This window comes from Dipteris shenzhenensis, chromosome 13 (assembly GCF_047967505.1).
Source record: "Dipteris shenzhenensis isolate YYH24624 ecotype China chromosome 13, Dip_SZ_1.0, whole genome shotgun sequence".
Taxonomy (NCBI): domain Eukaryota; kingdom Viridiplantae; phylum Streptophyta; class Polypodiopsida; order Gleicheniales; family Dipteridaceae; genus Dipteris; species Dipteris shenzhenensis.
In genome coordinates, this window is record NC_141608.1 from 14,462,644 (window position 1) to 14,534,732 (window position 72,089).

Genomic DNA, 72,089 nt, shown 5'->3' on the forward strand with positions numbered 1-72,089 from the left:
AGAAGGCATTTGAGTAGCTCGGTTATCCGGTAGGTCCTGGTTTGGACACTAGATGGGGGCCATGTGTGGCCTGATGGCTAGACAACTTCAGATAGAGTTGGCACACCACCAACTAGGCTACATGCAAGTGCAGGAAGGCATCCCATGACTGACCGCACTGAGGGTAGATGGAGCATTTCCTGGGGCAGCCCACTCTCGGGTCGCGGGGCCCATTTGGAGCCTCAGATGATCCTGGATGGCTCTAGGCTGAATGGAGACCGTAGGTTAGTTGCTCTATTTTGCGTGCCAGTTCTATCGTGTGGTGATCTGCAGATTCCTCGGTAAGCCCTCAGCATGAGGCACACTTCTTAGTAAGCCCTCAGCATGAGGCACATGCATTAGTAAGCCCCTCAGCATGAGGCATATTTGATGGTAAGTCCTCAGTAGGAGGCAGTCCCATCTACATCATCACAGATTGATTCTTGTGATGCACAACCATCACTCTCATGCATGGATCTGACTCCATTTACTCTCACATGAGATGCAGATACTTAGCAGGAGTTCAGTTATGATCATGTAGTTCTTCAGTAGTAGGTTAGTCCTCTGTATGAGACACTCACATCTTGTGATGGATGTAGAGATATATGTCCCAGCACATTCAGCTCTTCAGGTGATTCCATTCCAACATCCATCCCCGATGCTTTCACCTCTGATATGGGGCACATCATCTCCTTGGACACAGTTTCCACGAGCAGTACAGATCAGCAAATTAGTCTTCAGGACATTCCAACATCAGCTCAGTGATGCTGCATTGCTCCCTTGGATCCAGTGATCACCACCTCTTTCGATCAGTAGATCATTCCTTAACACGAGGATACCTATGCATCATTGTGGTCCTACCTCTATGCAGTTGACATCATCAAGTTTTAGCCATAGCACAACCTGGGGAGACTCAGTGTTTCATCATGCAGTTATGGCTATTGTATATAGTCCATACTTGATGCACATCAGTGGTTGGATCCAAGATTATAGATCATCCCCTACATCAGCATTTGGAACCTCATTCACCTCAAGTACATCTTATGCACTTTCAATTCTAGGCCTTAACATTGTTAGCTCCACCTCGATCCTATGATAGCTACTACATCCCATGTCGATGGATGTTTAGCTATGCACACATCAGACGACCTCCATCTCATGACAGTTGAGCATACAAGTTTAACAGGTTTCCATAGCTTGTCATTTGTACGGGCCTCTTATTCAGCAGAGCAGCATATCATACCTGCAGCTTTGGCCCCAAAATTTCAGCCTCTGGATCACTCTGTCTACATCGACTATGTAGTCTTCTTCCACCCTGCATCATTCGACAGAGATTATTCTACTGCAGCATACCTCCGCCATTGCTGCCAGTTCTTTTGGGTTGGTGACACTCTTGTTTGTCACAACCTACTAGATTTGTTATCCATAGCTACACCGACTAGCCTCACATCTGGATGCCTCTTCTATAGAGAAGCTGCACAATCCTCGATGACTCATGACATGAAATGTGCCGGTGCAGACGGATTGTTAATCGGAGGTCACGACGTGAAAATACGAGTGAATTTATATAGTATAGGAAAGAATTAAAGTCGCCACCCTAGGATGTGGACTACATCATGTGGAGATGTGGATCAAGGATATCCACAAGAAGAGATGTGGATCAAAGGATCCCATGTCAAGTATTGACTATTCAAAGGGCACTCTCTATGTAAGAAGCCTATCATGTATTGTTAAGTACACACACACACATTGCAATAGATTGAGTATTGCCTACCGTATGTCTCTCTCATGAGGTTTCTTCTATGGTTTGATCCCCCTTGATCTTTTGCTAATACCACATTGCACTAGGAGAGCACGATCCACACTTTCTCAATGGTATCAGAGCTTAGGTCTAGTCTCCTAGATTAGTTGTAGGCTTGCCTTAGGAGCACCTATTTTCTCCTAGGTTAGTTTTAGTTTTTAGATTGAGAGAATTCCATCCATGAAAATTTGAGATATTTTAGGTCTTGTAAGAGGTAGATCAATTGAGAGAATTCCATCCATGAGAATTTGAGATATTTTCGGTCTTGTAAAAGCTAGATCAATTTCTTTGAGTGTGTGAGAGAGAAATAGTTTCTACAACTCTATCTACAGCCAGCCGAAGCAACGCTTCTTCTACCTAGACTCTCCATAGCCGCTCGTTGAGCCACCAACCGAATCGGCCCTCTCCTCACAAGCTCCAAGCTTCTACGCCTTCAACACCTTCAGCAAGCTTCTACGCCTTCATCAAAAGTTGCTCCACCAACTGAAGGATCATCGTGCGGCTCCTGCAGACGGGCGTCTTGATTAGTCTCAGCTCCTACGCATTCCATTGTCTATCAGCAGCAGCCGCTGCACCTAAGGGCAATTGCAACCTTTAGTCAGTTTGGTTGTCTAGCCGCCGACAGCCTCATAGCAAGCAACCAACGCCATCCTTCCAAGGCTTTCTACTTCACAAAGCTAGCAAGCCCACCGCGACTCGTCGACTCCTTCACGGGCTGACACGAGCGGCAGCAGCAGCATCAACAAATGGCTACAGCTCGCCTCCATCTTGATACCCGACCTACGGGCAAATGCCCATGCAATTTACAACATCTCCTACAAGCGCAAAAGCTTCAACGTAGAAGCGACCAAAAGCCCGACTTCGACACGCTCCTTCCCTACCACACGACTGCCTACGCTCTGTTGCACAGTGCAAACCATCATGGACAACTGGCTCCAAACGATGCAATCAGCACCGGCTCGAAGTTCCACTGTTGACCAGCAGCAGCTAGCCCAAATTAGCTGCAACTTCTATCGACAGCCCATACTCTAGTAGCTTCAGTGCCAAATGACGGTCCCCTACAACAACTACTCCATGCGACTGCCTCATAAGGTGCCTCAACAACAACAAACCGAACAAGCAAGCCTACCCGGCTTCAGCTTCTCTGCCATACGCTCCAACGATGAGCTATCCCGACAGAAGCACCAACAACCGACGCCGCTTCTTCATCTCCTCGCCACCGCCATAGCTTCTGCATCATATTCTTCTCCAAGGTCTAAGACCTTTAAAAAAAGGACATGTGGCAGGATATGGTTAGCCAAGGTGTGGTCATTGGTTGGTTAACATTGGTCAGTGTGAGATTAACCATGGTTCAATTAACCATGTGTTAGGAGAGATGGTTAATATTCTACCACATGGCATCCTTATCCCTAAGTGCCATGTCATTGGCCACGTGGCATTGACACTTCATTAGTGCCTCTTGGCCCCGTTGCCTCTTCAAAGGCACAGTTGCCTCTTCATAGGCACAGTTTGTACTCTGCATGTGACACAGTGTCTAGTCATCATGCCATGTCACCATGTGCCTTCTAAGCACAATGCCACATAGGCACATTGTATGTGACCTCACAGTGCCACCTCACCACAAGCCACACCATCAATTGCCCCTCTTCTTCACAGAAACTTCGACAAGCCGTAACTTCCAATCCAAGAAGAATTTGCACACCCTCCAAAAAGGAAAAGTGATCACCTTTTTGAGCTCTACACGTTGTGTGGATAAAAAATGTAAATATCTTTTCCACTTGTTGCATGCTGATGGATAGGTGCATAGCTATATGTACATAGCTAGTTGGTGATGGCTTTGAGCTATGGATACTCTCATAAAAATCTCTACACTAATGTAGAGATTTTCTTGAGATGTAGATACTCTTGCAAGGACTCTTAGGAGATGATGAGTTGCAATGTGGGTGCACCAGTCACATTAGAGCATGGTATCCATTGTGCGACAACGTTTTATTATAGGATGACATGTGCTCTTTGTGATTGTCCCGAGTCATGTGTATATAGTGACTTGCAATTGTGTAGACAGTCGATGATTTGGGCATTAGTTTTGAGATCTGTGTATGTATTTGCATGCTTGCTCATGTGTGAATGAATAAATGTGCAAGTGCTTCGGGTGGAGTTTTTTGGTGTGCATTTGAGAGGGGTAAAAAAGCAAGATCTTTGGAAGTTTGTGGAACATGATGTGGCCATGCAAACACACGTAGCCCATCTACATGAATCTGGAAGGAAGGTGTGATGGGGGACTTCTAAAGAAAGAAGAGCTACGTGATGGACAAGGAGCTCGCAGAAGCAGAGAGAGTTAGGGGAGAGTTGATCGAGTGGCCAAGCCATGGATGAGCTCGCAGAAGGAGGCGTGGTGATCTGAAAGGCTCGAACGGGAGAGCTGGGTGATAGAAGGGAGGCCAGGAACTACGTGAGTTGAGGAGCTGGGCAACAGAAACCATGAGCTCCATGAGCCCTGTGAGCAAGAGTAAAGTGGTAATGCTTGTGATCATTCCATGATGGGCAGGTGATACTACTCAAGGGCCTGAGGACTATGGATGATAAGAGGATTATAGTGGGTTGACAAAAGGCGACGGGAGAGCTCCAGAATCCGATTGGTTATAGCTACTGTGTGGCTGGAGGCATGAAAAGAGAACAACCAAGAGGGACTGGGTGCATGAGCTTGAGGATATTGGAGGAAGCTGAAGACCAGAGATGGGGGGAAAGGTCAATGGAGAATCACGCAGCGAGCTTCGCAGGGAGGCTTTCTTCGTAGTGCACGGGATTGATGAATTCTTGGTTGGAAGGAGGTTACGAGCTATTGCTTAGTGGAAGCATGAGGCATAGCTGTAGTATCATTTCTACTGTCTGGAGGACTGAGGTGATATAAGCTATGAGTATGGAGTAATCTACGAGCAAGAGAAAGATACAGATGCTGGACTTAGTTGTGTAAGTGCAGAGATGGCTAGCCAATCTTTCTCACTCTTTAGTCACTGACTGCAGTTTTGGGGAGATTTACGGAATGCTAGAGCTCAGTGTTTGAGAAGGAGATGCTGTGTAGTAGTTATGATCACATAAGTTACGAGCTATTGCTCTTGATGAAGACTTACGAGTCTTGGCTGTGGGATTTTGATTGTGGGTTGATGCATTGAAAAGTCCCAAAGATAATCATCACATGTGAGCCGTTGGAGGAGTTGTTTGAAGAGCTGTGAAGCTGTGGATGCAGAGGAGACCGGCTGTGGAGCTTGCTATGGATGCCCGAAGAGCAAATTGCGAGCAAGAGTTGCTGAATTTGCTGAGAGGAGGCTGCGGGAAGCAAGAGAGAGCGAGGAACTGCATTTCCATTGCGAGGAACAGGTGATTTTCAAAGGTTCCAGTGCTAGGAGCCAGAAAAAGAGGGCGGCCTATAGAAAAAGCCTGTAGGAGACAGCTGAAATCTTCCCTAACAAAAAATGAGCTGCTTCCAAGTGTTTTTGGGCTGTGTTTTGCCAGGTTCTTAAAGAATTTTCAGTTCAGATTTTGTGTGGGTTAGGGGAGAAGCCACAGGAGGAGATTTGGATAGGAAAGTTGCTGTTTTTTGTGATTTCGAGCTCTGTTTTGACAAATACAGTTTGCTATAATTATTCTGAGGTGTTCCCGAGGTGTTGCAGGCCAGGAGCTATAGGAAAAGAGGCGTTTTCTGAATTTCTAAGTTGGCTGCATCAAAACAGTAGCAGAAGGGGTGAAACATGAGGAGTTTTGTGGAGTCTGGAGTCAAATATATGCAAGTTTTGTGGACTGTTTTGAAGCGGAACTATGTGGGCTTGTTGTAGCAGAGAATCTGTGATCTTTTGATGCCAGAGAGTGTATGAAATCAGTCTGAAATTGAGCTAATTTGTAAGTTGAATATAGTCTCATGTGTGGGATCACTTTGGACGAGTTTTCCTGTGGAGTTTTGTGTAAAGAGTCAAAGCTGAAACTGAGTTTTTGTATACATGCTGGAAATAAAGTCTGTTGATATCTCTGGGTGTTTGGTTATGGGTGTGTTTGTTTTGCATGTGAGAGTGTGACATGCTATAAAGGCGCATATAGCTATACCGCTTCCATGTCATCAATGTCTGTCAAATTAGAATCATTGTTTAGCAATTAGGCACTACCATTGAAGCAAAACAAAGCTCATGGTAAGACCTTTGCAACAAATGGAAAAGCGACGCATGAATGCAAAAAGAATGCCAAAAGCACAAGTGTATGAGATGACCATAGCACAGAACATGGCATCCACACATAAGGCATTAAAGCACATGGAAGAACAAAGCATCATGCATCAAACTATATCAAGCAAAGAAGATAACGACATCAACAACATGTATTGAGAAGCAACAACCTTACCATCTTTAGCCCACATGTTTGTAAATCAAGCTTAACCACCTAAGAGTAGCTATGAAAGCACCCAGGGGAGGTATTGACATGTCAAAGCCACACTTGACCACCTTATGTAGCAATGTATGCACTAAGGAGAGGTGATGGATTGTAGACTCACATCTGACCACCTTGCAGTATAGCCAAAGGATCATGGCACCAAGGGGAGGTGTTGAGATATGGTGCCATGAGCACATAGATTAAAAGCTAAGGTATGGCATAGGAAAGAATTAAAGTAGCCACCCTAGGATGTGGACTACATGATGTGGAGATGTGGATCAAGTATATTGACAAGGAGAAATGTGGATCAGAGGGTCCCATAAGTGTTGACTATTCAAAGGGCACTCTCTATATAAGAGGTCTATCATGTATTGTTGAGTACACACACACATTGCAACGGATTGAGTATTGCCTACCGTATGTCTCTCTCATGAAGTTTCTTCTATGGTTTGATCCCCCTTGATCTTTTGCTGATACCACGTTGCACTAGGAGAGCACGCTCCACACTTTCTCAGGGAGAAGGAAGGAAAGTGCCCGTGAGGAAAAAGGTCTGTCAAGAACACCATGATCATGTCACCGCTCAGGAAGAGCCTCTAGCTAAACCTTTAGATAGGAGAAGACTTGGAGGTGATAGAGTAGAGGAAGGTTGAAGGGGAGCCTGTCAAAATTGCTTGCACAAGCAAGCCCGAGTTCTCAAACATGGATGAGAATAGAAAGTATAAAGAGCTGCTGATCCAATTTGAGGCTCGACCTTCAACAATGAATGACCTTTAATGAATGGGCTCAAGTTGTTATACGTGGCACCCATAGCCCATGAGCTATGGCGACGATCTCTCTCTTCGCCAAATGGTAGTGCAGAGGGGCTGCAAGCTTAGCTCGCCCTTGTGCAGATGGTCACACACGCCACTTCCTTGCTCTGGACGATGAGGAGTTGAGGAAGGCAGACAAGGGGGGGACTTGCTGGGTGCAGCTCTAGGGAGGTAGTCATATCCCCCCTAGTAAAGTAAACCCAAATTAGGCCACACTATTCTAGCTATATTAGTGTGGGTTAAGAGTTGTAAATATCCTCTCGTTCAAGCATGTATGGCTTATATGTTTTTATTTCAATGAAAACTCGCCTTGCATCCATTTTACCTTCTATATTCCTCTCTCTCTCTCTCTCTCTCTCTCTCTCTCTCTCTCTCTCTCTCTCTCTCTCTATACACAACTAACCTTGATCATATATTGGTATCCCAAATCGAATTTAGGCTATTTCATTAGGGGAGAATTGGGGTCTCAAAAGGGCCTCATAAGGAATGGATTAAGAAATGGATTAGTCCTAGTGAAAGGGCCAAGGTAGGTCCCAAAAAGTCCTAACCCCCCCTCACCTAGGTGGGTTAAGCCTCCTCTTACACAATTACTCCTAGGTGGGAACCAAAAAATTCAAAATTCAAAATTCGAATTTTGAATTCCCTCCCTCCCTCCCTCCCCCTCCTCCCTCCCCCTCCCTCACTCCCCCTCCTCACTCCCTCCGCCCCCTCCATCCTCCTCCCCCTCCCTCCCTCCCTCCTCCCCGTCCCTCCCTCCCTCCTCCCCCTCCCCTCTCCTCCCCTCCCCCTCCCCCTCCTCACTCCCTCCTCCATGCTTGCTCCTCCTCCCCTCCCCCTCCCTCCCTCCACCACGCCTGCTCCTCCTCCCCTCCCCCTCCCTCCTCCTCCACTGCTACTCCTCCTCCCCCCTCCCTCCTGCTCCTCCCTCCTCCCTCCCTCCTCCTCCATGCCTACTCTTCCTCACCCTCCACACCTGTTTATTTGCCCCCATTTCCTCCTCTTCAACTACTGTTCCTCCCTCCTCCATCCCTCCTCCTCCTCGCCCTCCCTCTTCCTATGTGCTACTCCTTCAAGCCTGCATCTCCACACCTTCTCCTTATTTACACTCCTTTAGTCATGGCACCATTCCAGGACATCTCCAACAAGTACCAGGTTCACTTAGAGTTGGAGGCTGAATATGCAAGCACACGTAGTCTAGGATTGAGGGGAGCTTCCAAAATCCACAGTCTTCGTCTGCAAGGAAAGAGGCATCTCAAGCTTTGGGTAGAAGGATCCTTGTATCCTTTAGATCTTACCATCCAAAAGAGCCCTCCTTTCCATACAATGCATGAGCTAGTTCGGTTTGTTGGAAATGGACATGCGGGGTTGCTTGGTTATTGCAATCGGTTAAAAAATGCTCAATCAATGGCTATGCAAGCAAGCGAGATGCACAGAGCCCAAGTAGAGATGCTAGCACATTTAGGAAATAGCACCATTGTTGCAATGCATAACTCTATGCAGGATCTTCAAAGGAAGAACCAAGGATCTTCATGATAAAGCCAAAGCATTGGACTTGGAGCGAAATGCATTGGACTTGGAGCGACATAAATTAGAAGAGTCACTCTCTAAGCTAGTCGAGTCCAAAAAAGGCTTGGAAAGATCTATATACAATCAACTTTGACGAGTCATAGAGAAGGAACGAGAGAAGGAAGAAGAATGAGTGCAAAAGATGAAAGAAACACCTTTGGGATTGAAGGAGAGGAAAAGAAGGTACTTACATAACATGAATGCATTGGCACCCACTAGTGGTGCTAGAAAGAGGAGAGTCCGGGCTACAAGGTTGGTTATCAAATGTTCCAATGAGATTACACTCTTTTGTGCTACACTGTTTGTGACTAAGTTTTTATTGTGTTCTTCTTTAGGAACTTCATGGAAGATGTAATGAGAAGAGCAGACGGGGATGATATTGACTGTTCATATGCTCTAGCTAGTTTATTGAAGTCAAGCAATGTCATTGGGATACCAAGGGACCCAAGACACAAGCGCCTATGTGTGCAAGTGGCTAAAGAGGTGATGAAGGACTTCAAGGATATTGTGGATGCAAAGGAGATGCGTGTAGCTTGTGATACTGCCGGTGTAAGTCATGAAGCTTACACATCTGTTTTCAAAATTTTCAAGTCTGCTATTTTGGGAAAGTATAAGATGTCTACAGTGCCCCTACCGACACCTTGGTCTGTGAGACATGCACGGTGAGAAACAAACCAATGTGTAAGAGAAATGCTTGGAGGGTACCATTGCGTAAGTGGCACAATGACTTGGAAGAGTAAAAAGAAATATGGCTTGCAAACCTTTGAGATGAATGCTTTCAACAATGTCTACTTAGATGTTAAGAAACTGCAACAAGAAATGGTCAAATTCTATGGCATGAGAGAAGATGGTAAGAGGAAATCCATTATAGCATTGCACTTTAGTTAGTTCATTTCCTATATCATGTTTATCCTAACAATTTTTCTCTTTTGTTGTACATATTGCAATAGAAAGCTCATATTTGTCATCAAAATGGATGAAGCTCAATTGGTGAAAGAACATAAGTTAGAGAGAGTCAGCATCTGCATTATGAATAAAGCCTTAGCCTTTGTTCAAGGGGATGAAGAAGTAGAGCAAGATTTCTCAGTGCAATCAAAGAAATATATATGGTGGCTTGCAACATTTGAGACTCCGAAAGAGTGCCATGAGACATTGAAGTGGGTTCTAGATAGAACAGGAATCCATCGATGATCCGAAGACAAGAGGAAGGGCAAACATTGATAGTCAATGGCCATAGAACCTTTCAAGTTGAATGGCATCTTGCTAGTGATTTGAAAACTCTCAAGTGCTTGCATGGTTGTGATACAGGGGCAAATGCAATGAATACATGCCTTTATTGCATGTGTTCGCAACGTAAGCAAAAGGTTGGCTTACAATGGGAGAATGGCATTCTATCTTACACAGCCAAATACAAGCTCCCAATCACAACAAGAAGGATCCAAAGTGGGATCCCATCTTGCCCATCCCACTTGAGAGAGTACACATATGTACTTTACATGCAAAACTGCGCGTACTCGATAAGTTGTATTTGCATCTTGTTTATGCTTGGAATTTAATTCCACAAGAAGTATCCGCACGGTGCATTGCAGAAGCTGAGAAGTTGTTGTCAGAGATGGGATTCCATGGAGGACATGTCAAACTTAAGGAGGATAAGAAAATGTATGGGGCAACATAGAATCTTCCTGAAAAAGTGTCCATGGGTGGAGGGAAGGCAAGGAGATTCCTATCGAACCATAATCTCGACAAAGATAAGCATACATTGTCTCAAAGTAGTTTGGGTTGGGAATACTGGAAAGTATTGTGTGAATGCACGACCAATAAGGCTTCTCATCCTCAAGTAGCAACTTTGAGAGCTAAAGTATGGACAAAGGTAGATGCATTGATAAAATTGCTTCACCACGTTCAAATCGATGAGATGTATTATGAAAGGTTCAGGATGGCTGTGAAAGAGTTTATGCAATTAATGGTGAAAGCATGGGGGGAGTCGCACATTACGCATTACATGGTAATCTTGGCACCATCGTAATATTTAGCACTTGCTTTATAAACAGTTTTTGTTGCTGAAATGATTCTCATCATGTTTGCAGCATATTCTCTATGCACAGGGACCATGGTTTGTACAAAATTGGGGTCCTTTGTCCATTTGGAATACACAAGGCATGGAGAAGTCGTACTATAGAGCTAAGGCACCCTACTTCAAGAACTCAAGGCATGGTGGTGGTGTCACTCACAGATGCATTGCATGAGATGTTTGACTAGTTTTTTAGATGTTTACTATGAAGGACTTTGAAGTCTAAAAAGGCAAAGGCATCAGAACTTGCAAAAGCAGTTCAAATTGAATCAAAGAATAGAAGGCATAGTGCTTGGAAAGCATCCATAGGGAGTCAAGGAGTCACACGTTCGTTGCAAACTAGAGTGAGAGAAGGGAGCAGATGGGTCCAACCACCAACAGAAGCTATGGTGTAATTGTATACAAATATGAAATAAGTATATTACTTATTTTGACCACAATTTGTGTACTCTCTTTAATATCTTACTTATTTTGACCACAATTTTTGTACTCACACGACATTGGGGAAAGTCGGGACATGGTGAAGGAAGGGGGAGAGAAGGGAGGGGCGTGGGGCAGGGCAAGGGGAGGGGTAGAGTGGTAGCAAGGGTGGGGGGAGGGGGGGATGGGGGGTATGGGGGAGGGCGACGAGTGTGTTTGGGGCAAGTAGGGGGAGGGCAATGGGGGGGGAGGGCGACGAGGGTGGGGGGGTTGGAGGGGTTAGGGTGGGGGCAGGGGGCATGATGAAACCCTAAATGTAATTAAAAGGGATGTTAAAACATGATGGGCCCATATAAAATGTTTAAAAAAATCCTAACTCTCATTATTCAATGGCAAGATTGAAGAACATTGCTAGACCCACTGGATGCCACCTCCACCCTTCCTCCTCTAGCTCCACCACCTCCATGGCATTTGCGCACACGAGCCTATCTAGTCCAGTGGTGCCTCCCCCAACTCTCATGAGCCCTCCCCCAACTCCATGAGGTCTCTCAGGACTCTCGTGTGCCCTCCCCCAACTCTCGTGAGCCCTCCCCCAAGTCTCATAAACCCACTCCCTAGTCTCGTGAGCCCACTCCCCAGCCCCAAGAGCATGAGCCTTTCCCTCAGCCTTCCCCTCAACCTTCCCCCTAGCCTTCCCCTCAGCCTTAGTCTTAGCTTGCCCCTCAACCTTCCCCTCAGCCTTCCCCTCGGCCTTTCCCTCCCCATGAGAGCCCTCCTGCGATCGAACAAAATGTGTTCGATAACCTCTCGGACATAGAGAGGCTTCCTGAGAGCCAATAGATTGCCAGGAAGAGCACCATCTTCCCTCTCCGAGTGATACAGCCCATCATAGAGATGATCCTTGTGCCCATGAAGAGGGTAAAGCAAACGCTGCGAGGAAGCCCCATCCCAAAGAAGGACAAAGCTCAAGATGTCCGTGAGAGGAGGATTCGGAGGAGGATCAATGCAGACAAGAGTAGCAGAAGAAATTCAAGGTAGACAGGAGGTCGTGGGATCATGTTCGGGTACCTTGTAAAGCCTCCACCAAGAGTCAGGAAGTTGTACACAGCAGAGCCAAGCATGGATGATTTTTTCCTATTAGTTTCGTTAAGACGTGAAACTTTTATATTGGTGTTGAAAGTTTGTATGCCCTAATAAAAATAAAGACTTGAAACATTCGCCAAGATTTGAAACTTTTATGAGAAAAAATTTCAAGTTTCGCTAGGATCTACAATGTTTTCTTCAAAATTCAAAAGAAAATATAAAAATTTATAATATATTCTTTCAATATTATGAAACTAAAAAAATTAGCTCAATAAACTTTTGCCAAGATTTTATATTAATATATAAGTATAGCTTCGATAAAAACATCCTTGGAGCCAGGAGCATGGACCCTAAGGGAGATCAGGGAAATGCAGAAAACCACCGACAACCTGATCCCATGTGCTCCCTTCCAACGTGTGGTATGGGAGATAGCACAGGGATACAAGGACAACGTGCGATTTAGCACAGGAGCTATGGGGGCACTCTAGGAGGTTGCAAAGCAAGTGACCACCGCTCTGTTCGAGGACGCCAACTTGTGTGCCATCCATGCAAAGCGCGTTACGGTCATGAACAAGGACATGGCTTTGGCGAAGCATTGGCGAAGCGGCTATAGAGTGACCCAAGTTTGAAGCCCTAGATTCTCTTGTAGCCCACTCTTAGGACTTAGATCACCCCTTGCCCTTGAAGGCACTATCTTGTATCTAAGGCCCAAGGGGCGATCTTTTTAAATAAAATATATCGACATTCTCTACACCATCGCATTGTTGTATATTTTCCATTTCTATGACTGTAGTAACTAATGATCATTTTAATGTAAGTTTTGATTTCTGTCAAATCCTGAAGGAATTTCGTCGTCGCGCAGAAGGAAAAAGTGTCCGGCATGTCGCCAGGACCCCAGAAAGCCCAAAACCCATCACGATGCAAATTTGGTCATTTTGGACTTGCCAAAATGCCCAAATTCACATCGTGGTAGGTTCTCGACTTTCTGGACTTGCCAGAATGCCCAAATTCGCACCATGGCAGTGGGTTTTGGGTTTTCTAGACTTGCCAGAATGCCCAAATTCACGCCGTGGTGGGTTTTGGGCTTTTTGGGGTCCTAGCGATGTGCCAGACACTTTTCCCTTCAATGCGATAGTGAAATTCCTTCAGGATTTGATAGAAATGAACTTTTGATACCCAGAATTGGTGAAAATGATACTAAATTGGCTAGAAATGTATTAAATTAACACAATTAAAATGATGGAGAAAATATTCATGAATGACTTAAACAAAATACAATGGAATTCATGATGAGCAATGATAACTTAAGACAAATAATAAAGACATGTTGTCATGTATCCATTTAAATATATGTTTATATATACAAAAGGCCTCACAGGCTATGTTTCTTCTTGGCTAGTTTGAGTACATCGAGAATAGGGGTCTTTGAATCCCCTAGTGGATTCATAGATATAAATCTAGCTGCAACAGCACTAACATCCTCCTCTCCTATTGCCAAAGACATAGCCGTTGCCGTCAATGCCCTGCCATGAATGTTCGATCCAAAGGCATTGATAGCAGTCAGGCGGTGTACCAAAATGACTTTGTCGGCATTCCGAGTAATGTTGGAGTATCCGATAGTGCGCGATAATGCCTTGCACTGCAGCAGCTCCAAAGGACCTCGAGGAGAAAATTTGCTATGAAAGACCACGATATGCTCTACGACTTTGCCAAGGTAATGGGCCAAAGAATGATCTCGCCCAAATGCGCTGCAAACATTACCCCATCGAGATGAGAATTCATCAAGCTCAAATGCATCCTGCAACAATTCAACAAACATTAGAAGATCGACAAAACAAATTATACTGAAAGAACATCAAAATAAAAAATATTGTTCGAACTTACCCCACTACAGCGTCGTCGGCTTCTATCCCTTCCTCATTTGCAATGTTGATGGAACCAGGTGCTGTGTGATGTTCCATTTGGGAGGTGGATGCTTTCGCCTGACGGTGGAAGCTTCTGCATGAGAGGGTTGTGCATCGTATACGGACATGTATGCATCCCTCATTGAAACCAGCATCATCAAGAGAAAGTCTTCCATTGTCTGGTCTTCTGTATCTAAGACCCTGAGATCTTTGACACTTGTGTCAACATCGGACCCCGATAGGACTCCGACTGCCTCATCCTCTTGTAGTCCAAAAAGAATCTCTGTCATGGAGGAATACGTACTCTGCTCCATCGATGATGAGGGGGGACAAGGACCATAATTCTGAGTCTGGGTCAGTGGTCTCCGATGCAGATTCTTGCTCTTCTGGGGGCTCTTGAAGTAGGCTCGATGCTTGAGCTGCTTCCATCTCCTCTATTGGATCGTCAAGACTCTCTTCCATGTAGATGTCCGAGTCTAGTCTAGGGACGATCAGATCAGCAGTTCTACTAGAGGGGGGCTAGACAATGAGGCTTCTTCCTCTAGATTTCCTTCTTGGAGAAGGAAGATGAATGTCATCTCCCATGAAAGGAATTTGGTGCTTGTATTTCTTGTGATCCCCACGTCTAGGATGTCTTGAACTTTGACTGCCTATCCTAAACCCTTCGTCTGTAAGGTTGTCACAAAAGCGGGCCAAGCGCTTTACAAACTTGGGTTCCTCTACAAACAGATACTTTATGTAATCTATGGGAACCCATCTCTTTGAAGAGTGGTCAAGTGTATAGGCAAAATTTGAGAAATTATCTTGCATGTAAAGGATGAGATCTGAGAAGTCATCCTTGGCTCGCATATATGTGCCTAGGACATCTAAAGTCCTATCAAACACTAAAAATAGCTCTTCCTCATGATCTGCAAATGTAGTTCGTGAGATGAAGTCATGGAACGCAGTTTTAGTTGAATCCATGGCAAATAGCAGTTGATGGAGGGAGTAACTTCTAAGGACGTGAGTTTCTATGGCTCTCTAAATGTGAAAGTGAGAATGTGATGTAAAAAGGGCTCTTATCCCTTAATATATATCAAAACCCTAAAAATTAAAATTAATCATAAAATCCCCAATTTTTTTGAAAAACATTTACCATGAACTGAAAGGAGAAAACATTAAAAGAAATAACATTTTAATTTAATTGTCCATCATCTTTTGAAGCAATAATTAGGATTTGACAGACAAAAAATTAAATACTGCACTAGTTAAACACATTGTTAGCAATCTTCAAAGTTGCAGGAGGAATGAAATTGGCACTATGCATGCACTTCTCCACACGGCGGGTGATCTTACCACCATTTAAGGTAAAGTAGAAGGACTCTGACATGCCGTCCTCCATGACCAATAGGTGTTCTCACACATCCCTTAGAGTCCATTGCAATGTGACATTCACATTCTTGACATCTCCCTCTTCAACATCAATACACAAGCTTACCCCCGTATTGTCTTCATCACTCATTAGAGTCTAGGGGAAGCCACCAGCCATTTATTTTCTTCTAGCGCCTGTACTGAAAAGCTAAATACAACATTTGGCGTGACAAATGGTATCTAATAACCACATTGTCTTTACATGCGTGACATTGAGACACGTCACTCTTTTGGCCACATGGCATGGTTCCCCAATTCATCCCAAGTAAATCTTCAAGAGCATTTTCATCTACACGCTTGCAGGACCACATAGTTTTTGTTCTATGCATATATATATTCTAAAATAAAGAAGCAAAAATGTGCAGAGGCATAAACCAAGATAACCTTGCCCATTTGGATCCAAATGTAAACTTCATGGCCATGCCCACATCCTTTGCAATCTTGTCCTTGTACGATTGCAATGTCCTCGAGTCCACATTGTTGCAATCCATGTCTTGAAGGTGTGGTGGTGCAATGGTTTGCAGATGGACATAGCTTGATGATGTCGTTGGAGTGATGTATGTTGCATTATACCAATACACATTCTTCATTCGCAAGGAGGCCAACTTCTCCCCGGCATGCATTTGCTTACCTAAATCCTCATGAATCGCAGTGAAGTTGCCTATGAATGATTCAACTGGTTCCCACTCCTCGCAGTCCCAAGGGAAAACATCTGCCACCATGAATAAGAGCTGTTAGAAACCAAACACTGAATTTCCAAATGGACTCATTACACTTACAGGTAAAAAAGGTACATAGATAGAAAGGCTCACAGTGTGATGGTATCCTAGATTGATTGAATGATGGAGGAAGCCGCATATCTTTTCCCATGTAAACATGTTATATTTTGGGAGCCATCCTTTCTTCCCAAACTTGAACTTCAAGATGCACCCCTTCCACTCATGCAAGATGTCACCTCTCTTGCTCTTGGGAAGCTTATGTGGACCTTTAGCCAATCCTTTCATCACTATCCAGTCATATAAACTATAGGTGCAAGGGATCCACTCATCCAATGCATTTCTGGTGTTGTGGAAGACACAAGAGGTCATAGCATTGCGTGGTCTTGTAGCCTTGCTCCTCACCATGCTTGCAGAGGTTGCAATAGCAAGAATGGGACTCCTACACAAGGAAATGCAGCTCCAATAGAGGCACAAAAGAGGGAGAAGGAGAGGGACAAAGCAGCTCCAACAGAGGCACAAAATAGGGAGAAGGAGAGGGACAGAGCAGCTCCAACAAAGGCACAAGAGAGGGAGAAGGAGAGGGACAGAGCAGCTCCAACAGAGGCACAGGAGAGGGAGAAGGAGAGGGACAGAGCATCTCCAACAGAGGCACAGGAGAGAGAGAGAGAGAGAGAGAGAGAGAGGAGCTGGAGCAAGCAGGCCAGAGCAGGAGGGAGCACAGAAAGAGGGGGAAGAGGGAAAATGCAAGGGATTTGGTTCAAATGGAGTGATTTGGTAGGCTGGACGAAAATAATGGGGGGTAGAGGCCCTAGAAAGAGAAAGGGGAGAAGAAATTTTTGCCAAAAGGGCCCTACCATCCCATTGAAGGTAGTTTTGGGCTCATGTGGGGGAGGTGCACCTGGTAGGAGGGTCAAACATGGGTTAAGAGGGGGGGATCGTTTGGGTGGTCCCTAGTGTAAGGGGAGCAACCAATAGGGGCTCTCTGTAGGCCTGACCACCCTCCACCTCAACATACCATTGACCCACACCTTCTAGCACTCTGATTGGTACACCTCAAATCGCTCTCTAATCGCTTGAAATTAGAAAACACTAATTGGAGGCCATTTTGAGACCTCAATTCTCTCCTAATGCTTTCAACTACCTCAGCTTCCTTCCTTCCTTGTTTTTGTTATCCCCTACATTTGTAGTTTGTCTAGTTACATCCAATCCATTGGGCCTCTCTTTCCACTACCTTCTTTGCTTTGTTGCCCCCTTGGTTCCTCTTTCTTCCCTGGCCCTTTCTCTACTATTGCTATGATTTCTTTGCTTCATTGTCCACTTGGTCTCTCTCTCTTCTATCACCCTTCCTCTTGTGCCTACCCTTTCTCTATTTACCTGCTACTACCTCTCCTTTGTCTCATTTTTTAAACTTGCTCTTCTTCACCCAAATTGACATCATCACTTATCTTCATTTCCATAATGACATTGTTACTAGACAGCCCATAACAATGAGGGCATAGTGCTTAAAAGTGATGAACAATTGGAGGGTATCTCATCATGAGTATTTGCTTGCCCAATCATGGCAAGAGCTTGTGCTAGGGACATGGGCATGCCCACCAATCCAAATTTTAATTAGGTAAGATTTGAACTCAAAAACTGCCCTTTGGAGTAGAGATATAATTTTGGGACTACTCTTTCATTAAACTATGTACCAATGAAAAGGCCATCCTATTTCTCATTGGTGGAAGAAAGGGCCTTGACAAAAGAGAACTTCACACCTCAAAACGCTTGGATTATCTAATGAGATGAAGGGTTAATTTTTTCTATATGGAATTCTCTAGTTTCATCATGAAGGAGAGGCAATGATTTATTTTTTACACGAATTAAGTTGTTGCTGGCCAATGTCCCGACTATTAGATGTAGTACCCAATCATTCTTTCTAGCTACTACCCTGGAAATTTGAGCTATTGGCAATGTAATGGCTTATGTTGCCCGCTTTAAACATATCTACTTCTGGCATAAGAGCAACATACAATTCACTGAAAGAGCCAATGTGTGGATGCATATGCTATTTACATGTATGTACTATGAATCATATAGCCACGACTTAAATAATCCTCACGTATGCTTGATGTTGAGAGATCAAGCTCAACATCATGTGATCATATGTGCATAGCACTAACCAAATAGAGTGCTATAAAGGAAAGGGTTAGATGCCCTTACCTTAACCCTAAATGGGTTTGTATATATTCTACATTTTCAACTAAATCTAGTGTACAGTTAGTCATTTGTGGTGTGCTCTCTAGCTGTTCCCTCTCTCCTCATCTCCACTCTTCTCCTCTCCCCTCTTCATATTTTGTCATGGTATCAAAGCTCCCTTGCCTTCTGTTGAGGCATTACGATTCTTGAGAGTGTGAGAGAGATTGTGAGATTGAGAGTTCTCTTGAGTATTTTATGTGAGATTCCACTTCCGGTGAGAGATCTTCATCCATCCTTATTCTCTGTGAGATTCCACTTCCGGTGAGAGATCTTCATCCATCCTTTGATAGAAAATTTCTGTCCACTTTGAGAGAAAATTCCATCCATTGAGAGAATTTCCATCCGTATTTTGTGAGAGGAGTTCATTTCTTTCTAGTGACTGTGATATATTCAACACCTTGTGAGAGAGTTTTCTGAGATTTTTTGTGAGGGAGAGATCTATTTTCGGAGAGGGAATTTAGAACCTTGAGAGTACAAGAGACTCTATTCTTCTTACTCTTTTTCAAGAGAGAAACTATCTCCAGTCCTTGGAGGGTCCTTGTGAGAGATAGATAAGGAGAGAATAGACAGCTTCCTATTCTAGCGAGAGAGAGAGAGACCCTTTAAAGATATACCTTGCCTAAAGCTCAAGCACCCATATTGACTATTCAGTAATCAACAAACTCAGAACGACTAAAAGAAAGATCTACTTACAATCGACGACCACAGAGGCGCCACGAACAACAAGCTCCAAGCAGCTCCTCTAGCACTGCAGACTTCAATCGCTTCCATATGCTGTAGATTCCAGCCTCGAGCAAACTTGCAATAGCTTCCAAACGCTTGGCTAATTTGATGGCTCACTGCATAAAAAGTACCTCCAAGGCCCTATGCCACAAGCAACACTCCAAGCTCTAGTAGCCAAACGGCTCAACCAACCTCAATGCTTGTGACTCTACACCTTCCCAGCAAGCCAATAGGCCACGCTCCATGGGCGACCAAGCGGCTGCCGGCTCTTCCAACCCTCCATGGCTCCAAAGACCCTCGCGGGTGCTTTAATGTCCTCAGCCCTAGCCACCTCAATGAAGAACAACTCCGATTGCAAATGGACGACTCTTTTGCACGGCTAGCTATTTGTTAGCTCTTTCCTACTGCTTTCGTAGGAAGAGCTAAAGTATTCTCAGTATGCAGGGTTTCGAGGCTTTTTGTCACCTACAGATATATTGGGGTTGTCGTTTGTAGTATACGTGTAGCTTAGGACCTCGAGTCATGTTTCGGTGAGAGACGTAGGCTTAAGTGTGGTAAGCAAACAAAGTGCATGCATGTGTAAAAGGAATGTGTATCATCATGATTGAGGTAATGAAGGCTTTTTCCTTCATTGGGGGTTGTAGGGTTTAGGAGGAGTTTAAGGGTTAGAAGGAGGTTCTAGGGTTAGAAGGAGGTTCTAGGGTTTAGAAGGAGGTTCCATGGTTTAGAGAGAGGTTCCAGAGTTTAGAAGAGGTTCCACGGTTAGAAGGAGGTTCCAAGGTTTAGAAGGAGTCTAGGGTTAGAAGGAGGATCCAAGGTTCAGGGTAGAGTGCATGGTGGACAACTCGTCTCCCTCATAGATCATGGAGTTTAAGGGTTGAGGGGGAGCATAGGAGTGGGAGACGAAGAAGGTGTAAGAGCATGGGGGAAAGAAGAGAGAGGAGGGAGGAGGAGGAGAGAGGAGGAGGAGGAGGAGGAGGAGGAGGGACGAGGAGGAGGAGGAGGGACGAGGAGGAGGAAGGAGGAGGAGGGAGGAGGATGGGTTGCAAGGTTGGAGGAGAGGGGAGGAGGAGTTGCAAGTTTAGGACATGCTTTTGGACGTGGAGTGCAAGGAAGCATGGACACTTGAGACAAATGCTTGGAATACCAAAGTAGACTCAACACAATGCCCCAAAGAGTGTGGGCTTCATTCCATTATGGGGTATTTATACAAGTTGGAGAGCTTCTCTCTCTGCACGTAGGAATTGTAACACATTCTCTTTCTACATGTAGAAGTTGTATGTAGAAATTGTAACATATTCTCTTTCTACATGTAGAACTCGCATGTAGAAGTTGTAACACATTCTCTTTCTACATGTAGAAGTTGTATGTAGAAGTTGTAACACATTCTCTTTCTACATGTAGAACTCGCATATAGAAGTTGTAACACATTCTCTTTCTGCATGTAGAAGTTGTAACACATTCTCTTTCTACATGTAGAATTTGTAACACATTCTCTTTCTACATGTAGAATTCGCATGTAGAAGTTGTAACACATTCTCTTTCTACATGTAGAAGTTGTAACATTCTCTTTCTACATGTAGAACTCGCATATAGAAGTTGTAACACATTCTCTTTCTACATGTAAAAGTTGTATGTAGAAGTTGTAACACATTCTCTTTCTACATAAGTCCATGTTGGCACAGAGTCAACATACTCCCGGATCCATTTTATTACCCATCCTCGAGTTATGGCTTATTTTGATTTCAGAGTTGGGATGCCATGTACGTAATCTAGTTGTTCTTGCTGTAATGCTTTTGCACCATACAATTTGTGGTTTGTAGTCAAGAAGCTTATCTCCTCTTAAGGAGGGGTAGATGGATGTGAATTTCAGAGGGGATCTCGTTGCTAAGGTTGTGGACTCTACCATCGAATCTTCTTGGGAAGAGGTTTAGCAGGGGTCTCGTTGTTGAGGCTGGCATTTCTTCCTATCTTGCATACATGTTGGATGCGATTGCACCCATATCATTGAGCTTGTAGATAATTTGTATGCAAGTCTGATATTTTTGCATATAGGAGATGGCTGTGATGTTTGGCGGGGGTCTCGTTACGGAGGCTACAGACTCTTTTGCCAATTCATCTTGAGTTTTGGCATAGCTTGTTGTCCTACTTGTGAATTCATTGCATGCTTTGAGAGTATGGAATGAAAGTGTGTGATACTATTATTGATGCATTCTATTATGTGCCTATGCAAAATCGTGTGAGTGCATGTGATGTGTCTAACTATATGCTTATTTGTGGGATTTAATAGGGAAACTAAGACTCAATCATTCCTAATACGAAATTGATTAGGTCTTCCGAAATATGCAAAAATGTGCATATGCTAGTGAGTGTGTGTGTAACAATCTAGTGCAAATTATATGTGCAAAAACGTGCATATGCTAGTGAGTGCTCCTAATACCATCTAATCCTATTTAAGGAAGACTTGGTTTCCCAAATCTTCGTTTTTGTTGGGGATGGCTTGCGTGTTGATGTAGTAGCGCTTCAGCCGGCTCCCATTTATTGTTGTGTTGAATTGGACTCCATCTAATGTTTCTAGCAGCACAGCTCCGATGGGATTCATCTTTTGTACTCGGTTGGGTCCTTGACCTAGATACTTTAGTTTTCCCTTGTCTATGGATTACCATGAAGCCAAACAAGAGTTCTTGGATTACCTCATTGACAAAATGTGTGCCTCTATCCGACACAATTTCAATGGGGCATCCGAATCGGGTGATCACATTTTCGTATAAGAATCTTGCTATGCTTATGGCATCTGCCTTTCTGACTGCTTTAGCTTCTCAACCCATTTTGTAAAGTAATTAGTGGCCACAATGATGTAGTGTGCCTGTGTTCCTTTTGCTGCTGAATGTATGGGACCCACATAGTTAATCCCCCATTTTTTGTGCAACAACTGTTGTTAGGGGATTGCAATCTTTGTGTTGTGGTTTAGTAGTCCATTGGCATACATCACAGCCTTTTACATATTCATAGGCATCTGTCCACAGTGTTGGCCACCAGTAGCCTGCGAGGAGAACTTTTCTTGCTGTGGCTTCCCCTTGGAAGTGTCCTCCTGCAATGCCTTCATGGACTTCACTCAGGATTGGAATGATCTCATGAGGCATTACACATCATCTTAATATCTGGTCCTTGCCCATCTTATACAGTTTTCCTACAATGAGTTGATAGGGTGCAACCTTTAGAATCAATTTTCTGTCATCTACTGCTTTCATATCAGGGGGTGGTCTTCTTGCCATCAAGTACCCAATGATATCTCCACACAACTCTGGAACAACATCTATTTAAAAGAGTGTGGCATCTGGTAAGTCGTCTTCGACTCCAGTGGCTTCTTCTCCCGACTTGTTGACTTGAGACATGTGATTGGCAATGTAGTGTTGGGCACCCTTGCGGACCACTATTTTGAAGTTGAATTCTTGAAGCAAGAGGAGCCATCTGGTTATTCTTCCTATGGTACACGGATGATTCACAAGATAAATCAATGCTTGATGGTCGGTGTAGAAGACAAAATCATTTGCTAGTAGATAGTGCCAAAATTTCTTTACACTATACACCATTGCTAGGGCTTCTCTTTCTATGGTTTTATAGTTGATCTTTGCATCATTGAGTTGTCGACTGGCGAAGTAGAAGGGGTAGTCTTTCTTATGTTCACGAGGTTGACAAAGCACACTCCCAATTGCATACTTGGATCCATCAGTATGTACATGAAAATCAATATCCCAATTGGGAGAGATAAGGATGGGTAATGTGATTAGGCACCACTTTAAAAGCTCAAAAGCTTGGTCACACTCTTCGGTCCATAAGAATTCCACTAATAATTTGTAAAGTGGTCTAGCTATCATGGCATACCACAATATAAATCTTCTAAAATAGCCGGCATGTCCCATAAAGACCTGTACACCTTTGGAATTTGTAGGAGGCAATTCCATGATGATTTTGATTTTGTCCATGTCAGTTGCAATCCCATGTTGAGAGACTTGATGTGTCCCAAAACAACTCCGTGGGTGACCATGAACTGGCATCTTGTTGGATTTAGGGAGATGCCATACTCCCTGCATTTGATTAGTACTGCTTCAAGACATTTGAAATGGTCTTGTTTGTTTGTATGGATGCATAAATCATCCAAGAACACCTGTAAAAACTTGTTTAGAACTGACTTGAAAGCTGTGAACATGATGTGCTGGAATGTGGCTGGGGCATTACAAAGGCCAAATGGCATGACTCTATATGCAAAAATACCCCATTCTGTAGCAAATGCTGTTTTTGATTGGTCTTGAGGAGCAATTTGCACTTGGTTATAGCCACTGAAGCCATCCAAGAAGCTATATATTTCGGATCCTACCACATTTTCCAACACTGTTTCTGTTAAGGGTAGGGGATAGTGATCCCTAATTGTGGCAGCATTCACATTTTTTAAGTTTATGCATATTCTAAGCTTCTTGTTACGTTTAGGTACAATAACAATGGGTGAAACCCAATCAGTTGCTCTATCTCGTAGATGAATCTGGCATCTAGGAGTTTTTCCAACTCGTCATAAACCATGGTGCCATATTTCGGATTTGTGCGATAAGGTCCACATACCTTAGGGTGAGCACCTTCCCTTATAGGTATCGTGTGTATTGCCACTTCTGGTGAAATTCCTTTCATCTCTTTGTATGACCATGCTAGGCAGTCACGATATTCCATTAGGAGTGCTTTGAGTTTGGTTTCATCTTCTTGACAAAGCTATTTTCCAATGAAAACTAGTTTTTCTTCCTCCCCTTTAAGGGCGAGGCTTATTGTGCCTATTTTTTCTGGTCCCTCATAGATTGGAGTTTCTCCAATGCTATCGATTTCTTGAACTTCAGATTCTCTGAGTGGTCTTAGCATTATTATTGGCGCACTGCCACTTGTATAATTCTTGAAGTATTCCGGCACTTCTCGAAGCACTTCTCGAAGATCGGCCTCTGATGGGGTTAAACTAGCCTAACATGTGTCATGTGTTCTGGGTGGCATAGTTGCATTTATTAATTTGTGAGGCTCTTCTTGACTTTCTTTTTATGAAGTCTCTTGATCGAGATTCATCTGCACATGTGGCTTATATTTTTGAAACTTCTTACATTGGGAACTGTGGGGTAACTTTTCCACTGGTAAGGTGTTTCCAAGTAAGGGTTCATTTGCTGCACATACTCCTTCTAGTCCCTCAGGGGACCATTCAAGAGGCGGTGATTCTAATTTTGAGGGAGCTGACTTTGCAAGCTACAATTCGACGATCCTTGATTGGACTCGTTCAAATTCATTAAAGTGCTCGGCCTTGGCTTTTCTGTGATCTCTTCTAGCTTTCTTGCGGGATCTTTTGCTGTTATTCAACTTTGGAGGTTCAACTTTTGGGAGCTCGACTGCCATTAGGGCATGCAGAATGGCTAAGTCATTATCAAAGATTTGGCCTTCAATTTCAGCATTTGCAGCCTCTGTTTCATGGTCCTAAGGAAAATTTGAGTCATCATTGGTATGGGTACCTTCTTCAGGTTCATTATCCCACTCGAGGTCAGCCATAAAGAATGGCATCTCTAGATCGATTGGTTCGTCATGTTGGAGTGTAGGATCTACCTGTAGTGCCTTAGCATTGATCTGTGAGAAGATGGGGTCTAATGAATGGTAGTTGTCATGGTTGCCAGTGTTTGTATCCAATTATTGACATTGCTTTATGAGTCACCCGCTATGGCATGCTGTTGCAAGGGAGCTAATTTGCTTGAAGTAGTCAGTCGATGGAAAGAATCAATAGCAACCACTGAAGACATATTAGAGGTTCTCAGATAGGAGATCAATGAAGAAGATGTTGGGATGAAGCTAAGTGAGCTGAAGCAAAACAAGGGAGAGTCCATCCAAGACAGGTAGGAGATCAATGCAGAAGATGTTGGGATGAAGCTACATGAGCTGAAGCAAAACAAGGGAGAGTCCATCCAAGACTTAGTTCTTAGAATGCGAGCTCTCATCAATCAATTGAGCACAATCCCATATGACAAGTCTATGCAAGCCTGGTTTATTACGGGTGCACCCAAGTAGACTTGCACAAGCCAAAGATAGTCAATACAACTAAAATCTATGAAGATTTGCTAGAGCTATTGCTTTGGAAAAGAGTAAAGGCTCAAAGAACAAGATCAAGAAGAAAGATGCTAACAGTGATACCGACGAGATGCCATCAAAGAAAGACAAAGTCAAAACTAAGATAAAGAAGGCCTTAAAAGAATTGGGCATTTGAGGTAATCCGGGTAACAATGAGAAATGGTGAAATAAGTGTTATACTAGACCTGAACAAGTCGAAGAGGAATGCAAGACTAAGTATTGCAACACTTGTACCAAGTTTGGGAATGATGAATTAGATTTTTGGTTCAATGGGAAAAATCACCAAGTGTCAGCAAACCAAGTGGCAACAGATGCTTGAGCACCAAGAGGTAAACCACCACGTCCCGAGTAGAAGGATGGTAAGGAGAAAACTGACCCATAAGTGCTTTTTTTGTGGAGAGAATCGACTGTCCAATATGGGCTGAACATTTGAAGTTTCTTAAGGCTAACATGGAAAGAAACGAAGTGGATCCAAAGTGTCGAGCAATTGTAGCCAAGTTACCAAATGTAGTTGATGCTCAAGTTTTCAGTCGATGGAAAGAATTAATAGCAACCATTGAAGACATATTAGAGGCTTCATGCAAAGAAATCAATTAGGAAGCTCAAAAGGAGTTGGCTACCAAAATTGCAAGGGAGTTGAAAGGAGCTTTATGCCCGAGTGGATACATCTGTCTATCACTGGGCAAGGGGGATCCTCACAGTCTAAGGTAAATGAAACAAAACCAAATGATTCACAAGAATCAAGTACAGAGCTAGCCCAAGCATGGGAAATATTCGAGAACATGCACGTCAACTTGACATACGTCGTGTCAATACTGTCAAGATTTCTTGACCCAACAAATCAAGGAATCAACCAAGCTACCAAAAGAGGTGTAGTCCTTAGCCACTATACCTATGATGATACTCTGGTAGTTGATGATGAAGTCCGAGTGATTGATAAATTACACGGCGCAACGGAGCAGAAACTGAATAAAGAATAGAGAGTACACAGCAAACTAGAGAGGAACAAACTTTTCCTTCAATATTGATGTAGTACAGATGATGGCTCCATCCACCCGTGTGCTCCCATAGTGGAGCTTAGATGGCAATCTAGACAGATACTAGGTGAAGAGCTACTAGCTGGAAGATCTGATCTGATATGAATTGATATGATGCAATGGACTGGGAAGGTCGCCTCTTTATAGCTATGAGGGCGGTAGTCGGATCAACATAGTCAGTGGAGTCGACCACTTGACCTAGTCGGTGGAGCCGACCAGTCAACCTAGTCAGTGGAACCGACTAGTTGTCCATGGAATATTCAAGGAATATTCCATGGGGGTCCCACACAAGAATAAGGGGCTCCCACACAATCACCTTTCTACCATCAACGGTCTCATTGATAGACCTCATCTGACATGCAAGTCAGGATCCATCCAGTGTCTCGGGCTCACACATGGCTTCTCCTCATATGGGGGCCTTACAACTTGAGCACTTGGACCACTGATGGTTACCAGGAGGGTGGGGCATTGAGCATATCTAACACCCCCCCTCAATGTCCACCCATAGGTGAACTACCTTCTCGGTTAGATGCGGAGTCTCTGAAGATGACCCTGAAGCTGATCCTTCTCAAGTGCCTTCGTGAAGATATCTGCTCCATTTTGCTCTATTGGACAATAGACCAATTCCACTATCCTGTGTCCTCAATCAAATCACGCACATAGTGATACTGAATCTCTATATGTTTTGTGTGTGCATGAAACATTGGATTTTTAGCAATGGCCATGCATCTTTGATTGTCGCACCTCAGCATAGTTGCCTCATCCTCTTGCACTCCCATGTGCCATAAGGTCCTCCTCAGCCACACTACTTCACATGCAACAAAACATCTTGCCTTGTACTCAGCCTTGATAGAAGACAATGCCACTATTGGTTGTTTCTTATTGATCCAAGAGAAGATACCTAAACCTAAAGAGAAACAATATCCAGAAACTGATTTCTTGGAATCAACATCTCTAGCCCAAAGTCACAACCTGTCAATGTAACTACACGCCAACAGACAGAGGCCACCAAGGACCCTAACATTCCAATTCAACCAAAGAGATTTCTTAAAAATAAAGCACAAGTGCCTCCACCTCCGCCAAACAATGAGCAGCCAAGCTCATCCACATCAACTCCCGAGCCTCAAATAAAAGAAGCTTCATATCTAAATGCAGAGGTGGAGAAGGCTCGCTTTCAGGCAGTTCAACAATGGGTCCAAAATGAACAAGCTCAATTTGAGGCTGAGAAACAAGCTCAAGACCCAATCCATGACTTGGCCCCACAAAGTATTGATACTGTACTCGAGCCTTTGATCCAACAACAGACTCCACAACATAATGTACCACCACATCAACTTGAAGGAGCTGCACTCTCTAGCATCCTAAGTTGCCCTGTGTCAATTCCCATCGGAATCCTCTTACGGAATTGTCCCAATCTCTGGGAGAGTTTCAAAGGATGGATTAAACTCGCATATCCCCCTCCACCTATAAACAACATTGAAGACATCCGTGTGTGGATGGGTGAGAGATGACATACGCAACATTACTGTTTCTCTGATCCACAAGGCATATAATGAAGTCCAAGCCATAGTGGATGGTGGAGCAGGTGTAAATATCCTATCAAAGGATCTCTACGAAGAATGGGGTCTCCCACCGATGCAAAAGGCTAATTTTAACATATGCCTTGTTGATGATTCACGGGCTAAACCCTTGGGAATAGTGGATGGCGTGTCCACAAAGATCGTAGGAGTCCACTTTTCCCTTCAATTCACAATCTTGGATCTCCCCAAAAAATCATATCAAATCTTACTGGGACGTCCTTAGTTACGGGAAGCATCAGTCCTCCATGACTAAGGAACTGATAGACTGACAATCCAGAATCGTGACACCGCAGTCAGGGTCAATGTGGGGACAGGAGCTATTAAACCAATTGTGCCTAGAGCGTTGGATGACACATCTTTAACAACAATCCAAACCACATCTGAAATGGTGTATTATATCCCGTGGGGCAGCAGCATCTCCATCACTTGAGAAAACACTGTCTTCTCAAAAGGTCAACTAGTATTTTGCTGAGTACTCCCTCGTCTCTAGACCAAATCACTCCAAATTTCTACAGAGGGTAGCTCTATTGTAGAGGTTGGCTCAGAGGAATTGCAAGGTAAGTGACTGAGGTGATGAGCATTGCAAAAATGGCACAGAATAGATAGAGAGGCGGTGCGCAAACATGGCAACGAATTTCTTCAATCCCACCAGTCAGATAGGTCGCCCATGAGTGAGGAAGGTGTGGCTGAAGGGGTTTCTCAAATCATTATGTGGATGGAGAGAAAAAAGCTTCCCAAGCTCAAGGTAGAAGAGGGAGAGATAGGAGGCATTTGAGAAGAAGATAGAATCTAGTTGGAATCTACTAGGAATCTCATTCTAGGCACTCAGATTCTAACCAAGCTCTGATACCACGTGTGAATTCATGAGAAAGCAATGAGGCACACAATGTAAATCTTTATTCCAAGAATGGTTACATATATAGGCAACTGCCTCCATGTAGGCAGATCCCAGATCCAAAATCATATCCATGATTATCTCAATCAGTCACCTCCTATGATCACTGACTCATCACACCAACCTGACACACCTAACTGATGAGTCACTAGAACATTCTAGCACACCTACACTCACACACTCCTTGCATAGGACTCCAAGCCCATAGGCATACGCACACACACACATCAATTTGCCCCTTCACTTGTATAACATTTCGTATAAGGTGAACAATCCCCGACACTAACAGATCCTATAGTTCATCAAAGAAAAATGCATATGGGTTATCCCAAGGTTCACTGCCCATTGCAGCCATAAATCTTTCCGTATCGACTCCCTTGACAATAAAATAATTTAAATTACCATTTGACAAACCAATGTCATAGGAGAACGTGAAAGACTCATCAAGGACTTGAAGCTACATCTTGTTTTTCATGGCATTTGACTTTATATGTGCATACATCAGCTCCACGAAAATAGGCATCTTAGCTCGAAGCTCCTTTGTTAGTGCTGCATCTTTATCCCATGACTTTATCCATTGCGAGGCCCAGTTCTTGTCAACCATTTTTCCTAGTGCACTGCCTTTTGCTTGTCCAGCTGATACTTTTGATCCACCAACTCTTCATCTGAATGAAGCAAAAACTTTAATGCTCCATATGCATCTTTAGCCTTTACTTCCAGGTTAACTATTTCTTCAAGGCTTCCTTGCTTGCTCATCTTACCAAAAAAGCATTCTCCACTTAGTAACTTTTAGCAAACCACCTTTACTATTTTTGTTGAGAGTTGTGGTGCCATGAGCACATGTAGAGCAAAGGTATGAGCAAAGGGAAAGCTGCCACATGGCATGGAGGAGATATCCCACATGTGAGCAAGCAAAATGGATGTAAGTACCCTCACCTATAAAAGGGAGGTTCATTTGAAGGAAATAAATCAAGCACTTTGCACTATCTCAAGATTCTCTTTATGAGTCCAAGTTAATCTATCTTGGAACCTAATTGACTTGAGATACATGTCATGAGCACTCTCTTCATTATGCTTGCACTTAGGTTGCATCCTCCGTAGATTAGTGTTGTATTAGGATGTTGTCTTAGTGACTAGGAGAGTAGGATCCTCACTTTGTCATGGTATCAGAGCTTAGGTCTAGTTCTCCTAGATTAGTTTTTATATTGAGGTTGAGTGTTCTCTTTTAGTGTTCATTCTTTCATTCTCCCGTTGAAAGAATTCCGTCCATGAGAGTTGAAGATTTCCGTTCTATTCTTTTGTGAGAGTTCATTGTGAGCTTGAGTGTTTCTTGCTGAGAGAGGAATTTCCATCCATTCATTTGCCAAGAGAGAGAGATCCTTGACCTTGCTTGAGAGAAAGACTTATTAGTATTATTCATTCAGACTTTTGAGAAAGAAAGCATTGAGCTTCTCCCTTCATCAAACGAAGCCAACTGCTCTGTTAGCCTACAATAGCAACGGCCCTGCAAGCTCCAAAGGGAGACAACGACCTCCAAGACGAGCTAGCGCTCTCGCTCCAACAACTATCTCCATGAGCAGCGACTACCACCCACAAGCTCCCGTCAGCCCACCGACAAAGAGACGAACGACAACCAGGGCCCTGCAACCGCGGCTCAAAGGCTTCAGATCTCACAAACACCTGTCTCTACGTCTCTTTCTCCTCCAACTGCTTCCCAATAGCAGCGAGCACAACGGCTAGAGTTGAGGCAGCATCGGAAAGGCTCTCTGCATCGGATTGCTCTAAGGCCTTCACAGCCCGCTTGCGGATGAATTCGTCCAGATTGAGCGTCGCAACGCACACACAGCTCCCAAGCTTCTCAAGCCCATACTCGGCTTCTCTACAGTGGCTCACTCCGTCAGCGCAGCTCGCAGCTCCTCGAGCTCTCTCCGTCGCACGCCGTCGTCGTCCCTGCAGCTTGTAAGTTTTTCAAGCTAAGGTTCACCACATTTTGACACGTGGCAGATAAGTCTTTGACCTGGGTTAGCTCAAAGCAACCCTGGGTTAGTTGGTTTGGTCAGTGCTCTAGTTTATGCCACGTGGCAGATAAGGTTTGGTGTGGTTAAATTAAACCATGGTTAAGGCACATGGTTAGGGGTAGGATTAGTTAAGTGCCACCTAAGCACAGAGCCTCTTGTTAAGCACAGTTTGAATTCAGCATGTGAATCCCTGTGCCACATCATCAAAGGCCCTCTTCTTCACAAAAGCTTCAACAAGCCATAACTTGCAATCCAGGAAGAATTTGCACAAGCTCCAAAAAGGAAAAGTGATCGTCTTTTCAAGCTCTACGCACCTGTCAACTCAGATTTTCTGTATGCAATTAGACACTGCCAGATTTGAAAGTATCATCAAACTGGTAAGACCTTTGCAATGGCAATCCGCACTCCAACTGTTGAGAAGTTCACCGGGGATGGATTTCACACATGGTCTACACAAATGAGATATCTTCTGATGCACCAAAAGCTTTGGAAGATTGTAAAAGAAGATATACCCACTGCACAAAATGATGCTTGGAAGGAAAAAGATGAAGCAGCACTATCACTCATTGGATTGCACTTGGGTCCAAACATAATTCATCATATAGACTCTAAGGATCATGCCAAGGATGCATGGGATGAGTTGAACACAGTGTTTGGTGCAAAAGCCAAAAACCAAGAAATCCATCTTAAAATTGAATTCTATGGTATGCACATGGGCTATTATGAATCCATGGCACAATTTGTCAACAAAATCAAAAGCATTATGACTCAACTAGAGGGCATAAATGCAAAAGTAGGAGAGAAAGATGCACTTGCAATTCTTCTTAAAAGCATGCCTGCAGAGTATAGTGCATTGACAACCACTTTGAAGAATTTGCCAGATCCAAAGTTTGAAGAATGTGTATCCTCTCTTCTCGAAAAAGAAAGAGAGTTGAAGGCATCGACATCGACATCGACATCAACATACAACAGCTATAATGAAGAACAAGCACTATTCAGTAAAACATCAGTGAAATGCTACCATTGCGGAAGGATGGGTCACTATCAAAGTGACTGCAGATTGAAGAACAAACCAAAGTGTCACCATTGCAAGAAGCTGGGACACAAGGAAGAAGATTGCAGATTGAAGAATCAACAAGTCAACTACGTGGAGTCATCATCAAGCCATGAGCCAAAAGGTGACATCAATGGAATGTATTGAAAAGCAAAAACCTTGCCAACCTTGCCTATGTTTTGTAAATCAAGCCTGACCACCTGAGAGTAGCTATGAAAGCACCCAGGGGAGGTATTGACATGTAAACCACACTTTACCACCTTAAGTAGCAATGCATGCACTAAGGGGAGGTGATGGATTTGTAACTCACATCTGACCACCTTGCAGTAGCCAAAGGATTATGGCACCAAGGGGAGGTGTTGAGAGTTGTGGTGCCATGAGCACATGTAGAGCAAAGGTATGAGCAAAGGGAAAGCTGCCACATGGCATGGAGGAGATATCCCACATGTGAGCAAGCAAAATGGATGTAAGTACCCTCACCTATAAAAGGGAGGTTCATTTGAAGGAAATAAATCAAGCACTTTGCACTATCTCAAGATTCTCTTTATGAGTCCAAGTTAATCTATCTTGGAACCTAATTGACTTGAGATACATGTCATGAGCACTCTCTTCATTATGCTTGCACTTAGGTTGCATCCTCCGTAGATTAGTGTTGTATTAGGATGTTGTCTTAGTGACTAGGAGAGTAGGATCCTCACTTTGTCAATTTTATCATTACTATATCTCAATGGCCTCCACCAAATAATTGACATAACCTTTATCTTTCTGCTTCTTGTTTAACTCATGCTCAGGTGACTCAAACAATATCATACCAGATTAGAATGCAATGCATACATCCACAATACATTGAAAGATTTTTTCAGGACGAAATATAATGGACGTATAATCCATGTATTTATTGATGGCTCTTGTAGCTTCTAAAAGACTTGGCTGAACATCATTTACAATAGCTTTCAAGCACCTATAAAATCATTCCTACTTTCCTAAGTACTCCGCAATGGGTCTCTTACCCTTTGAGAGTAGTGGCTTCCCGCACCCAATCCATAACTCTCTTGCTTTAAGAAGAACCTCTAAAAGAGTTGACTTCTTCTTCTTTTGAAAAGGTTCATTATTGAGCCTGAGGGATTCCAATATATACTTTGAGTCATCTTCGAACAAACAAATATAAGCTATGACTATTGCAAACTTTTGCATATACTCCTCGGATGGTAAGTTTCCTCTTTTGGTCTCCTCAAATGCAATTCTACATGCCTCACAGAAGTGTTTCCCATCAATGGGCTCAAACTTGCACCTTTCAAGGAATCTATTTCTAGATAGCATTTACTTCTTTTCATTATCATCCTAGTATCTGCTCTCATAAAGTGCCGCTTCACAAACAATGTCAATCTGTCTGAATTCTTGAAATGTTGTAAAGAAGTCTGCATGCGTACGGAAGACACATCATACAACACTGAATCGTCAATTGCAAGCTTCTTGAATGATATTGGACGTAGCGTGATATTACTGGGAGCTGGTGTTTTGGCGTGCCTTGCATCCTCATATAACTTTCTTGCAAACTTTTCATCCAGCTTTCTTTGATTGGTAAACAAAGTAGCTCGATTGATGTGTGTTGTCTACATTGAATACTGTGAGAATCCCCATATATACCCTTCATCACTATCGGAGTGTAGATCAACATTTATAAAAGGATCTACAAGTAGTGATTTTGTAAGCTTGGCTTCTTCAGCTTCTTCATCCTTACCGCACTGTCATCATCATCCAACCTCTCACCACGTTGTAATTGGGTTACTTTTGGGTCAACTCTTTGAGGTCAAGGCCTTTTTTCTCCTCTTCGAGGGACAACCGTAGCTTCCATATGAGTGTCAAACTTTGACGATGTCTTTTTCTTTTTCTTGCTCATTGTAGTCTACACTTGCAATGGTGGATAGTTGGGATCGAAGGTAAAGGTTGTAGAAAATTCTGAGAAGATCCAAGTGTACCACCATCTTGACCATCCTCAATATTTGGTAATGCATCCCATATAGCCTTAAGAGAACTCAAGGCATCACCTATATATGGATACTTTGCGGAGTTTGGCACTTCTCATAAGAAGTACTTCTTAGAGTTTGTCCTCAACTTTAGTACACACTGGCCCTTCATGTTGTCATCACATATGGCTATCATTAAGTCCCCGTGTGGAAATACATCCAACTTCAAGACAACTCCGACACTTCCAATTGCTTCGCTAGAAAACTTGGGACTTGTCACTTTCGCTGAAGTGATAACAAGGTGGCAACTCTTTGGCTTCTCCATCATAAACCAAGCATGATCTATGAATTTCTTTCATGAAAAAGCATGGCCATTGCAAATTCCTAAAATTGTAAAACATATTACATAAGACACCCTCCTTAACCAAAGAATGAAAACAATAAAAATTCATTACTAAAAACTTGAATTTACCACCACAGGCATTGCCTAGTGCAATGACCCCTACCCCGTGGTGGTGGGAACCCGGAAGTACCAGGAAAGTCTTTATCCCAAGGGTTGGGATTCCTTGTTGATAAAGAATATCAACAAGGCACTCTCTATCCCAAGAATTGGGATGAGTTTCTATGATGGATTGTGTCCATCGACAAGGCTAGAAGATTGGATTGTAATTTGCCTAAAACATTTGAGCCACCACGAGCATTGCCTAATGCAAGGACCCCTACCCCATGGTGGTGGGAACCCAGAAGTACCAGGAAAGTCTTTATCCCAAGGGTTGGGATTCCTTGTTGATAAAAGAATATCAACAAGGCACTCCCTATCCCAAGAATTGGGATGAGTTTCCGTGATGGATTGTGTCCATCAACAAGGCTAGAAGATTGGATTGTAATTTGCCTAAAACATTTGAGCCACCACGGGCATTGCCTAGTGCAATGACCCCTACCCCATGGTGGTGGGAACCCGAAAGTACCGGGAAAGTCTTTATCCCAAGGGTTGGGATTCCTTGTTGATAAAAGAATATCAACAAGGCACTCTCTATCCCAAGAATTGGAATGAGTTTTTGTGATGGATTGTGTCCATCAATAAGGCTAGAAGATTAGATTATAATTTGCCTAAAACATTTGAACCTATGATTGTGAGTTTGTAGATATGGCGATGGAGAGCGGACAAAAGCAAAAGCGAGGACGAGAAAGATCGGAGAAGAAGGAAGAAGATGGTGAATCAAGGGGAAGAAGAAGAACAAGAAGATGACGAAGACAATGAAGAAGAAGAAAAAGGGTGAAGATTTTGAGAATGTGGAAATTATAACCAGCGTGGAGGGAAAAAAAGGCTTTGTACGATTTTTTACTAATGAACCTAATTAACTTGATTTTTTACTAAAATGAACCTAATTCTATATTATTTTAATTTAATTATTCTACCTTATTCTAATTAATCTTCATTCTACTAATTAATTAACCTACCTAATTAAGGTAACTAGTTAATTTAATTAATCTACAGTATTCTAATAAATTAATCTTCATTATTATAATTAATCTACATTATTATAATTTAATTAATCTACATAATGCTAAATAATTAATCCACATAATTAAACTAATTAGTTAATTTTTTAAATCAACATTGTTATAAGTAATTAATCTACATAGTTCTAATTATTTAATTTACATTATTCTAACTAATTAATCCACATTATTGTAATTAATTAATCTAACTAATTAAGTATCCTAATTAACCTAATAATTTACTAGTTAACCTAATAAATTAATTTATTACTTAATTTAATTAATTAATTAATTAATCTACTTAATTAAATTAGTAGTTACTTAATTAAATTAATCTACCTAATGGACTAATTATCCTAATTAACCAAAGTAACCTAAATTATTAAGTTATTAATTAATCTAACCTAATTATTTATTAATCAATATTATTCTAATTAATTAATCTGCATTATTTTAACTAATGTATATTATTTTAATTTAATCAATTTAGCTTATTCTAATTAATCTCCATTATGCTAAATAATCTACAGAATGAACCTTGATTAATTAATTTAATTAATTAGAATAATAACTTATGTAACCTAACTATTTACTAATTAGCCTACTAAGTACTAATTAATTTATTATCAATATTATTCTAATTAATTAATCTACATTGTCCTAATTAATATACATTATTTTAATTGATGTATATTATTTTAGGTTAATTTATCTACGTTATTCTAACTAATTAATCTACTTAATTAACCTAATTAACCTAACTATTTACTAGTTAACGTAATTAATTAATTAATTAGTTAGTTTAATCTAATTACCAAATTAATTAAGCTAGGGGCCTAACCTAGGGCTCTAGTCTAGCCTAACCTAACCTAGGGCTCTAGCCTAGCATAGCCTAACTTAACCTAGGGGCCTAATCTAACCTAGGGATCTAACCTAACTTAACCTAGGGATCTAACCTAACCTAACCTAGCGGTCTAACCTAACCTAACCTTGTTGAACACTTAGGTGTTCAACAATCAATTATTCAAGACTGCAATTGTCTGCAGCAGGAATACACAGCAGGAATACACAGCAGAGAGAAAAAGCCTCTTCAACCACCGTGGCGATGAGAGATCCAATGGACAGATCTAACATGGTGGAGAGAGCTAGCGTCTAGGGAGCAATGAGGGTCAAGGCTAAGCGTAAGGGGACTGGAAGAGGAGAAGGTGACAATGGCTAAGCATAATTCAAACATGATTTGTTTGTAATATGAGCACTTGAGTATCCAACCTTATTCATGCTTACTCACCATGGGGACTTCCACTTCTTACCTTTTCTTTCCATTTTAAAAGGAAATAATTTAAATTTTAAAAATTTAGTGTAAAAGAGAGGGAAAAATGGGCGAGAAGAGTTTTTTTGAAAGGGTTAGGAATATATAAAGAGAGAGTGTCAGTCATTTCACAAGTCATTTCTCAAGTACTAGCCAGGGGGAAGGCTTCCAACTTCTAGAGAGATTCTCGAAAAAAGTCCAAAATCAAATGAAGGTAATGTGAAACGTATGGCGTATGCCATATCTCTTTGTTTTGAACATGTAGCTCAATTAGGGAAAGAATACAAAATTGAGTAAAATGATTAATTCACATATGGCGAACCCCATATCTCCTTTTTTTTTAAACATGTATATCATTTAGCAAAATGATTAATTAAATTTAATAAATTTTAGACAATTATATTAATTTGCTTCATTGGTTAAATTTATTAAATTAATTTAATTAAATAATTTTTTTATTTAATTAAAACAACTTAACTATGCTTATGTTAATTCTTTAATTGATTAGATTCATAGTTAGTTAGATTAATCATATGAATTATTTTGATTAATCTTGCTAAATAAATGTATTTAATTTAAACTGAATTATGTAAATTTAATTTAATTAGGTTGGATTAGTTAGTTAATTGAATTAATTAGTTTATTGGACTAATTATACTATACTTAGGTTAAACTTTTGATTACATAAATTAAACTAATCTAACTAATTATTTATTTATTTTAATTTCCTTACTTTAATTCATTGAATTATTTTAATTAATTTCTTTAGTTTAATTTATTGAATTAACTTATTTAATTAAAATATAATTACCTACATTTAATTTAATTAGACGGATTAGTTTGGTTTAGCTTGATTTATTTAATTTGGTTAGGTTAACTAATTAATTAAGATTAATTAATGAATTTATTTTAGTTTAATTTAATTTGTTTAATTAACTAGACTAAAATGAGTAATTAATTAATTAATTAATTACATTAATCTAAGAAATTGATAATTAGATTCATTAAGTAGATATCTGAGTAATTGATTAATTAGATTAGTTAAGTAGATAATATAATTAATTAGATATTTTACTCTCATTTGATTAATTAAGGATGCTTCCTTTGAAGGTGTGGCTCAAGCCACACCTTCATTTAAATAGTTATAATTCTAAGAAAAGAAATCAAAATCTTTACATTTTAAATTGAAAACAAAACAACATATGGCGGATGCCATATGTTGTCTTAGAGAAGGCTTTCTTTGAATGTGTGGCTTAAGCTACACCTTCATCTAAATATTTCTAAATTTGGGAAAAAAATCATTTTGATAGCAAAAAATTAGGGTTTTCTAGATATTTTTATTTTTTCCCAATTTATTAGAAAGATGAGGGTTTTTCAAAAAACGTTTACAAGATTTTGAACTTTTTAACATTTTTTCCCCAAAAAATATAATTTCACATTTAGATTTTTTTTCCTATTTGATAGCTCAAAATGGAGGTTTTCTACAAGAATTCTTCACATTTTGTTTTTTTCTCTAATTAATTTAAAAAAGATAGGGTTTTTTAAAAATTACTTGTACATTTGGATTTTTTTCTTTATTTTATACCATCAAATTAGGGTTTAGGGTTTAGGATTTCAATAAGAAAAAAAGAAAATATGTGTGTCTAACCATGCAAGTGGTGTTCCAAGGGTATGATACTTTGAAAGGACTTACATTAAGCCCTATGCAAAGTATCATGTCCATCCAAAACACAAGAAGCATGTTTTATGTTTTTAATACTCATGCATGATGGATGATTTCATGCAAGTCAACAAGGAAATATTCATGTCCAACTCTATAAATGATATTCCTGGAATATCATTTACACAATTGGACATGCATATTTTCCTGGAATATCAGACACCTAGACCAGGTGTCTAATCCTTTGTACAGGCCTTAATCTTATTAAAGTTAAGCTTGTGCAAAGCATCATCTCCATCAAAGATACATACATAGGTTAGAAATACACCCTTGCATGATTCATGGGAAGAAAGATGAGTACCAGGACCTATCTACGACGAGTTAGAGACGCGCTCCATTGTCTCTCTCTCTCTCTCTCTCTCTCATAGTGTATCAAGCCACATTTACTAAATACCCTCACACACACACGTGCGTGTGCGTGTGCGTGTGTGCACACATACACATAGACATGCACACACAAAAAAAAACACACACACACACACATATATATATATTAAATATGTATATATGTATTATTTTTCAATATGTATATAGATATATATATATATATAATACATATATTATATCTACATAATATATACAACCTTAGGACATAATAGGTTATATAATCCCCTCTCCTTATTATTCCTCTGTGTGTGTGTGTGTGTGTCCCCACGTGTGAGATTGTGGGTCAAGATGTACAGTTGCAGAGTGGAAGAGTTCCATATGGATGTTTTAAATGATGATATATGCTAATATATTGAGATCTTAATATATTTAAAAATAAATATTCATATTTAAATAAATATATTTAAATTTTTATTTATATGAAAGTTTTTTAATTGTATGATATATATTTTGGATCTTAATATATCATAATATATTAATATATTAATATATTTTAATGAACTATAATAAATATTATCAAAGTACTAGCTAGGTGGCTTTACAAGAATGAGCGTGTCTCATCAAGGAATAGCCCCCTCCTTTTATAGCCAAGTGAGGGGGTCTCTCCCAATAAAAGCATCCTCCCACATGCATGGTGTGTGTGGAAGAGTCTCCCATGTGGGCTGGGCGGTTACGCATTCTCAATTGTGTGCGATAACGCTTGGCCACATTTTTCCACATATATCAACTCCCATATCCCAAGTCTATGATACTCTCTTGGTCTCTTCCCAATTTTATAATACATTCAAACATCTAAGAGGACAAGTGGAGGGTTGGCACAAGGAACCTTGCCACCTCATCCTACTTTCCCCATTATTTAACTTGCACTCTTGGACCTTCTATACCTCCCCCACATGGACCTATCCTACATGGAGGGAATAACCCAATATAATATCCATCTCCACCTATTTTATATTACTTCTCCCATGGACTTCGGGCCATATCTCACTAAATGCAGGCTGCCTAGGTGTGGAGGGGTGGCACATGGAGGAGCCATGTCACTTTAACATTTTATAATATTACTACCATGGATTATGTACAACACACCTTATGGGTCCTCTTACGTGGAAGGGTGGCACATGGTCATTCCTTGCCACCTCAACCCTGGGCCCTATGCACTCCATATTTTATTGTACTATTGCCACACATACAAGCACACACTCATATTTATGCCTTTTTACTTTGGTCAAATTTATCCATAACAGTACTCTACTGAGCATGAGTAAACATTGTATTTGTCCCTAATCATCGCTATCTATTGCTCAGATAATGTCACTTTATAGGCCTTTTAAATGGGAGAATTCTAGCGAACATCTAGTTTCTTGACCCAATTCCTGACCCATAACCATCATATTGAGGTCTGGATCTGCCACTACCATGTGCCCAATTGTGGAAAAGAGGGAGGAGAGGAGAATAGCAGAGGAGGGCTAAAGGAAAAAAAGGGGGGGGGCTTGTGTCGTGGGTGAGTGAAGGGTGAGAAGGCCTTCAGTCTGAGAGGATGAGGGGAAGGGGTAAAGCGGAGAAGGGGGGGAGACGGCCACACGAGGAAGGAGGTGAGAGGACCGAGAAGGGGGGAAGTGGTGGAGGAGGAGAGGTAGTGGGGGAGGGAGTGGGATTGTGGTGGAGGAGGGCTGCTAGGCAGTGGGTTTGCTTGGCTAGCCCCGCCATGGGGTAGCACGAGTGAGGAGGAGAAGGGGTTAGGTAGGAGGTGGGGTGGGAAGGAGGTGGGCGGGGGGGGATCAAGTTGGTCTCCTCAAGGACTGCAAATGCTTGTCCCTTTGTAGTAGCATTCTCAAATGTACAACAGTTAGTTTTACTAGAATGGCTAAAATCAGTCCAACTCTTTGTAGATTATGACAATTAAAGGTGTTGGCAATCACCATAGATGGTGTCATATGATACAGATCTCAAGCTCGCATGTGAAGTTGGAAAATGAGAATTCCTAGATATGGAGTCGTTGTCCTCATAGCATGGCTCTTCAGAAGATAGAGAGAGACTTTCGGGAAGTGTGTAGAGGGAGACAATCCACTTTAGGTAAGTTGGCAAATTGCATGGGTTGGGCCAAAACTAATTATCAAGCTACCCAATGAGTTATCCATAGCCTTACACAAAGATCCACATTGAGTACAAGTTGAAACAAGTGCAATCATGCTTGGGTTGCCCAAACCCACCATGCAATTTGCCACTTACATAGCCTCTGCTCGTATGTGAACCTTGGGTTTAGCAGCCCTCTTTATGGGAACCATAGAGCAAAAACTAAATGTACCTCGAGAGGCTTAGAACATGTAGTGGGAAAGGGTTAATATGCATACACAAGGGACATCCCATTGGATAGATCATGCATGAAAAAAGGTTGCAAGCTATTTATTTTGCAGCCTATGTGGACATTGATGTCATGAAGTCCATCCCCAATATGGTTTGACTTGTATTTGGGTTTTGAGACTCAACAAATTGCCTACTCCTAGGACTGGTGCCACAAATACAAACACTAGTCGAATGGCCACGTGTTGCCTTCAAAACGTGGTCTTACCCTGCTGCTGCGAGGGCATGGAATGGCTTTAGCCTCTGGTAACATAGGTAATTTGTTTCCCACAGTAGGCTTGGTTCGTGCTTCTTTGAATATGCAAGGTCTGCAATTTTAATGCCATTAAACCTAGGACAAAACCTCAAGTATGGCTTAAATTTAGGGCCAAATGCCTTCTATTTGAGCGACCAATCATATAAAACCCAAGTATTAAATTTTCTCATGTATCTGTAGATCTCAAATTATCACCTCTGATGACTTATTATAAATTATAATGTTGACACTATAGGAGCTATAACCTATTCAACTGCAGCAGCAGTACAGTTTTGGATCTGGTGGGCACATGTACCAGAATGTCAATGGCTAGTTAGGTGGAAATATGACCAGTAACATCCAGAGAAAGAATCTACCTATTGGATTCATGAATGGCAGTACTAGCAATGGGTTGTAATTAAAAGAACCTGGTGAACGGGAATCAGGATTTTCCAATGCCACCACGTACATGAATTATGTGTTGCTTAGGATTATGCTTGCTCAGGCTCACTAGCATATGAATCTGCAAAATAGTAGCATATTCCTATGCAGTGTTAGTCAGTTCTTTATGCTTATACAACTTGTAGAAGCCTATGCAATGTAAGTTGGGTCTTCATACTTATCACAAAACTTATAGTCTTAAGTGGGTGTGAGTGTGACATTCAGATTGACAAATGCAGGCTTGTAAGATGTTGTTTTAATGAGTTTTAATATTGCTTGTTTATAGCTACACTGCCAAACCAGATGGCCACCATTTCAGGTGATCTGTATGCCATGAATGTGGTAGACCTTGTAGAGCCTGTCAATTTTTACAATTCAGTCTCTAGGGGTCTCTCAGCTTGCAGTCTGGATATGATACTTGTCACGTGTTTTCCTTCTTTTCATTTGAACATGCATTCACAACAGCAACTAATTTTCAACAAAACACGTCAGGGCTTCTAAGGAATTAGTAGCAGTAGCACTACACTACTAAGAAACCCTATGTATCACGAGCGTTCAAGGGGTATTAAAAAATCCCCTCATCAAAAAATTCCTTCCCAATAAAAACGCCCCTCTTTACTTATGAACTAAGTGATTTTTTTCTAAAGTTGAATTTAAAAATGCCTCCTGTTATTGTAATTGTCTTAAATTTTCTCCAAATTTTGAATTAAAATACCCCTCCTTTTGAATGCACGTGGTACATTAAATTTTTTTGAGGTGAATCCCCCAAGCAGCAGCAGCAGCACATATCTAAAGCAAAATGATTTTATCAAGCTTAGATTTCTTCAGCTCTTTGTGGTCAGAAACAAGCAGGTATGGCTTTCTGACAAGAGGAAACTCAAATAGTAACTGGATAATCTCTTTATTATAACCATATTTCAAAATCATATTATAAATATAAATATCTTAATATTGTAACATCCTATGTTTCTTTTAATAGTTGTGCAATTTAAAATCATTTTTTGTATCTTGAAACATAAATCACAAAATTTTTAGAGGCAAACCAACTACAATTTATTGAGGTCTCCCTTATCTCAATTGTTTAATTGTATAATGTATTAAAAAAGGTAGCTTTTCAAATTCAACAAACCAAGGGATTAAAAATAGTAATTTTAAAGTATTAAAATAAGAATCATTTGTAAATTTATACCAAAATTTTACTATAATGTGTACTTGTTACATTTTAAAATAATCATAATAAAAACTAAAGATATAATTACCAAGCTTGACTAGTCTTCTTATATAATTGCTACTTTTATTTTAAAAAGAAATTACACTATCTCAATTGTAGCATTTAATATTGGCAAGGTAGACTTGCTTGATGATGCTTCTTCATTCAACACTCCAGGAAGACTTATAGTTCGGTAGGCGCTACTTGCCACACTGGCCATTCCAAGAGTAATACTAGGTCCCTGGACAAACTTGGCCTTGTGCAACTTGCATTCACTGCTGATTACTACATTTTTGCCAAACTGGGACACATACGGGGCACTAAATACCACAACATTGCTGATGGTGCCTGAGAAGCGTTCTTGATCCATGACAATGGGGATCTATGGCACTTGGCAATCAATACAATTCAGAATGTTCCCCACAGTTGTCTAAAAGTATGGCAACAAGGTGTCATCTGGCATTGGCCTTCTACAACAACAATAGCACTAGAAGGGGCAAGATATGCCTCTACAATAGTCACAGGAGCTGCAGTAGCAAAATTCACTGCAATCACAGAAATCTTAACTAGTCAAGCTTCTATACAACAAGTGAAAAAACAAGATCTTAGCCTTGAAAATGTAGAGGACCAAAATAAAGTCAAACAAGAGAGCAACCAATGGTGTTGTCTTGTCAATGGAAGCAGCAGATGGTATTGATACCAAGACATTAATTCCCCTTTAATTGCAGATGCACAAAGGGCACAATAGTACTTAGCAACGATGGTTTTGATCCTACAACACGCTAGCAAGTGCGCTTCATGGATGTTGGTGATCTTTGTCTCTCACGCAGGTGCAAACCTTTGCAAATCAACCCGAGTTTGATTTGATGATTACTCACATAGTACACACACACACACACATACACAAAAACATTCTTAGCCATCACCTAGACACACACACATGCATCCTAAGACACACCCATACTAACTATAAAATTGACCTGGGGTCGATTTGAGAAGTAGGGTGTTGAACAAACTGGTCATGTTTTGCAAATTGACCCCTCGGTCGGTTTGGTGTTCACTCATGCACACACAAACACATTCATTTGAAATTGACCTTGGGTTGATTCACACTTCATGGATTTTACACACAAACACACTCCAAGACACCTCCACACACACTAGAAATTGACCTCAGGTCGATTTGAGAAATGAAAGCAGAGGGTGTTGAACACAATGGCTAGGCTTTACATTCTATGATGTATTGCAAATGAACCTTGGGTTGATCACAATCACACACTCTTCAAATGCACCTTGCGATGATTTGATGGTCCCTTAAAGATGCACAATATATTCAAGACACATGCTTGGAGTTTTTAAATCGACCTAGGGTTGATTTTCATTTTCACTTAAAGATGCATAATATATTCAAGAGTAACACACTCACACACACTTCAAATCGACCCTGGGTTGATTTGATGGTTACTTATAGATATATTAATAGATTCAAAACATGCTTTGAGTTTTTAAATCGACCTAGGGTCGATTTACACTTCATGAATGTTTGTTATCATTCACACATACATGAAAATGCATCATAACACATCCAAATATGCAAACACATTCATCAATCTTGGGTTGATTTGATGATCACTCACCAACACCTATGTAGATGATCATTGAGACACACTTTAAAACACTTTGACCTTAAGTCGATTTGATGATCACTCACACAAACAAAAACAAATTTTCAACATGCTACGAGTTTTCAAATTAACCTTAGGTCAATTTGCACTTCATGTGTACACTCAAATATACATTCAAAGACATTATACAGATAGATATATACATTCAAAAGCATATCTCCACACACCACAAATCGACCTTGGGTTGATTTGAAGATCACTCACACGTACCTATGTAGATGATCTCTCATACATACACAACATCTTACAAGACACACGTACACATACTTCAAATTGACCTTGGTTTGATTTGCAAAGTGTTTGCTTAGAGAGAGAGAGAGAGAGAGAGAGAGAGAGAGAGAGAGAGAGATGTGTGTGAGTGATCATCAAATCAACTTGTAAAGCCTAGCCATTTTGTTCACCACCCTATGTTTTCATTTCTCAAATTGGCCCAAGATCAATTTCTAGTGTGTGTGCAGGGGTTTTAGAGTGTGTTTGTGTGTCTGTTCAATGTCCAAGAACGTGTTTGTGTGGCATGTCTGTGTGTATGAGTGATCACTAATCTCTATGAAGTACAAATCGGCCTAAGGTCAATTTGGAAACTCAAAAACTTTTTGAATGTGTTTGTGTGTGTGAGAGTGAACACCAAGGGTGCTTAACACAATGGCCAAGCTTTGTTAATCGAGCTTATGACAGTGTGCATCTTAGTACAAGAATCTTAGATTAAGACATATTTAAGATATTATAATAAATTTTATGGTGTGTTATGGTGTATCATCTATGACTACTTCATGTACGTAAACTTAATAGTAACACCACTATTGTATTAATGAACAGGAATTCAATGGATACCCATCAGCAAGAGATGACAAACCCAACAAATGAGATAACAAACCCAACAGACAAGATGGAAGGTTCAGATAAAAAACTCACCACATCAGAGACGAAGGCTTTAAAAGTCATTGATCTAGCTGAATGGTATGTGGATACATATGGAATGGATTAGGATAAATGTTTGGGGGAGATTACAATGTTTACTAAAGGAGGGATAGGGAACGGATGGCGTACTCTTGGAAAGATAATTGATATGCATGAGGCTGTGGATAGTAAAGAAAATTCATGCATTGCTACAGCTAGGATAAAGACTAAGAAAGGTGAAGAGGTAATCGTCAGGGCAACACTGGATAAATTTGAGGCTACAAGGATGGTAGCAAGTTTCATTAATAAGCCAGATTCAATGAAAAATCTTGGATGGGAGGTACAACACGGAAGCACATTGAGCGATTGTGGAATCAATTGCATGGCAGACATAATAACAGGGTTCAAAACTGTGCAAGAAAACAGTGAGAAAAAAAAGGGAATCAAAAGATCAAAAACAGATTAAAAAATGCTAAAGCAAAAGAAGAGTAAAATAGATAAAGAGGACTTGCATCTTGGTCCACCATTGATAGAGCCCCTTGACATGATGTCACTAGATACAAAGACCTTGGGAAAGGATGAGATGGAATTCATGGTAGGTGCGAAATCCTTAATGCGATGGAAAACTTTCTATCCATTTGGGTATGAGACAAGTTTCAAAATTGATGTCAAAAGGTGTTACGAGGCAGGAGTTAATTATGTGTACAGGCCACGTAAAAAACCGTGGTGCTAAGACTGGTTATGGAATTTTGTAAAGCACCACATCCTATGGAGACAACCACAATCATAGTACCCTTTGATAGAAAGAATAAATGCCCATCAAAAACTTTGAAAAAAGAGGACATTTATCGTGTGGACTACATTGTTATTTCTGGGCAACACTCAATTGAAGCTGCTAAAAGACTTCAAGACATTAAGTCAGTCCTTGAAGCTACAAAAGCTTTGTACAGGTACACTAATAATCTTTCATTTTTTTAAATTTTATTTCCTTGGTTGAATTGTTCGATATGTTCTTGTGAAATGTGTTTTCATTTTTTAATCAATGTTAATAGGTTTCGTCGAGCTAGAATAATTATGAACTGTCCAAATATGGAGCTACTTCAATGCTCGTGGATGGCAAACATTGTACATGCTAAAACTATGAGCAGGTCCCCATACTTGGATCAGCTTGCACATGCTAGGCAACAATGGGAAGCTTTCAAAAAGCCAGCAAGGCCAACAAAAGGACGTCAACATAGTGATCTATGGGATGTGAGTGTTTATAATTTGTTAGGATATATATTGTTATGGCTTGCTTTTATCTTAAATATTCTAATGCATCAAGAATTTTCAATAATTCCATCATGTGATGATGACAGAAATTCATTGAGATGACAAAGATGAGCCTTAACAAGCTCACATTTAAACATGACATCCACATGATCACGTCCTCAGAAGTTATCTTCAAAAAGTGGATGACAATATCCAAAATGTACATAGCTGGCCAACTCCCTAACATATTGGGAAAAATTGAACCACTAAAAGAAGACAAAAAAGCAAAAGATGTGATCAAAGATGGAGAGGACTTTGCAAAGGTCAGGCAAGCACCACATACATCTCCTGTTTGTGGAACCTTGTTTCATTGTTTGGAGGGACTATTTGAGGACAACATTCAAGAATTACAAGATAAGATAATGAAGCATACTGTTGTCTTAAGAAAGTCAAAGAAGACAAAGCAATTGATAGATATGGAAGATGCTACAAGGAAGATGAAAGTAGACCAGGTTCTCCAAGGAGCAGTTATAGCACATTTTAGTACACTTGCTGGAGGTAATAAGAAGCAAATTTGGGATGTTGTGATATCTTCTTGTGCAATTACAAATGATGAATATAACAAAATACGTAGATGGTCTGAAGAGTGGATTAAAAATGCCTTAAGTAAGACGAAAAGACCTACACCATTGCCTATTCTAGTGACTGATATGATCACCTCATGCTATAAGTGACGTATTGGATTACAAGGACCATTAGATAAAAATATGCCATGGATAGTATCTACAACAGGAGCACATTTTGAAAGCACAAATGTTTTAAATAAGTTGCCATGTGATATTTTTTTGGGCCTTTTTGTCCTCAACACAATGTCTAAAGAAGAATCACATCGGTGGAGTCAAGAGGATTTTTCTCACTTATTCACACTCTTGGATTCTATCAATAAGCATGATCAATTTGTCCTTATTGCATTTGTCAAGGACTTAGAAGTCATTGGGAAGTTAATTGAATGTGCAAAGCAACAAAACTGAAAAACCATCTTAGCATGGGGTTGCTATGATACAAGTGCCAATCGAACATCACACCAATACATGGTGCTTCGCGTTTGCTTTTATAAAGGAGGTGATTATAATCATGGCCAACTCATGCCATCAGACTGCGAACCTAATCTCTCTTGGGATAGAAACAGAGAATGTAGAAGAAAGATGGAATTCAAAATATGTTGATCGTTTAATTGATTCATACTATCATGTGGAACACCATGTTGTAGATGTATTCACAGGTGGGGTTGTCACTCGTGCAGCTCTCTTGAAGAAAATAAAATGTCTAGCCCTCACAAAATCAAAAGGTGATGTGGGAGATTTGGAGGCAATGTGTGCACAGCTTATTGAGGTTGATGAGTCTCTGAAGGTGTGTATGGGAATAGACACTCCTAAAGGCAAGGCATCCATCAAGGGGGTATGTCTTTTCTCTGAGCGTCTTGGTCTGAGCACATTTTTCTGAGCATGGCCTATATTGTGATTTTGTAGACAATTTTATCATAACATCACACACCATTTAGTCATAAAACTACCCCAGGAAGATACTATATACATTTCTACCCCACAAACATGCTGCTAACATCACACACCCTTTAGTCATAAAACTACCCCACAAAGATGCTATATACATTTAATTACATTTCTTTCTAATAGTATTTAGGGCTTATAAGATCCCTTTATTCACAAAACTACTTTTTATGTCTACTTCATTTCAACAGCCTCCACCTATATCATCCATCATTCATACTATCATGATAGATAGTGATTTATTGATGAAATGATTGCAAGTCACATGGTGAAGAATTTAGGGTGCAAATTTGCATGCATCTATGCCGAAACATTTATTAGTTGCATCAAGGAGATACTTTAAGATTCGATTCACCATGATGATCATTTGTACACCTCTCATAGTTTTGACATGCAAACCTTAAGTAAGATATGACATAATTGTCACATCTCTAGCAAATAGAAAAAGTTTTATGAAACCAACATGCTCAAAATTGAATATGTGATATTGAGATTAATATTCATGGGTACTCACATGATGTACTAATAGTTCTTCAATATGATTACTACATCTCTAGCAAATGAAATAGGTGCAAGACACCACAAAAGTTATGCATGTTCAAATCTAGGGCATCACAAGAAAAATGAATTGCTTGAAGGGAAAAACTCATGTCAAATCACTAGACTTAATCTTCTTTACTGATGTCATCCACATAGATGTTGCGATGATGCCTTCTCTCTTTGATGGGGGCATTGAATGCAATGTCATTACACATCATCTCAGCCATAGCACCTGCATAAGAAGGTAAAAAGCTAAAATAGATCAATCAATATCAATGCCTCATTGATAATAATATTCTCCAACAAATACGTTTAAAAAGATAAAACAAAAGAGTAACATACTAGTCATCTGGAAGATTAACAACCATTTCCACATCTTCGGAATCATTTAGAGTCCCATAGTTGCTTGACGACCCTTTCCTTTCTGTCCATCCAAAAATGGTTGCAATATAGAATAGCAAATGTCAAGATCATTCTCAATAGATAAGCATGCTCTCCCAGAATGCACACATGCTTTTTGCATAGAACCAGTCCCAGCACCTAAGTCCACCACATGTCCAGAAATTGGACACAACAACTCTAAGAAGTACAACATCATGCATGGAGCCTTCTCCAATGCACCTCTCCATGGAATACTCTCTCCATGTTTTATAGTCTGCTCACTTGTTGGTAAATAATGAACAAACTACTTCCAAAAGCAATGCCCAATTTGGTACCAACCATGGAAGCATTTTCAGGATTACGACATACCAGCCCGATGAAGAAGGCATAAAACCACAACATCCACCTAAAGACAAGAAAAGAATTAAACTTATGCTTAGTACAAGCCATTTCATTATACAAGAGCATAAATTCTTTCAACAGGTCATTGTAAGACAATTGTCTCACCTTATGATCAATACCACCAACTTTGATTGTACAATATGCATCCAAGTATTGCATGTACTTTTGACATGAAAACTCCAATTTGCTGATCCTAGCATAATGCTCAACCAAATGAAGAACATGAGGGGCACACATAACTAGGATCCAGCCAGAATCTGAAACAACTGTGGCCGCTACTAGCAAGGAGTAGCGTACATGGTCCTCTGTTAATAAATTCCAAGATGGAGATGTGGAATCCTCTACTCCAAGAGCTTCTAGCTGTGTAGGCAAATCAAGAATGACAAAATTTGCAGCCCAAGCAACACTCTTACCATTTCTTGTTTTTCTTTCACCTCCAAGACCCACAAAGTATTCCTTCATGTCTATATAGGCTTGTGTGAAGTTTGAGATAGACAATTGCTTCCCAAACTCGACATAATCATAGCACCAAACCTTGCAATGTGAAGCATCACATGTGCCACTCCGATTCAAAGTTAGAGAGGCCAATGGAATGTACAAAAAGCGGATAGACCTATCTTTCCATTTACATCCTTTCAAAATGGGTGTAGACTGTAGTACCTGCACATCTGTATCCACACCACATATGTAAAGACACAAAGTGATAACAACATATGTTACACAAACAAATAACAGCTTGAAAAAAGACCAAGAGGGCTTACCATTATTAGTACCAGGATTTTTTGGTGGCCTACCACCCTTCTTTAGTTCCATACTTGAATCCTTGTCCTTTTTAGTCATCTTCTTAAGTGTTTTTTGAATCTCAATGACTGCATCATCCTCGTGGATTGAATTTGAGCTTGATGAACCCATCTCTCCCTTTTTATGCTGTGTGTATAGCTCTACCTCCTCCTCGATGCAACATCCTTTTTTCATATCGAGCCACCACGGGCAGTTCTTTCTCTCCCACTCAGAGAGCACTTGCTTCCCTTCTTTTTCTATCATGTTTGGAGAGTACATACAGAATTTTAAGTCCTGAATTTTTGTCCATACTCGACATTTGGGCAACAATTTTTCAATCTTACCAACAGCTTTTAAGGATTGCAAGAATCTGCATACAATAAGAGTCTTAGTACAAAAGCGAAATACTTAAGGATGGATTTTTAATTGAAAAGGAAAAAACATATATTGCTTACCTAAATACCAATCGTCGAGATGCCCTCGTCATCTCCATTTGTCCTGTTGCAACTGTAGCAACAGTCATTGAATCCTTTAAATCTTCATAAAGTTCAAGTCTATTCATTGCTTGTATCTCCCCAAAATACTCTCTCAACGTAGGATCTTGAGGAAGCACAAAGCTAGCTTGTTGACTAGCAACCAAGACCTGAGAGAGTAACCTCTCAGATTCACAAAGCAACTGATCCATCCATGCCTCTTTTGCCATCCACTTTATGAATTCTCTATCAGCTTTTGGCATCCCATAACTTGTTCTCAAATTTGAATCTGACCCTAAGATTCTGAGGGTTCCTAGTTGTGTCTCCTTGGAGACCTTTGCAATGGAGATGTTATACAATTTTTCCAATGTGACAATGGAGGATTTATCATCAAATGGGAGGCTCCACAAGATATTAAACCAATCTTCACCATTTGTTGGTTTGACAATAGATAGAATCTACATATAAACAATACATGCAATCGTCACACTCGTGTATTTTCTAATCATACAATACATGCATATCCCATACCTTGATCATTTTCTAAACAAAGATCATATTTACATCCTTTTTTAACGTTCTTTCTCAATCTCAAAAAACATTTGAACACTTTAAAAAATCAACTTTATGTTAAGAATCATTAAATTAACCATACCTTGATCATTTTTTGACCGTACTTGAGATTCACATCCTTTCGAATACTTTTAAGTGCTTTCTCCATATCAGCAACACTCAAATTTGGCTGAAGTTCCTTTAGCTTTGCCTCATAATCTTGCTTGTATAGTGGCTAAAATATATTCCAAAGAAATGAATGAGTACAATGAAGTAGTTAGTTCTAATTCAAAAGACATCCATGACAAATGGTATGAAACTTACTGCAAATACCATTCTCCCTAGCATTAGAGATGTCAAAGGATACCAAGTGCTTGATCCTTTACTACTTTCATTTGCCCTATGCTTTTCAAGTGTCTTTTTTTCTTCCTCAGAAAAAAGTGATAAGTACTCATTCTCATCACACGAACACATTGTCTTCGTTTGTACAAATAATCCTTGAGATTTGTTTTAATAATTGTTGTTTCATTAAGGCTGAAAAATAAAAAATATATAGCTTCAAACATATTAAGAATTGTTCACAAAACCCTTAAAAGCTCAAAAAAAAGTAACACATAAAAAGTACCACATATGAGCAAGAACTTGCACTAACAGATTGAACCTTTGAAGAGCAGCTATTAGCTTCATTTCTGTTTCTTTCTCTGGAGTAATAAAACTTGCTAAAACTCGAATATGCCATGCCTTTGATGTCTTGAATTTCTCTTCGATTAGAGACATCCATGCAACAGTCCGGTGATTCCCCTCCCACACAAAAAACATCTTTCGAGACAAAAATGACCAATCAGCATCATCAACAATCTGTGCCTCAAATTCTGCATTTACATTCCTCCAACAAGAATCCCATGATTGTTCAATTTCATCTGTCACCTCTTGTGAAACACCATCCGGAAGTGTTGTAGATAAAATAAACATTCCTTTCTATTGAATATATTTTTCTGCCTCTAGAGCTTGCTTTAGGCTATCCATATTAGTTCGTAGGCCTCTCACTCTTGTGTTTACAACACAACGACATAATGGGATCAAGGGAGCAATCTTTCCAGTATTGATTGCAAGAGATTCAATAACATCCTTCCCCTAACCAATATCAAGTTCAGCAGGAAACTCTTGCTCAAACTCCTCATCCAGTTGTTTATCCTCTTTCTTTCTCTTCTTAGAAGATTCCTCCACAATTATAGTAGTGTCTTCAAAGTCTTCCATCTCCTTATCCTCTTCAACTCCAATTTCAACCTCTTTTTGAAACTCTAAATTAGGTGTAGATTCCACTTGTAAACTTCTCTTCCTACTTGTCCTTCCACCTCTCCTACCTCTTCGTTCTCCTCTTCCACCTCTCCCCCTCCTCTCAGAAGTTCTTATTTTTACCATCCTGCCAATGTGACACAAATGCATTTAAAAAAAGAAGTCATCGCATGGCATAGAATAGACTTACAAGGTCAATTAAGTCCCAATGTTACTTCAATAGCATACAAAGAAAGCCCAAGAGGCTTCAAAATAGAAAATACCTGAAGTTTGATCGTGATGCTGCTAATTTTGACAAGATGATGGGGCTTGAAGAGACTAGCTCTGTAGATCCAAAGGTTGATGAGGGGGTACGCTACAAGAATTCAAAGAGAGTACAAGAACATAGAGGAAAAGATGAGTAGTTACATTGCCTTTTAAGAAAGAGATGAAGCACCTGTGACTTGTGAAAATGGCAGGGCGTGTGGCTCGAAACCCGAGAGGGAGGGCTTGGAAGCCTTGGATGCAGAAGGAGTGAACGAGGTAGTCGAGGCCCAGAGGCGACTGGCGAACGTAATGGAAGCTGTGAGTCCAAGGAGCAAGAGCCTCGAAGGCCAAGTGAAACCAACGCTTCTGTAGCAGGAGTTTGTAGGACCGGGCAGTAGCACAACAACGGCAATGGGAGGTACAAGGAGTCTGTAAACTCCGAGGTTTGCAGCGTGGTCAGTGTGCTGCGAGGAGCAGGGGTAGAGGGCCTGCTCTTGAATCAACGAATCATCTGAGACTCAATCTGCCCAATCCTCTGCCTGAGAGCACAGTGAGAGGGAGAGCGGGGGAGGAGAGCGGGGAGAGCGGGGGAGGGAGAGCGGGGAGAGCGGGGAGAGCAGGGGAGGGGAGCGGGGAGGGCAGGAGAGGAGAGTGGGGGAGAGCGAGAGCGGGGAGGGAGAGCGGGGAAAGCGGGAGCGGGGAGAGCGGGGGAGGGAGAGCGGGGAGAGCGGGGGAGGGAGAGCGGGGAGAGCGGGGGAGGGAGAGCAGGGAGAGCAGGGGAGGGAGAGTGGGGAGAGCAGGGAGAGCGGGGAGAGCGGGGGAGGGAGAGTAGGGAGAGTGAGGGAGGGAGAGCAAGGAGAGCGGGGAGAGCGGGGGAGGGAGAGCGTGGAGAGCAAGGAGAGCGGGGAGAGCGGGGGAGGGAGAGCAAGGAGAGCGGGGGAGGGAGAGCAGGGAGAGTGGGGGAGAGCAAGGAGAGTGGGGGAGAGTAGGGAGAGTGGGGGAGGGAGAGCAGGGAGAGCAAGGAGTGCGGGGAGAGCAGGGGAGAGCGGGGAGAGCAGGGAGAGCAGGGAGGGAGGGCAGGGAGAGCGGGGGAGTGAGAGCGGGGAGAGCCTTTAAAAAAGGGCCTTAAAAAAGGCCTTAAATATTTTTCTTAAGGGCCTTTAAAAAAAAGGCCAAAAGACCCCTTTCATCGACGAAAGGGGTCTTTTGGCCTGGCCATTTAAAAAATTTTCCTTAAGGGCCCCTTGAAAAAATTTGAAAATGAAAGGGCAAAAGACCCCTTTCGTCGACGAAAGGGGTCTTTTGGCCTTTCATTTTCTTAAGGGCCTTTTAAAAAAAGGCCAAAAGACCCCTTTCGTCGACGAAAGGGGTCTTTTGGCCTGGCCATTTAAAAAAATTTCCTTAAGGGCCCTTGAAAAAATTTGAAAATGAAAGGGCAAAAGACCCCTTTCGTCGACGAAAGGGGTCTTTTGCCCTTTCATTTTCTTAAGGGCCTTTAAAAAAAAGGCCAAAAGACCCCTTTCGTCGACGAAAGGGGTCTTTTAGCCTTTTAAGGGCCTTTAAAAAAAGGCCAAAAGATCCCTTTCGTCGACGAAAGGGGTCTTTTAGCCTTTTATTTTCTTAAGAGCTTAAGAAAATTAAAGGCCCCTCCCTCCAATTTTCTTAAGCCCTTTTGGCCTTTTATTTTCTTAAGCCCTCAAGAAAATGAAAGGCCCTTAACAAAATGAAAGGCCAAAAGACCCCTTTTGTCAACGCAAGGGGTCTTTTGGCCTTTCATTTTCTTAAGGGCTTAAGGGCTCTCATGAAAATGAATGGCCCTTAAGCCCTTAAGAAAATTAAAGGCCAATAGACCCCTTTCCTCGACGAAAGGGGTCTATTGGCCTTTAATTTTATTAAGTGCTCTCATTACAATTAAAGTTCACATTGATATTTGTAGAAATAATCATCCCTCTTCCATGATAAAGAACACCTTTCCTGGCAAGGGACCACCACATGGCCTCGACTGACCCAAGTACTTAACGCTGGCACTCGTTTTTATTATTTCAAATCATTACAATCAATGAGTTTATTTTATTCACCATGACGGGATGACATACTGGCTATAGAAATGCTACCAAACTATGATGTTAATAGGAACCATGACTTATAATGATTATCATACGAATTCGATTGCTAATGAGTGATCATTTAATTAAACATCATTACTGTGTGAGGTTGATAATTTTTCATAATTGTGAGGTTTATAATTTTACTGTGTGAGGTCAACATACAATTAAATATCTTTTTGATTAATTTTCAATTAATGATAGAGGCCAATAGACCCCTTTTGGACAAAATAATTTTTATTTATTGTTAATGGAAGATAGAGGCAATTAGACCCCTTTTGGAGAAAATAATTAAATATAGAGGCCAATAGACCCCTTTCGTCAATGAAAGGGGTCTATTAGCCTCTATATTTAATTGATGGTTCATGAAAGATAGAGGCCCATAGACCCCTTTCGTCGATGAAAGGGGTCTATTGGCCTCTACCTTTCATGAATAAATGATGAAAAATAGAGTCCAGTAGACCCCTTTCATTGACAAAACAGTCTTTTGACGAAAGGGGTCTATGGGCCTCTATCTTTCATAAATAATTGATGAAAGATAGAGTCCAATAGACCCCTTTCATCGATGAAAGAGTCTTTTGGCATATTTTTAACATCATAATTTATATTCAAAAGGTTAGAGATGTGCTGACCAACCATTTCTTGTTCACCACAATTATAATTTATATCTATCTATCAACTTTAAAATACTTATATCAAATTGTCGGAATGAATATGTAGTAATAATGTAATGTCATTGCTAGCGAGAATGGCTTGCAATAACTCCCATACGTGTCAAAGAAAGGCTGGGGATTAATAGGTCTAAGAGTCCATGGTATTATAGTATTGTTGTTAACAAATGATGGCTAAAATTTACATCATGGTTCAGTACTATTGTCACACTTGTGCCGACTTTCACAAGACCAATCTTACAAAGTTGTGAGTATAAACAATGGGCAGTGTGTGCAAAGCATTTGTGAGTAACTTTTCTTGTGGCAGACTCTTGTTTTAAATGAGTTCTTGAAATGAACACTCTGCTCTTGATCTCGCCCTTTGGACTTCATCTCATTGAGTTGCACAGCTCAACCATTCCATTCTTATGGAATCTGTCACAATTCAGAATGAGGATAGATCTTTGCATATGTTTGTTCGCACTTCTGTAGGTAGAGGAGTGTTGTCAGAGATGGTGCTTGCTAGCCATTTTTGATTCACACTTGGATCCATATTTGTCCATCAGCACTTTGGTGATAATGGGTCAGATTTGACAATGGAGCTGCAATACGAAGTCCATGACGATGGATACAAAATGTTTCACCTTGATGCGCAGTTTGGTGATATTTTCACCGTGAAGGGAGAAAGATTCAAGCTTGATGACAATGAAATTCAAAAGACTCAAGTGCACGAAAACAAAAAGGATTTCTACTCTGTTTGCAACAAAAATGATGAGGCAAGGAAACATGATTCAGCTAGCAACATTGAGAATGACAAACAACATAGTGTCATTGAGATTATTATGCAACTACCTATAAAGAACAGATTGCGTGAGGCCTATGAGAAGGTTGAAATGCACGTCACTGTGGATGAGTTGCCTTCTACCTATGATGGTGATGTTTTCTTTGAGCTACCAGCTACTGAATCAATGAAACATTGCACAAAAGGTACGGAGTCAAAATTTGATGGTCATGTTTGGAATGATCCTATTACAAAAAATATAGTATTTCCTGGTGTAGTTCATAGAAAGGAATGTGGAGGTCACCTCCGTTGTATAAATGCAACTTGTGGTTATAAAAAAAGAATTGGGATAGAGAATGAGACACAATGGGATGGGAGATTGATTAGAGTGGCCCCAGCAAATGTGTCAATTGAATCATATGGCTCCTTATCATGTATACATTGTGGTTGTCCACCAATTTGCTTAGAGAGATGTTACTGTGAAATGTTACTCTGCATGCCAGAATGTAGAGATGGTGTGAATCTTACTCGTGCAGTCATACACCATGGCCATCATAATCATCCCATTAGAGATGGTTTGACTAGAAGAACAAAGGATGCCATTAAAACCAAAGTTTCTGAAATGGTGAGGGCTAGTGGTGCTGAATGCCCTAAAGGGATACAAAATATAATTGTCCAAGACATTATTCTGGAAACTTTATTGTCTAAAAAAGTGCAAGATGGGATTAAGATGTGGGATGTTGAGCTACAAGATTTGCTAAAACAATGTGAACCTTTGCTCGACAAAAGAAGGTAATTACCATAATATTTGTTATTGCATTGGTTTATTAAATTATGTTATTGATAATGAATATTGACCAACTTTATGTCTGTGTATAGATTATCAAGATGGATCAAGGAGGGTCGACGTGACTCTCGACCTGTGTCAGATGGGCTAGATGGAATTTTATACTTGAAAAGACATTGTAGATATAATTATTTCCAAAGTGTAGTGTTTCCTAGACAATTGCAACATAGTTCATTCAGCAGGTGTCATGTATTTAAAATGTCTACCCAAGGTTCTGGTTCTGGGGTTGATTTGGTAAATAAAATGAGACGTGGAGGAGAATTGGGTCATTGTTGGGTGTTGTTTGACTTTGTGAAGCGAATGAAAGATTAGACTACCATGGCTTGCCATGTGTATAATCCTTTTATCCAAGAGTTGCAAACAATTGCAACTTGTGACTTCAAGGTGGAAGATACTGATGCACAAATTCTATTTTGGGATACTCTCAACAAAGTAATGGTTTCAGAAGGGTTTGACAATGCTGAATTCAAAGGGTTCATGGAAGATGAGGCCCAAGCCAACTGGAGAGCTATACGTGCCACTTTCAATGGTGGCCCTGACAATATAATGGAAGGGAAAGAGCGTTCTTGCCTTTTCCATTGGGAGCAAAGTCTTCATTCCCATGCAAAGGCATGTATAAAAGTTGGCAGCCAAGAGGAATTTAAAATTCAATGTAGACGTTGGAAGGATGCCTCTATAGGCAAGCTGCAGAAGTCGAAATGAGAAGCCTAAGGGCATGGTGGAATGCAGGCCATGCAAGTGATTCAGACTTGCCACAGCTTGAAACTTGGTTTGCATGGTGGCATGCTAGGATTTCCCATTGGGGCCACTACATTATAGAGACATTATAGAGGTTGGTTTTGTATTTCTCTTAAATTTTTTTTAATCATGTTTATAATGTAATTTTGCCATTACAATATCTCTGCAATGCTTGATTTGCAGAGTATGTTAGATAACAAGAAGTACTTGATACCTCGAACAAATCTAGCAGAGTCTATTCATGGTAGTTGGAGGGCTGGATTGAACCATATCAAATATGTTGGTCTCTACAATGCCTCTATCAGTGACCTCTCAAATGCAATTTTACAAAGCTCTAGATACACATCTTTTTTGAAGGGCCAGTTTATCGGAAGTGGGCCGAGTCTAGAGACCTTAAAAAAAAGATCTTCAAAATCTCGGATTGACATTAGTGTCAAAACGGTTGTTGATCTAACAAGTAATGTTGCAAAGGAAATGGGTGTTGTATCTGAAGTATGTTTTAATGATGGAGATGACAAGACTGTGCGAAGGAAAAGGCCAAAGTCAATGCCTTCAAATATATGTGAGGATGATAGTCACCGCCCTGAGTACAGTTATGCAAATAAGAAAAGATACTCCATGTCTCCAAAATCTAGTACTAAATTTGCAACAGAGAGTTTTGAGGATGATGATTCCAAGAGTGTACAAGAATATGAAGTGCATGATGCAAATTGGGCATTACGAAGAGTTCCTGTAACAAGCCAAGTCCGTTGCCAGGCTTAGCTTGGACAAGGAGGAAAATGTAACAAGCTTGTCAATATAAAGGATCGTGAAAATTGACGTGGAGTTGTTGCACCATCATTCTTTGGGAGGATTCAAACACCAATTGGAGTGCGCTCCCAAATGATTTGGTTTTGTGGAAATGATGTAACCCACACATGGAAGCCATCAACTAGCATTACAGGTATTCCAGGACCATCACTAGGAAGGTGGAAGGTTCAATCAAAAACATCCTTGACAAGTGTAGGGATTGCCAAGTTGACAAGCTCGGGGTTTGTCATACTAGGAGTGTCAACTCCGATGGTGGGTGCAAGTTGTGCTTCACCAATTCAAGCCCATGATGAAACAGTAGTATTGCATGAAGATTGACCTCGGCGTCGGGATGGCAAAGCAATTAGATGGCGAAACAAAAATCTCCAAAGAAATGGAAGATAGAATTCAGGGGTCACTGGTCACGAAATGCATTGTTAAGGACGCAACAGTCGTGAAGGCCATGGAGCATGCTGAGTTCATTGTTTCTACAGAAGGATCAATGCAAAAAGGTATTGAATACAAGGTTGAAATTTCTCCATTTCCTTCTTGCAATTGTGAAGACTTCACTGGATGATCATGCAAATTGGATGCCTATATTCCATGCAAACATATTTATTACATCTTCCTTTCATACCTTGGATTGGATAGCAGAAATAATATGTTTGTTCACCAAGCCACCTTGAGTAAAAGAGAGATATTCCAGGCATTGTCCCGCATGCCTTGAGGTTTAGTTTTTGGAGACTATACTTTCATGATGGTCAACAGAAAATGGAAGGGCTATTATAATAATCCTTTTTCCATGAGGATTTTGAACCACAAAAATGGTATTTTTTTGAGGACTGAACCTTCATGATGTTGAATACAAAATGAAAAGATATCTGTAATAATCCTTTTTTCCATGAAGATTTTGAACCACAAGAATAATGTTTTTGGAGCCTTTTGCATTTCTCCTTGTGTAAAATTTTGGTTTGTTTCTCTACTTGTTGATAATTGTGGTAGGACGCTTTGTAGAAAAATTATTTGAAATAACATGAACTCAACACATCTAGTAGCCAAATACCAAACTATGAGTAAAATATTGACTTAAATTTTGGCTATATTTGTTACATTTCCTTTTGTACCTTGGATTGGATATAAGAAATCCTTTTTTCCATGAGTAATTTGATAATTGTGGTAGGACATTTTGAAGGATGATTTTACATCACAAAAGTTTGAAAATGTCTTCTATGTGATAAATTATGTCTTCATTTTCATTTGCATAGGTTGAAAACTTATTTGAAATAATATGAACATGTATTGGAATATACAACAAATAACAAAATAGAAAATATGAGTGTATTTGACTTAAAATTGGGCTATATTATTTACATATTACTTATATGGATAGAAAAGATAATATTTTTGGTCACCAAGCTAACTTGAGTACAAAAGAGATCTTCACAGCATTATCTTGCATGCCTCAAGGCCTGGTTTTTGCAGATTGCACACCTTCATGATGTTGAACCAAATTTGAAAGGACTATTATAATAATACTTTTTGCGATGGAGATTTTGAACCACCAAAATAATGTTTTGGAGTCTTTTTCAATACTTCTTATGGAAACTTTGGGCTATTTCTATACTTGATACTTAATAATTGTGATAATTGTGATGGGGGGTGGTAGCAAGCTAAGGGTGTCCACTTCCGGACCACTTTCGGGTGAGTGTGACACCCGCTCGAGTGAAAATACAAAGGTTTTGCTTCGGTCTCCAATACCTCGATCGAGGTATTAGCTCCAATGAAAATCACACACGAGGACAACCGAGCCAAGCCAATACCTGGATCGAGGTACTGGGCTTTTTTCACCAAACCGAGCCTCTACCTCGATCGAGGTTTGCTGGCAAGCTACCTATACATGCCACATCTACCTCGTTCGAGGTATCCTGGCAATCCAGCTCAACCTCGATCGAGGTAAGGTGGCATGTCCAGCATACCTCGATCGAGGTATGTGCCATCCGACAGGGCAGCCGACAGGGCGGATGACATACCTCGATCGAGGTATGCTGGATCGATGACGTGGCATCCGGCTGCTGCCGACATACCTCGATCGAGGTATCGTGGCATGTCAATACCTCCATCGACGTGGATGTACCGAGATGTATGGGCATGTCACAATACCTCGATCGAGGTATCGTGGCATGTCAATACCTCCATCGACGTGGATGTACTGAGATGTATGGGCATGTCACAATACCTCGATCGAGGTATCGTGGCATGTCAATACCTCCATCGACGTGGATGTACTGAGATGTATGGGCATGTCACAATACCTCGATCGAGGTATCGTGGCATGTCAATACCTCGATCGAGGTAGATGTACCGAGATGTATGGGCATGTCACGATACCTCGATCGAGGTATCGTGGCATGCATGCAGAATACCTCGATCGAGGTAGCTAAACCCTAATTTTTCTTATAAAAGGAGAGCGACCCCCCTCATTCCGCATACCTCGATCGAGCTCCTCCTCATCCACCGATTTCGGATTTGCGGGACGTCGACGGAATTGCGCGAGCGATGGAGAGCCACCAACGGACATCGACGGAGATGGACGGAGCCGGAGCGGGAGAGTCCAGGTAGGGTTTTTTTTATGTAGCATTTTCTTTTTGGTAAAATTTAATTAAATTTTAGTTTATAAGAAAAATTATATAAAATTTCTAAATTTCAAATGCATTTTAATGTTTTTTTGAAATTTATGAATTACGACATTTTTTATTTAAAATGTGAAAATGAAATTTTTTTAAAAAAAAATAGAGCTATTTTTATTAAATAAAAAAACGTTCATAGGAATAATTATAAAATATTTATAAATTTGAAATGCATTTGTAAATTTTTTTAAAATTTTTGAATTACGACATTTATAATTTAAAATGTGAAAATTTTAAATTTAAAAAACGTTTAATGAGGCATTTTTTATTCAAAATAAGAAAATGTAAAAATTTTGTTTTTTTTATGTAGCATTTTCTTTTTGGTAAAATTTAATTAAATTTTAGTTTATAAGAAAAATTATAAAAAATTTCTAAATTTCAAATGCATTTTAATGTTTTTTTGAAATTTATGAATTACGACATTTTTTATTTAAAATGTGAAAATAAAAATTGTTTTTTTTTAATAGAGCTATTTTTATTAAATAAAAAAACGTTCATAGGAATAATTATAAAATATTTATAAATTTGAAATGCATTTGTAAATTTTTTTTAAATTTTTGAATTACGACATTTATAATTTAAAATGTGAAAATTTTAAATTTAAAAAATATTTAATGAGGCATTTTTTATTCAAAATGTGAAAATGTAAAAATTCTGTTTTTTTAAATCATCTTTGAAAAAAAAGAGATTAAAGTTATTTTTTTAATTAGAGCTATTTTTAATTAAATAAAAAAACGTTTAAATTTTAGTTCACAGGAATAATTATAAAATATTTTTAAATTTGAAATGCATTTAAAAGTTTTTTTTAAATTTTTGAATTACGACATTTTTAATTCAAAATGTGAAAATGTAAAAATTCTGTTTTTTAAAATCATCTTTGAAAAAAAGAGATTTAAGTTATTTTTTAAAAAAACGTTTAAATTTTAGTTCATAGGGATAATTATAAAATATTTCAAATTTCAAATGCATTTTAAGTTTTTATTTAAAATGTGAAAATGTAAAATTTAGGTTTTTAAAAATCATATTTGGAAAAAAAGAGATTAAAGTTATTTTTTTTAATTAGAGCTATTTTTATTGAAATAAAAAACGTTTAAATCTTAGTTTATAGGAATAATTATAAAATATTTTTAAAATTGAAATGCATTTGAAAGTTTTTTAAAATTATTTTTGGAATTACGTAATTATTTATTTAAAATGTGAAAATGTAAATATTTTGTTTTTAAAATCATCTTTTTAAAAAAAGAGATTAAAGTTATTTTTTAAATTAGTGCTATTTTTATTTAAATAAAGAAACATTTAAATTTTAGTTTATAGGAATAATTATAAAATATTTCTAAATTTGAAATGCATTTTAAAGTTTTTTTTATTATTTTTGGAATTACGTAATTTTTTATTGAAAGCCTGAAAATGTATATATTTTGTTTTTTGAAATCATCTTTTAGAAAAAAGAGATTAAAGATTTTTTTTTATTAGTGTTATTTATATTTAAATAAAAAAACGTTTAAATTTTATTTTTAAAAATGATCTTTTAAAAAAAAGAAAATAAGAGTTTAAGTTAGTGAAGTTTGTATTTAAATGTCAAAAAGTATATAATTTGTTTTTTAAAATAATCTATTAAAAAAAATTTATAAGTGAAGTTTACAAATTACTGAAGTTTTGAATTTAATATAACGTTTAAATTTTGTTTTTAGAAATCATGTATCAAGAACAAGAAAATAAGAATTTTGTTAAAATAAGAAAATCATGTATTAAAAACAAGAAAATAAGAAAACAAGAACAAGAAAAAGAGAGATTAAAGTAGGTTCTATGCTATCTTTGAAATTGGTGCTATTTTTATTTAAATAAAAAAACGTTTAAATTTTAGTCTTCAAAACCATCTTTTAAAAAATCATCGTTTATGTGGAATATTATAGATTATATAGTTGGTTAAGAGTTGTTTCATAATTTAGGTAGAGTAAGTAGGCTGTATAAAATACCACATGGGCATTATCCCTAAAACACCACACCACATGGGCAAAGACCTCAACACTAGAGTGGTTAGATGCATAAGCATATGGCTAATTGGATCTTGTAAATGCACCAGCGCATCGAGAACACATACGTAATTTATGATTGTCCAAAGGTCTCCTCTCTCCCCAAGCATGGGAACCAAGTGATGATCTATAGGAATGGCCACTAGTTGAGGTGGATTGCCCAACCAAAATAGATAATATTGAAAAGGCTTAATTATTTTCTCAAAGTTCTCACTTTAAAAGGTCTGTAGTGTGAACCCGCTCTCTTTTTTAATGTGTAGTCCGAGAAATACTAGATGCGCCTTGCTTGTGTATCGTTCAAAGTAATGTATTAGGTATCCTTTTATCTCCTCCATATCTATTGCAAACCCAAGGCAGTAAAGCATTCAAAGAAGGTCTTATTAACCAAACCTCTCCACTATCTGTCCTTAGTATAGGGGCCATAAGTGGACAATGTGGTCCTTACACATGTGGAAAAGTTTCATATTGGATAAAAAGTGAAAAAAGGGAAACATATAAGGAAAAAATATTTGAGACATCTAAGTTTAAAAATGCAACAACTAGAGTTTGAAAAAATTCTAATCAAAATTAAGAATTATTAATAATATTGATTAATATTGAGCCACACATTTGGCCCATCTATCGGTAGGTGCATAGGATGATCCCAACGACATCCTACCTCATCAAGGAGTACGTACAAATAGTTTTCATTACGTAAATAGATTATAGGTCATATTGAATAGAATATTATTTTCATTACCCAAATAGAATATTAATTTCCATGTGTTTTTTTTGTGCATGCGCCAGCCATAGCGCACAGGTTCTAGCACCACTATTCGTATGCAGATAGAGATGCTGAGAGCTGAGATGAGGGCACTGCATGATGCTAGGGCACCCCCTCACTTGGTTGCGAGTCTAGATTCAGTTATTGAGGCTCTGGGTCGATTGGACACAGTTGAGGACGTTGTGGATAGCTTTCAGGCACAGGCTGAGGCGGAGATCACTGGTGGTGGCTTGGATTGGAGAGCCATTCGACAGTTGTTTGAACGTGAGTCACATCACAGGCAGGCCTTGGAGGATATGTTTTGGGATGGTCACACCGAGGCGATGCGACCACGATCAGGGCTCCCCTTGCATATTTTACATTGTAGGCACCCCATCATAGCAGCACACATTTATCCGAGATATCTCGCTGCGAATGGTGGTCGATTGCCTCACAACCGTCAGATAGCCAGGTCGTTTGCCATGCAGCTATACGCTGAGTTTGTGCTTGGTCATCGGGTGGACTACCTTAGTACCCGTCCAGGATCAGGAGGGGACGTGGTAGGATGGGGCGTCAGGAGCGTCAGATTGCAGGTGTTCGGCGTCGACGCGAGGCACCAGAGTTGCACACCATCCCTGCACCGGCATTGCGAGCGGTGGGAGGACAGATTAGGGGGGATGTTCATTCAGTGGCATCATCCTTGCAGCACATGGTCTCTGCCCTATCGAGATCTATTGCGATTCCACCTCCCCCACCTCGATCATCGATGGAGCCTCCCACATCTACACCACCTCCCACATCTACACCGCCTCAGCACGAGTTGGAGGCTCGAGACACACGGATTGCAGAGTTGGAGGCATTGTTGGCCGAGTCTAGGGACGAGGTTAGTTATTTTGATTATGTTAGTTTATTTTTTTGTAGCGTGTTTTGAACTGAAGTTTTTTGGTTAATTCTCACCATGTACGCGACATGTTTGCATTGCAGGCACATCTATTGCGTCAGGAGATGGAGTCTCGCGTACGACTGTCGCTACGACTGTTGCAGACAGATTTGGAGGAGCAGAGGATTCGGACACGCATAGCATACCATCGTGCAGAGCACTATATTTTGCAGTTGAGGCATATTAGTCGTGATCCATCTCGCCATAGGATCGACCCCAGCGTGGCCCTATACCCCGCTCCTCCTGTAGATGTGCCGACTAGGACACCCATAGATGCAGCAGTCATAGCCAGGCTTCCTACTGCCACTTGCGTCCTTTGCCACGAGGAGTTTGACACCGTAGGGTGGTTTGGACTAGGGTGCGGCCACATCGCACATCTCCATTGCATGACCCGCCACATGGTGGCACGATCAGTGTGCCCTGTATGCTTTGCTGACATTGATGTGGCCACATACAGAGGACTAGGCATGGATGATCTATATCCTAGGCATCGTCAGGCCGTTGATCCATTCGCCCGCGTAGTCTTGACAGAGCACTACAGGGAGGAGGCACAGAGAGCATTGCTGATGCAGGAGGGTGCTGATACATCAGTGGTTGCAGCATGCGTTCCACGACGCTTTTCGTATGGTGATTTCATGCCAGGTGACGAGGCACGAGCAGAGGAGGCACGCCGGATTGAGCGAGAGGCAGAGCTGCAGACATCATTGCAGTAGTGGGTGGAGCAACAGCTCGAGCGGGGCCGAGACCAGCGTCTTCTACATGTAGAGACAATTACTCGCGCTAGATTTGAGGCACGAGTATTCGCAGATGCACGGCTATAGGAGCTGAGACACGCGTACATAGAGGAGGCGAGGGAGGCAGAGATGGCAGCGGTGGCGCATGCAGCATGCCCTCCTCTCCATCAGGATGAGGCTGGCCCATCTCATGCAGGTGATGAGGCTGGCCCATCTGAGCCAGCTTTGCCTGAGGGCACACAGCGGACGGTTGGGCAGCGGGTCATACAGGAGCCACGTCAGCGTTCCACTAGAGGATCATATGTAGAGCTATCAGATTCGGATTCAGATTGATTGTTTAGGCTTCACACGTTTCTTGTATAGGGATGCACTTCTGCAGCATGATGATGATGATGTACAGATTCATTTTGGTACTTTCATGATATTGTTCCCACTTTTATGATGTATGAGCATTTTCGTACTTTCATGATGTTCTTCACACTTTGTTTATCTCAGTTTATCTCAGTTTATAGTTTGTTTAAATGTAACATAAACATTTCAAATTAGGAGTATGATTTTGAATTTCGAATATCTCAATTCACACATCTAATACATAAGGTATTTAAAAAAGAATGCCATGTGAAGTAATTGTAAACATTAAGCATTGAAAAAGTGTTCAAGTTCCAACTTTATCATTTTGAATATCATATTGAATTTCGTATATATCAATGCTTGCAATTATTACACTAAACCTAAGAGCCGTGCGAAGTTTCATCCCCATGTGCGTATTTAAAATTAAGAGTATGATTTTGAATTTCAAATATCTCAATTCACACATCTAATACATAATGTATTTTAAAAATAATGCCGTGTGTCGTAATTGTAAACATTAAGCATTGAAAAGGTGCTTGCAAAAATGTATGCATTATACCTTCCACGTGGCGCAAACCAGATCAGTTGGACACCAAATCTTGCGTGGATGTACGTCTAGGGTAGCCTAAGAGGCGTGTGAAGTTTCGTCCCCAACAGGGTTTAGGATTTAGGGTTCAGGGTTTAGGGTTTAGGGTTTAGTCGTGCTAGTAGGGATTGCTTCTACGTGGCGCAAACCAAATCCGTTGGAGACCAAATCTTGCGTGGATGTACGTCTAGGGTAGCCTAAGAGGCGTGTGAAGTTTCATCCCCAACAGGGTTTAGGATTTAGGGTTCAGGGTTTAGGGTTTAGGGTTTAGGGTTTAGTCGTGCTAGTAGGGATTGCTTCTACGTGGCGCAAACCAAATCAGTTGGAGACCAAATCTTGCATGGATGTATGTCTAGGGTAGCCTAAGAGGCGTGTGAAGTTTCGTCTCCAACAGGGTTTAGGATTTAGGGTTCAGGGTTTAGGGTTTAGGGTTTAGTCGTGCTAGTAGGGATTGTAAAAATGTACGCATTTGTCCTTCCACGTGGCGCAAACCAGATCAATTGGAGACCAAATCTTGCGTGGATTTACGTCTAGGGTAGCCTAAGAGGCGTGTGACGTTTCGTCCCCAACAGGGTTTAGGGTTTAGGGTTCAGGGTTTAGGGTTTAGGGTTTAGTCGTGCTAGTAGGGATTGCTTCTACGTGGCGCCAACCAAATCAGTTGGAGACCAAATCTTGCATGGATGTACATCTAGGGTAGCCTAAGAGGCGTGTGAAGTTTCGTCCCCAACAGGGTTTAGGATTTAGGGTTTAGGGTTTAGGGTTTAGTCGTGTTAGTAGGGATTGTAAAAATGTACACATTTGTCCTTCCACGTGGCGCAAACCAGATCAGTTGGAGACCAAATCTTGCGTGGATGTACGTCTAGGGTAGCCTAAGAGGCATGTGAATTTTCGTCCCCAACAGGGTTTAGGGTTTAGGGTTCAGGGTTTAGGGTTTAGGGTTTAGTCGTGCTAGTAGGGATTGCTTCTACGTGGCGCAAACCAAATCAGTTGGAGACCAAATCTTGCGTGGATGTACGTCTAGGGTAGCCTAAGAGGCATGTGAAGTTTCGTTCCCAACAAGGTTTAGGATTTAGGGTTCAGGGTTTAGGGTTTAGGGTTTAGTCATGCTAGTAGGGATTGTAAAAATGTACGCATTTGTCCTTCCACGTGGCGCATACCAAATCAGTTGGAGACCAAATCTTGTGTGGATGTACGTCTAGGGTAGCCTAAGAGGCGTGTGAAGTTTCGTCCCCAACAGGGTTTAGGATTTAGGGTTCAGGGTTTAGGGTTTAGGGTTTAGTCGTGCTAGTAGGGATTGTAAAAATGTACGCATTTGTCCTTCCACGTGGCGCATACCAAATCAGTTGGAGACCAAATCGTGCGTGGATGTACGTCTAGGGTAGCCTAAGAGGCGTGTGAAGTTTCGTCCCCAACAGATAAGTCCACGTGCGTATTTCATTAGTACGTGCGCCATTTTTCATACGTAGTCGTGCTAGTAGGGATTGTAAAAATGTATGCAGCTGTCCTTCCACGTGGCGCATACCAAATCAGTTGGAGACCAAATCTTGCGTGGATGTACGTCTACGGCAGCCTAAGAGCCGTGCAAAGTTTAATGTCCAACATCTGTCCACATGCATATTTGGTTAGTACGTGCGCCATTTTTCACACGTAGTCGTGCTAGTAGGGATTGTAAAAATGTACGCATTTGTCCTTCCACGTGGCGCATACCAAATCAGTTGGAGACCAAATCTTGCGTGGATGTACGTTTACGGTAGCCTAAGAGCCGTGCAAAGTTTAATCTCCAATAGATAAGTCCACGTGCATATTTCGTTAGTACGTGCGCCATTTTTCACACGTAGTCGTGCTAGTAGGGATTGTAAAAATGTACGCATTTGTCCTTCCACGTGGCGCATACCAAATCATTTGGAGACCAAATCTTGCGTGGATGTACGTCTAGGGTAGCCTAAGAGCCGTGTGAAGTTTCATCCCCAACAGATAAGTCCACGTGCATATTTCATTAGTATGTGTGCCATTTTTCATACGTAGTCGTGCTAGTAGGGATTGTAAAAATGTACGCAACTGTCCTTCCACGTGGCGCATACCAAATCAGTTGGGCACCAAATCTTGCGTGGACGTACGTCTATGGTAGCCTAAGAGCCGTGCAAAGTTTAATCTCCAACAGATAAGTCCACATGCATATTTGGTTAGTACGTGCGCCATTTTTCACACGTAGTCGTGCTAGTAGGGATTGTAAAAATGTACGCATTATACCTTCCATGTGGCGCATACCAAATCAGTATGAGACCAAATCTTGCATGGATGTACGTCTAGGGTAGCCTAAGAGGCATGTGAAGTTTCGTCCCCAACAAGGTTTAGGATTTAGGGTTCAAGGTTTAGGGTTTAGGGTTTAGTCGTGCTAGTAGGGATTGTAAAAATGTACGCATTTGTCCTTCCACGTGGCGCATACCAAATCAGTTGGAGACCAAATCTTGCGTGGATGTACGTCTAGGGTAGCCTAAGAGGCGTGTGAAGTTTCGTCCCCAACAGATAAGTCCACGTGCATATTTCATTAGTACGTGCGCCATTTTTCATACGTGCTAGTAGGGATTGTAAAAATGTATGCAGCTGTCCTTCCACGTGACGCATACCAAATCAGTTGGAGACCAAATCTTGCGTGGATGTATGTCTACGGCAGCCTAAGAGCCGTGCAAAGTTTAATCTCCAACAGATAAGTCCACATGCATATTTGGTTAGTACGTGCGCCATTTTTCACACGTAGTCGTGCTAGTAGGGATTGTAAAAATGTACGCATTTGTCCTTTCACGTGGCACATACCAAATCAGTTGGAGACCAAATCTTGCATGGATGTACGTCTACGGCAGCCTAAGAGCCATGCAAAGTTTAATCTCCAACAGGTAAGTCCACGTGCATATTTCGTTAGTACGTGCGCCATTTTTCACACGTAGTCGTGCTAGTAGGGATTGTAAAAATGTACGCATTTGTCCTTCCACGTGGCGCATACCAAATCAGTTGGAGACCAAATCTTGCGTGGATGTACGTCTAGGGTAGCCTAAGAGCCGTGTGAAGTTTCATCCCCAACAGATAAGTCCACGTGCATATTTCATTAGTATGTGTGCCATTTTTCATACGTAGTCATGCTAGTAGGGATTGTAAAAATGTACGTAGGTGTCCTTCCACGTGGCGCATACCAAATCAGTTGGGCACCAAATCTTGCGTGGATGTACGTCTACGATAGCCTAAGAGCCGTGCAAAGTTTAATCTCCAACAGATAATTCCACATGCATATTTGGTTAGTACGTGCGCCATTTTTCACACAGTTGCTAGTAGGGATTGTAAAAATGTACGCATTATACCTTCCACGTGGCGCATACCAAATCAGTTGGAGACCAAATCTTGCATGGATGTATGTCTAGGGTGGCCTAAGAGTCGTGCGAAGTTTCATTCCCAACAGATAAGTCCACACGCGTATTTCGTTAGTACATGCGCCATAGATCATACGTAGTCGTGCTAGTAGGGATTGTAAAAATGTATGCATTGTACCTTCCACGTGGCACATACCAAATCAGTTCAGACCAAATCTCGCGTGGATGTATGTCTAGGGTGGCCTAAGAGTCGTGCAAAGTTTCATCCCCAACAAGTAAGTCCACACGCGTATTTCGTTAGTATGTGTGCGAATTTTCTTAGTCACGTTTTTAAAATGTCCTAAAGCACAAAACAAATTACAACATTACTACTAATAAACAATTTTTTGCTTTACAAACACAACAAATCCCATTGAGAAGACATCGGACATCATGTAAAAAATAGAATCTAATACAATGATGTGTATGAACGTGTATACAGCCATCATAGTGAAATACAAAATATGAGTCCATGAAAATTACAATGGTACGGTCACACAGTGAGCCTATACATATCAAATACAAAAAAGTGTAATCAACTAGTGATACCCAATAAAAATCAATCTGATCAACTGATGATCCCAAAAAATATGATATGTAATGTGCTACTCCTCAGGATCAGCTCTCATGCCAATAGTTGCAAGTATGCTCTCGTGATCCGCCACTGCAAGGCGCCATCGTGGAGTGGACGTCACCTTGCGAGTGCGAACACGACTCAAAGTAATCTTGATCCCAACAACAAGATGAGAATACATGTATGCCTCCTGATCCGCCATGTACTCTTGGAACTCAATATAGCGACCACGCCTCTGTATCTGCTGAAAATAGTGGCCACCTACGATCATGCTATGAGCATTGAAGTGCATCCCATGCCCATCCACTGTATCCTCATTCAGCACACTCTTCAGCATAGAGCATCGCAACAAGTAATAATCCACACCCTCCTCATTGCCCTCCGAAGCAATAACCGCGAAGATATCACCAATACGCAAAATATCTGTAAGCTGGTCATAATCTCTAGAGGAACTGAATCCCGCATCCTGATCATCATGTACCTCCTCCCAAGGTTGGAAGGGAGAAATCACTCGCCGTACCCATGGATCGGCCCATGGTATCATGGAGCACCCTCCCCAATCATCATCAATGCATGCAGAGCAAAAACATGCAAACCGTCGAGAAAAAATCGCGGGTTCCTATGCTTAATAGAAGCATAGGAATGTCGAACACTGCTAAGGACCTCGCTAGATACAACCCTATCTCTACCTGCACCAAGGCCAGCAAGCCTCCTACACTCTACCAAGTCAGGGTGATCAATCAGGGACGTGAGAAGAGAAGACTGCGAAGCTGGCGTGAGGTCACAAAAAAAAGACTGCACAATCTTGCTAGTACGACGACGAATAGTGGACTTCGGCAAGTCACGTCGTGAAGCAACACTACTGCTGCAAGGTGGGGCAAGGGGATCAATGGGAGATGGTAGGGTGGATGGGGGAAGGGAGGCGCCAAGCGGAGCGGGGGGAGGGGGAGGGGGAGGGGGAGGGGGGAAGGTGGAGGGGGAAGAGGTAGAGGTGGAGGCCAAAATGTAGGTGGCTAGGGGA

General features: G+C 40.8%; 1 protein-coding gene and 1 pseudogene across 1 annotated transcript; both read right to left on the reverse strand.

The window, feature by feature from the left end:
* Window positions 1-30,520: 30,520 nt before the first annotated feature.
* LOC147895065 (uncharacterized) lies at window positions 30,521-51,556 on the reverse strand. Its single transcript, XM_087383405.1, has 3 exons — window positions 51,548-51,556; window positions 51,007-51,474; window positions 30,521-30,784 (listed from the first exon to the last, which is right to left on the reverse strand). The coding sequence occupies exons 1-3, from the start codon at window positions 51,554-51,556 to the stop codon at window positions 30,521-30,523; spliced, it is 741 nt and encodes a 246-aa protein (XP_087239531.1).
* A 609-nt stretch (window positions 51,557-52,165) lies between these two features.
* On the reverse strand, window positions 52,166-52,990 carry LOC147895066 (uncharacterized; annotated as a pseudogene).
* Window positions 52,991-72,089: the final 19,099 nt, after the last annotated feature.

Excerpts from the sequence above, each read along its gene's own strand:
- LOC147895065 (XM_087383405.1), bottom strand. Across the intron at positions 30,785-51,006 it reads CGAGGGCATCTCGACGATTG|GGACGACGACGGCGTGCGAC; the intron begins GTATTTAGGTAA and ends TACAAGCTGCAG.